This window comes from Phaethon aethereus, assembly GCF_964289735.1.
Source record: "Phaethon aethereus genome assembly, chromosome: 4".
In the NCBI taxonomy this organism is placed as follows: Eukaryota; Metazoa; Chordata; class Aves; order Phaethontiformes; family Phaethontidae; genus Phaethon; species Phaethon aethereus.
In genome coordinates this window covers 12,900,650-12,972,738 of record NC_138578.1, presented here as the reverse complement: position 1 = coordinate 12,972,738, position 72,089 = coordinate 12,900,650, and the positions used below count along the sequence as shown (strand labels likewise).

The 72,089-nt window shown below is 41.8% G+C and overlaps 1 protein-coding gene across 2 annotated transcripts; it reads left to right on the top strand.

Annotated features, from left to right (window-relative positions):
- Positions 1-27,476: 27,476 nt before the first annotated feature.
- PCDH18 (protocadherin 18) lies at positions 27,477-36,821 on the top strand (the record flags this gene model as incomplete). 2 transcript variants are annotated; one of them, XM_081999775.1, is made up of 4 exons in its annotated part: positions 27,477-30,577; positions 31,522-31,607; positions 31,741-31,904; positions 36,157-36,821. In XM_081999775.1, the coding sequence occupies exons 1-4, from the start codon at positions 28,073-28,075 to the stop codon at positions 36,819-36,821; spliced, it is 3,420 nt and encodes a 1,139-aa protein (XP_081855901.1). In that variant the 5' UTR covers positions 27,477-28,072. The 2 variants fall into 2 exon arrangements, with proteins under 2 accessions (XP_081855901.1, XP_081855900.1); XM_081999774.1 differs by having other exon boundaries at positions 31,519-31,607.
- Positions 36,822-72,089: the final 35,268 nt, after the last annotated feature.

The window sequence follows — 72,089 nt, the reverse complement described above, 5'->3', positions numbered from 1 at the left end:
TGTTTCCCACTCCCACCCCTCTTAAATTATTGGACAAGGGCTCACGGGAGAGCACCCAGGCGTAATGCCAAGGCTGATGAAAACTGACCCATTTCAGTTTGCATGTGACTGGCAAGATGAATTTTAGAGAAACTGTGGCAAAAAGCCTCACGTTTCCACTGATGAATGCTCCAGAGTTGATCTCCCAAAGACAGCAGATGGGAAACAGACTGAAGCTTTTATAACGCAGTGGAACAGAGAGGGACACTTCCAAACCAAATAAATAGAAAAGATGAAAGCATAGCAAAGAGCACCTTTGTAAGTGTGGGTAACAAAGGGCTATGAACTCAGCTGTCAACATGGAGCTTTCTTCTTCTATCTTCTTGCAATCCATGGGACTGTTATCGGCCACACAGCAAACAGCACCTCACTAAATGCAAAGCAAACCCGCCCCTGATCTACACATTGACTGCAACTGCATTGTTAGAATGAGACGTAAGATTCTTTTATCAATGTAATGAAAGTGTGAGGAAAATACTGTACGCTGGGTTTGAGGTATTGATGTATTCCTTTCTCTAACATCATGTGGAAACTAAATTGATCTCGTCAGTGTGATTTAGAGCTGTCTCTGAGCAGCGTGTACGTAGCCTTCTTCTCAGTCGCAAAACTATATAATTATTATTGCTGAAGGCTGGGCACAAGCTAATGTGCTCTGCCGCCACAATTTCTGGACTGAAACTGTTGCTGAGGGAACAGATATGACTTTTTCTGTCTGCATGAATCTAATACAAAGTAATTATATTGGGGTTTACAGCAGCTTAGCTAAATTGGTGCATAATGTAAATCAACGCGAGATGTTAGAAGCGGTCGCAGGTTTCAGAAACAAAGGTTTCTCACAACGCTTGCCCGTGGCTGTGGAGCAGCGGCCGAGGTGTGGAAGGCCGCTGTACTTACAAGTGACCGTTGTGAATTAAACTCCTGTGAAAACAACTCAAAAACGCGGACCGTAATTTGTCAAGTCTCATTTGCACAAGGATAAGAATAGTTTTCTGAAGTTACTACTACGCTCTTTGTTGCCTTCCCCCCACCCCCCGCCCCCTAAAAAGCAGGTTTTTAATGGCAGTCTCTGCCTGGAATTACTTGTCCTTTAGGCAAAATGGTGTCTTCTTTCTCTCCTGAGCAGGTACAGCTGCAAACACTGTTCGCTAACGGGACTGAAGCGTTTTCCAGGCAAGGTGACAGGTACGTAGATGGTACGAGCTGGCGATTCGCAGGTATTAGCTGGCAATACCTGACGCGGTTTCTAAGAGTCAGTTGTGAAATAATCTGCAGGCAAGCCGCTTCTCCGTGTGTATATATGCCCGTATGATATTTTCTTTCTGGCAGAGCCATTGTTCTGCCCACCTTGTGTAGCTGCGTTTGCCAGATACAATTCCATTTCTCCACAGTTTAAACGTGGGCTCAGCCCTGCGCCAGCCGTGGCCGTATCGCTGCCGGGCAGCTCACAGACAGGCTGAACTCGGGCTCTTTTTAAAGCCCGGTCAGACAGCACTCACATGGGCCTGCAAAACTCTATATAGGATTTAACCTTCATTATGTCAAAGGGGCCTTTGAATATTCATTTCTTTTCAGAAAGAATGGTTCTGAAAGTTCCCAGCATGGGCTATATGGTAACATTTTGCTCCCGCTAGTCTCACCTATAAGGATGAAGGTCAGGATCGAGTGGATGAGTTGATCGTAGCACAATGTAATGTCTACTGGCCTATTTTTACCCTCAGAAGGAGCTAGAACCCTCTATTCACATTTTATATTCATTTATGCCTATTTGCTAAGTAATTCTTTTCTTCATCTTTCTATACCCTGACACCTTAATCTTGCTGACATCTTACAATAGTTAATGAGAAACAGCTCCCTGTCTTTTCGTTGCTCGCTTTCCCTCTCTCAACACTAAGGCATCGGTTGATAGTTTACTTTGCAAGACTTGAAAATGTTGTGTTGTACTTCCCTTTTGAAGAATACATATATATATTAACAGGGCTCAAACCAAGAGCAATAATGACAGCCTTATAAACATGATTACTAGCTGAGACACAAGTACAGACACTCTCTTGAATATATCACCCAGGTATTATTTTCAGCTCCAGAACTGAAAGCAATTTCCATATTTTATAGACAAAAACATGACACCTAGCTCTAGGAGAAGCACAGCCAATCTAATATCTTTGGAAACACAATACTTCTTCTAAACAACAGTGTTTCAGGGTTATCTATAAACTCTCTGTCACGAGGGTATTTCACTAATTCCAGTTCCTTTAAAGTCCATCATCTACATGCAAATACTTTTAACAAGCAAGATCTCTGGCTTTCAAGAGACAAGGTGTTCTGAGAAAACAAAAAAATCAAACTCTGTTAAGCTAGTGCTCAAGAGCTAGTGTAATTAACATTGAAAGAAAAACAAAACCAACAAGGGGTTGAATTTGTTCTTAATACATTTTCAAAAATCTGGATAAGAAAATCCAAGTGGTTGGATAAACCATAAACTACTGTTTATGCTATTAACGTGAAAGAAAGAATTATCAGGCGGGCAGGTTGCAGTCACGGCACTCTCGGCAGAGGTGGTTGCGAGGGTCTCTTCCTTGGTTTCTCTCCGTGTGCTGAAATCACGACAGGCTTATTAGGAGAATTATTGAGCCAGGCATTGCTGAGATGGAAAGATATTGCCTGTACACCAGGTACACCTTGTCTTTTCATGCCAGGTTAACTGCTCTATGACTGAAATAAAGAATGTTTTGTTAAAAGACATCCTAACTCTACAAGGGTCAAGGGAACTACTCTTTTTATTTGAGCAGGGAAGACTGTTGGCTTACGCTAGTGTGCCATATACCAGAAAGATCACCTGCTTCTTCCAGATGGGAATCATGCCCAATGATATCTACTCTTCTAGGGTAATAGCCAGGTTGTGAATTCAACAGCCTCTCCATGCGTACCGCTTTTTAAGTCCCATTGAACCTTTTGACTGCAGTGTGCCAAGTCTACATCTCTGTAGTACCAGCAGCTATGGCAAACAGTAAACCTGTCCAGACTCAGGTTCTGCACCAGTGAGACACCTCCTTGATCTCCTTCTGGTCTCACAGCCTGCCTAAAGTAAGCCAGACTAGTCAAAATTGCTTTAGACGGTTGCTTCTCAGGTTTGGATGGGAAGTGTAATATTCTAATCCTTTCTTTTTCAGAAAATGATGGGAAGGGCTTTCCTGGTGATGTCTGTTGCAGAAGCTTTTTCTGAATCTATTTATTTCACTGTCTGTTCTCTCTCAGTATTGCAGTATTGACAAACTTTTCTTGGCAGCACTGTTCTCACTTGGTTTGTCCATAAGATGTTTAGGCTGTCTGGAAATACACACCTTTTACAGTCATTTAAAGCTTTATCACTTAGAAAAATTAGTTCTCTGATGAAAATCTGGCAGTTCCTTCTAAATTTAGCATATTAGTTCTGCTAATCTAATAATTATTCTGTGCACTGTTTCATTTATCTGGAAGTCAGGGAGGTGGGGTAGTGGTGGAGACATGGACCTCCAGCATGGGTCTGGTAATATAGGTGTTAAATGAGGTAAAATAGAAAGATACAACATTTAGAATAAGATACTGAATAGCAACAGGCATGAAACTTATTCTGCTGCCTGGTGGTTTCAGGTGGGGCTTCTGCAGTGATTTTCTGTTTGCAACTGTCCTAGTTCAAAGCAATAATGTATTTTATGTACCTGTGTCTGTCTTATTCCCCATTGAATTTCTCTCACTGTTCTTGAGAAACCAAACGATTAAAAAAGATCTTTGATAACACGAACACCTACCTGATCTGTTGTTCCAAACACAAACAGTTTCTGAATATCCTGAGCTAGCATACCTTCATTTCTTCCTCAGCAATGGAAGATAAAGTATTCCTACCGTAATCCATTTTTTTGGTTTGTGTGTGGGTTTTGGGGTTTTTTTGTTGTTTTTTTTTCCCCCCCAGGTTATTTGGCTTAGAAGTCATAAAGTGTCCTGAGACAACGGGAACTACCCAAGACTCAGTGGAAGCTCTGCTAGGCCACTGATGGCTAGTAGTTCTTCAAATGCTGAATTTCATTGAAGAAATTCAGAGCTTACCTCAAAGCTGGCAGTGTATCACAGTGACTGTCATGAGTCGATGCAAAGCTCATCACTGCTAAAACTCATCTACCTTTATGCTGGCTCATACAGATTCAGATAACTTTCATGGCTCCGTAATATAAGTAAAATAAAAGTCTTTGGTAAGGCTGAAGCACTGGCTAAATTGCTAGCATGCTAGTGTGGCTGACTTCAAAACAAATTCCCATTGAATACTTCATTCACCTACCAAGAAGTTATCCCAAACCTGGCCTAGAACACAATGATTTGTGAGCTTTAAATTCAAGGAGAAGCCGTACTGTAGATTAGGACTGATTCCAAGCCTCCTTAAAATTCTCTTTTGCTTTTACCCACAGGCTAACTCAATTCTTCTTCCCTCTGGCCAGAATGCATGCCAATGAAGGAAAAATTTATTTCCTGAAACCATGCTGCCTTCAGCAATTTCAAATAGCTCTAAATTATGTGTAAGTATCTCATTTCTTATTGATATTTCTCCTTTAACGTTACTAAGTGCATAAGTCTGCACTACTCATTCAGGACATTTTTTTTCCATAAATACCAGTTTTAAATTACTAACCCTGTTTGGGCAATTATCATTATTCAGACTATCAAGGATTAAGCAAGTATCAGAAAGTTCTTGTGTTCTTTTCTCCTCAGTCCTGGCTTGTAATTTACTTGAAGTTATAAACCCTTGCAGACTTCAGATACTTTTAGTGGTGTGTCTGCCCTAGCGCTATCGTAAAACCTTTTAACATTTCACCTTTGCATTCTTCAGGATGTGACCTTTAGCTTTCTCTGGAAGTACTAAGACAAGAATTAATTCTGCCTTTCCAACAATATCAAATTTCTCTGTCACCAGCATCCTACTTTTGTTCCATAATGGTCCTATTAATGTCTGTCTTCATAGTTTGCTCATCTACATACAAAATTCCAGAGCGGAGATGAGAAGACCTGGGAACAGCCCCGCATACGCATTCAGGTTTAACTGTATGAGGTACACTTAGTAACCCATGGTGCACGAGCAAGCTTTTGTACACTTCTGCTGTTCATATGAATGCAACACGCCTCTATGGCGTGGTACACGTCATCACCTGGGTATTTATTTCTAAGCACAACAGAGTGATGCTGATCAGCCACTCTTGCAATGACCATTGACTAATGTCTTGAATTTTTTTCATCTACATTTTTCCCCATTATCTGTGGACTCTCACCCTCAGATCTTCCTTTTCAGCTGTAAGAAAAGAATAGTGCCAACATTAAACTGAATCTGAACATAATTCAGTGTTTGAATCTCTCTCTTATTCCTTGTATTAAAGTTCATTGGGCCAGGATTTAGAGTTCGGTAATGTTTACACTAAAAAGAATGGAGACATTACAAGTGTCCTCTTTAATGTAGCAGCTAATGAAACATAACTGCTGTTTTTCTAAAATTCACATCTTTATTACTAAATTCAGCTTATAATTTCCTCTATATATTATATCCTGATTAAAAAAAGGTCCCTAATGTATAAATTTTTCAAGGTTTTCTTGCTCCCTTGTTCATTCTTAACATACTGATTTTCCAGAAAGAAAATAGCTGACCAGCTGACTACACAAATGAAAATGAAAAAAACCCAACCCTATATAAAAGTATTGTAAAAGAAAATATGCTACGTAAAAGAGAAGTTCCTCATGACTTCTCCTTTATGCTGCTTATCCCTTTTTCCTGTCTCCAGAATCATCCTTTAATCCTACTTTTACATTTTCCTGAAATAAAAGCCTCAAAAGTTGCTGTAATATGGGAAAGTGTCAGCTCTAATAGCACATCTGCTTGAGACACAGTATTCTTTCTTTATCTTCAGAGGAATATAATCTAGTCTTTTATTAATAATACAAGTTATCTTCAGAAAGAGATGCTAAAGATAACTGAACTTTCTTCTCTGTTTTGAATTCACTTTGTTAAAAAAAGGTAAATTCCAGGATTATGTCTGTCATCCAATTAATCTCACTTCACCACAATACCATCTACAGCTGGATCTGCCTCCCCCCATCTTATATAAATTTTATGTTTCTTACTCATGCATTATTCCTATGGCCCAGACTGATTAATTTGTATTTTTTGCTGTAATACTAAGGTTTTCTTGCACGAATTCTTTAAGAATCTTCGGGTTTTCCAGTTACTCCTATGTGAGTACGTACAGTTCTGAGTGTATCCTTTTCGGATGCAGTCATTTCTATTTTCCAGCTCCTCGTTTGCATTAGCCATCCTGACTTTGTCCTTATATTTAAAGAATTTGCCCCCACACAGCAGTCCACTGGGAGGACTGGAGTTCTGACTTAGTACATCAGAGTAGACCAATAACATCTGCTTTCTGTCCTCCGCTCATCAAATTATTCAGAAATTAATCTGATTCTGTTATAGTATGTAAACTTAATTGAAAGCACATGCAATTTGTGTTGTCATAACTGCATGAAGCTGTCAGGGACAGATTTTTTTAAAGGTATTAAGTGTCAAAACATTTACCTGGGCTGGTATTTCAATGGTGTCTAGGTGCCGAACTCATTAATTTCAGTGTACTTTCAAAGTGTTCTGCAGTGATCATTCAGATTATTGGACATTTAAGCATCTTTCAAAAGTCTTGCCGTTGAAAGCTGGTACTTCAGAGTTTTCTAAGGCATTGCTGAAAATTCTACCAATTCTTTTTGGTTTAGTGAGAAAGCACTGCACAGTAAAATTGCTTCATTTACCTCTGCCAAGGAACCTAATTAATTCCCACTTCTTTTAAGAAACATTTAAAAAATAGATCGTTATTGATTCTGTACGACTTACTAACAGGTTTTACCTAAAAAAATTTCCTCTTAAATGCATTCTTTCTGTGACCCATGACTCTGTTCTGGATAATGAGGACAGTATTTGATGTTTTTAAAAAAACAAGTCTAACACACATATTATTATACAGATCATATCAAGAATATACTCTCTGACCGAGTAGGATCATGAAATGAGCCACCAAAGCAATAAATGATAGCAGGCATAGTGAACTTCTCAAAACAAAAAGAAGAAAATTATACATTAAAATAAAGCTGCGACAAGACCCACAAACCAGATGACAGAGTAAGTGCCACAGTTTTGTCCTCTCTTCCCTCTCGGAGAGGATCATTGTTTCCCAGTTTTGGCAGAAAAAGTACTACTGGATCCGAGTGCATGCCTAGGGAAATGAGATTAGTGATAGCCAAATGAGTATTATGTACTGATAAATCAATATGAAAACGAATTACAGAAGCTCTTCCACAAGTGTAATCCATCTTACTTTTAAAGTTGTCCTCAAGTTTGTGCACTGCTGATTATTAGGTCTTTCACCTGAAGAGAGGAGAGTGGCCGTGTTTTCCCTACTCCTTTCCATGACTCATTTACTCACGTATTGACTGATGTCTACACAGCGCTGATTTACACAGACGCTCCTTTCCTGGCATTGGGATGGAGAGAATAGACTAGAATAAAACAGGATTTTGAAAGTTGGTCTTTATGACCTGGGAACTGGATTTGTTTTTGTTTTCTTCACGAATTCCTATTTGTGAAAGTTTTTGAGAATTCTGATTTACTTTCATTGGGTAAGCAAGTGAAACAAAACCAAAACCTTTCAAATGTTTGAGAAATGGGGTAGAACAGAAGCAGATATTCTTCCTGTGACCAAAAGTTACTGGATTGAAGACTGAATACTTCAGACAAGTATTCATTTAAAGTTTTGTTGAGAGAACCAGGTTCCAGTAAATGTCTTAATTTAGGTGAAACAGCATATTTTGCAAAAAACTATGATTAGTTGAAAACATCCCGGCCAGCTCTAGCAGGAACACAGAAAATTATACCATGTTGTTAGGCTGGTTTGCAGTCTGCTGACTTCAGTTAGGCTTTTATGTTGGTTAAGCATTTGCACAAGAAGCGTGCTGCTGTTCCGAGCTCAAGTCGTCAGGAAAGCAAACGAAGAAGCTGCAGCTTCTCATCAGGTCCTTTCTTCCCCCGTCCTGCCAGGTGGCTGGCTCTGTTCTGCTGCTTCCAGGGATTTCTCTCTCTCTTTCCTGTACCGTCAGCTGCTAATTGATCCCCCCTGCAGCATTTTCCCCAGCTTTTGCTCTTCTCCATCCACTGGTCTCAGATGTTGATCCTGGGACTTATTTCTGCTGGTCACCTGAAGCATCCAGACAGCAACGCTCCAGGCAGCGCTGCATGCTTCTCCTGCTCCCCTCACCCCAGGACTGCTTTCTCCCCAGGACAGTGCTCACTCTGGAGATGCCCCACAGCGCAGCGAAGGCTCTCCTCTTTCCCGCGTCTTCTCTTGTTTTGAGCTCAGTGACTGCTAATCCCCAGGACTGCACCCACTGTTTCTTTCCAGCTGGCAAGGAATTTCTCCCTCTCTTCATTATCCCATTCCCAAAAGACACAGCTGGAACTTGAAAGTGCTAATTCAATCCACATGGCCAACAGAGGAAGGTAAACTAATAGCCAGAGCCCCTCAATACGTTTTTGAAAATCACAGCACTTAAGGCTTTGAGTATGCTGAATATAGCCACAGTTTATCCCAGAAGCTTGCAGAAATCTGCTATTAGACAACCCAGTGGGACCAAGGTATCATTTCTCCCCAAAGCTGCAGAAACAAAGTGTAGCCCTTTCAACTGCAATGCCTAATTGTGAAGATTCAAAGAATTAAATATTTTGACAGCTAGAGGAGGAAACATGTCCTGGAAATGTCCAGGATTGTTATTCACAAAGTGATGCAATGAGTAGAAAATCTAGTTACTTTAATATATAAAAAAGTGAAACCTTGCATTTCCTGACAGAATCTAAAGGACATCTTCCCTTGGAAAGGAAAAAGGGCAAGTGAAAGAAATCCTTCCTAGATGGTTATGATGTAATGGCAAATGCTCTGTAGCTTCTCTGTTAGACTGATCTGTATAACACTCGAGCCAGACAAGACACACACACACACACACACACACACACAAAGTGCTTGCCCTGGCTGCTAGCACAAAGAGGTTGGTCCCTACAAGGTCCTGCTTCCTCCTCCCCATTCCGACACAAAAGGGAAATGAACAGGAGCACAGGCCAGTTTTTATCCAGAAATGATTGTGAGAAAAAGGAGTTATGCATTCGAGATACCTAGAAATAAATTTACTACAACCAACTGCCTAAGTAGAGTAAGTATAACACAGCCCCACAAGAGAGAGGATGTTTAAACTTTGAGCATCTGACGCCATGCCTCTGACTTAGTTAACTGTGCTGCTTTGCTGAGTGGAAAATCTAGTTACTTGAATGTATAAAGAAAATGAAGACTTATATTTCATGACAGATTCTAAATAACATCTTATCTGTCCAAGTGAAAATCATGCCCATTACACTAGAATGGTTATGTACATCATCCTTCTAGTTTACATTGTTAGAGTGCTTTTACATCAAAGATGTCATTTTATCTTCCATCAGACATCCAGGGGTTTCTTGGGCAGCCTCCCTCTCCTCCCGCTCTGCCCTCGCTGCTCGTTGTTTTACTAGCAGGTACCATGAAATTGTAGCAGTATTTTCTGAGCTGTTTTTCACAGGTTGGAGTAAAATATATTTATAACACGAGTAGATTCTTCATTTTAAAACATACAAAGGTATTTCTTTATTCAGAAAACTGTCCGAACTTAGAGCAGCAAGTGTATTATTGGAAGTAAGGTTTCACCGTAAAAGCTTTAAATGGCACCTTAAAGCTTTTTAAATACAGTGTGTTGTCTTTGTGGCTCTGTAAATCGCTAGCCTGCCAGAGGTCAAAAGATTATCATTTAGAGAAAGGTTTCATTCTTTATAAAGGAAACTGGTAAACCAAAGTTATATAAATAAGCTGCCCTGAGACTTAGTCATGTGGCAAAATCCATCTTTGCTGTCAAATGCAGAGATGCTAATATGAAGCCAGTATCTGCTGTTTTCATGGGGTGCTCATGGATAGTAGCATTTTGTTTGTTGTGGATCGTGTATATTCTCAATGCTTCTAACTCCCTCCAGAAAGATCAAGAATTTACAGCAGACTACCCGCCGTGGTGAGGTACGTGAAATAAGGAAGCATTTCTCAGAGTCAGTAAACACCCGCTCTACTCATTCCAAATTTCTTTGGTTTATACATTTGACCTTGGGATAAGTACAGTATTCCAAGAATGCGATTCAAATATTACTATCTTTCTATTTCTTATTCATATTCTCAATCTTTAGCGCATCGTAACATGGGTTTATAGTGAAATTACTAGTGTACCTGCGGAAACGTACGTGTACATACATTTCAAAGAATTTGGTTGTGAAGTATGACTCTCAACTGTAAGGTATATAGCGTTATCAATATGCTTCTACGTTAACCTCTGACAAAATTGTAATAAATTAACCTCAAGCATAGCAGCTTGGATCCTTGACTGTCCAACAGCTTCGCCAGTCGGCAACGCTGTAATTAGGATTTAAGAATATGGAAATGTAAGTGGCCGCAATTTGTAACGCGGAATTCCAGGAGCTTTCAAAACTCCCTTTAAGACCCCAGAACCGGAATGAATGTAAACGCCTGACTCCTGCGAGCATCTAGGCACATAAGTAGAAGGAACCCTCTCCTAGGCAAAACATGCAGGCATTACTTTATATTTTTAGTCTTTTTTTCATACGCTGGCGGCTTAATGCCGAAAGGAAGTTTTCATTATCTGAGTTGATAGCTAACAGTCAAAGTTGTTCTCTTGTCTCTGCATCTTTCAGTGACTGGAAGACTGATTTATAACAATACACGGATGCGCTGAATTAGAAAAGACAGTTTTAGAGCAGTGACATGTTTTTTTTCCTACAGTGCACACTCCACTGAGATACGTCAAACGGGCTGTAGGAGAGCTGCCTGCACGTGGGGAGGTTCTTCTGCTCGCTCTCTCTTTTGCTTCCTTCCCTTTTCCACTTGTCTGTTTGCCGCCTCCGTTTGCGGCCGGAAAACTGCTCTGCCAGGCAGAGGCCAAGGGGGAAGGGGCAAAGGTCTTACTCCATGGCTAAAGAGGGCACGGCAAGCGGTGAGCTGAAATCCCGGCTCCCGAATCGAACGGAGCCCATCTGCTCGGCGGCACAAAGAGCTTTCACTACTTTGCAGCTTGGCGATTCCAGATCTTCTCCAAATTTCACCCTAAAGCAGCTCTAACAGGCTGTAAAGGCTTTGAACTTACACCCAAACTTGCTTTTACTTCTGAAATTTCCGGGAAAGATTGTATGATTTCTCAGTGATACTTAAGTGCCCTAAACTGCTCTTTCAAAGATGCATTTATAAATCTAACACCAGTTTTCCAGGCTGACATAAGGTCATTTGCAAACTAGGCTTTACTTTTTTAAATAAATTTTAATAAATCTTAATTATTTTATTTAATGACATTTCAGAGGTGCTATTTAATTGCACTAAGCTGTGTATTCAATTTGATTTGCAGATCTGGGACAATATTCCTTTCTTTGATAAGGAAAATTTCTTTGATAATTCTATAAACTTTAAAATCCCGTAAGTGGTGTATATACCTTTCTAGCGCAAATTTCTTCCACTTTTGCTAAACAGAGAAGAAATAACAAGGAAGAATTTCCTGTAAGATGTCACAATATGCATCTCTCTGTAACAAGGTGAATCCAAACTAAAATAGAATGGCTGCTCCCTCCAGAAGGCCCTTATGGAATACAGCACAGTGTGCAAAAAGCACATGTGCAACGGTATACATACGTACATATATACGTACATATATAACGCAACTACACGCCATATGCAGAAGTTTCTGACGTAGACAAAGTTGTTACATTCAGGACAGATTTCGTCACAAACGTCCACCTGACTGAATGAACTTTGCCTTTCCACATACAAATATAGGCACAATAATGTCTGAGAAAATAGCCCTTGGACCTGGTCTGCCATTGAGGTCACATCCGTTCGTAACTGTTTGGAAACTATATGCCATTGCTGGGGACTGCTAGAAGAAAATTATAAGATTTCTGAGCAAAATGTGGGCGTAAACATTCGAAAAGAAAGATGACAGCTGCTTCTGTTTGCCAATGCCAAAATTGGAGTTCCTGAAAAAAATAATGAAAAATGGCTTACAAAAATGTAACTTCATTGGCTTCATTGTGATTTACAAATGTAAATCTTTTTAAAATTAATTTAAGTATGGTGCTGATTATGTTGGGGGTTGGATCAGATGACCTTTAAAGGTTCCTTCCAACGCAACCTATTCTATGATTCTATACGTCCTATACGTATGTGTATACTTATATTCATATATACATATCTACAAAAAGGGTTATCATAATGGATTATCTTTTTGTTAGCAAATTTGTAAAACTGCAGAACTAAAAAATAAGTGCGGTTTAGGTGAGGAAGAGTATGCAGTGTTCAGAAATAACATGTATGTTCAGTCAAGCAACTGTGTCAGGAATTTTCATGAGTAAAATCAAAATTGTCAGGTCACTCAATATGATGTTTTTCTATAATGAAACAACTGAAATAATAAAAAGAATAATTAATAATTAATAATAATAGTGTCATTAGCGACATTCATTTTCATTTTTCACAATAATGAAAATAATTCACCGTGAAATTTCACCTCGCAAGGTTTCACCGAGAAGCTGTTTTGTAACACTGCTTAACACAAAGAGTTACCATCATACTTACCTACTGATTTATCGGAGAGGCTCCAACTTAATGTAACAACTTCAAATGCAATCAATTCCAGCAATGTATTTCAAGTCCTACTTTTTGTTCATGTCTATTCTCTTTTTTATTTTCTCATAGATTCTCTCTCTTTCTCTTTTTTCCCTAGGAAGTAAGAGAAAGGTCTTCAAATCCAGAAGTTGTTCTCCACTCGCTGTATGTTTTTCTCCGAGGACATCTTTGCTTTTTAATCTGCCATTCATCTCATCCACATAGGAACAAAGTGGATTTTCAGGTCAGATACCTCTCTTACAAATCAATAAGGTGATGTTGAAAAGTTGAGTTTGAAAAGTGCAGTAAAAACATATGTATGTGACTTCTGTGTAAATGGGGTACTTGCACGTGTACAATATCGAGAGACGTTTGAATCCCTCTTCACCACCAGAACCCAAGGGGTTCTTGGCTGGGCTGTGCAAGTGACGGAAACGAAGTCTTACTGAATTCACATTTTTGTCAAGGAGACGTGCAGGGTGTTTTTCTTTCGGGCAACTTCTTCCTTGAGGTTAAATACATCCACGTACATAGAGAAATTGGGTCATACTCTGTCAGGTTTTACAAAAACATAGCTAGCAAAAAGTAGACTTTCTAAAAGGCTACTGAAGTGCCACTTCAGTCACTGTGAGGCTGTGAGTACCTGGGCAGTGTGAACAAGATTCAGCTGTGTTGTGGGAGTTAGTTTTGAATCACGATAACGAAAACCTTTTTTTTGGAATTGAGCTGGAGTATAAATAATTGCTTTTTCAAAAGTAAAGCTTTTATAAATGAAAGGAAAAAAAACTTCTGTTTTAATTTTAAAAGGAATCGATTATTATCACTGAGCTACAAAGACTGAGCTGGTATTTAAGTAACGGGAGTTTTCACAAGTGGATCACTCCAAAGACAAACATCAGGCTGGCCGAGCAGGCATTGGGCTGCCGTGAAGATTTTTTTCCCTATGCCATATAAGCTTTATAAAACAACTGCCCGTTGCCAGGTTTAACCATTATGTGGACTTAAGAGACGGGAACTGGCTACTGCCGCCGAAGCATTGAATGTCCTTCGTTTCTCCTGACCATTTGTACTTGTTTGGCTGCAGCCAGCATGTGAGGCATTTTGGCATCAAGGCTGTTTCCACACTGTGGCATTTGTTTCCATTTGGATCTAAACTTGCTCCAGTTAAACCTTATTCCTTGGTTTTCTGTTGCTCATAAATGCCGCGATTCAGGAGTAGTTTAGTGATATATATTTTTAAAAAACACTGAGGGTTTTTTTTTTTTTTATGCCAACGTGCTGGTTCTAACAACGTTTTCTGATCAAAACCAGACTCCATACTAAAACTTTCAGGTAGCTGTATTTCTGTGAATATCTTAACTTTAGGACTTTACTCATCCCTCCTGAGATGAGGACCTGAAATGTGTCTCCCACTTGAAAGATAAATGTTATTTGTATGTATATATGTATATACATACATATATGTATATATGCACATATACCTATAGACATGTTTCCCCATGCAAATGAAAGATGAACTTTGATACATTCTACAAATAATTCTTATGTCATGGGCAGATCCCTGCACAAAAAATATGACAAGATTCATACACCTCCAAGTAGCGTGGATTCTTCAGTCTTTTGAAGAAGGATTTCATGCTGTTAACGAAGTACGTTTAGACCGCGTAAACTTACTTCATGAGTTGCTTTCCCTTTCCTTTCCTTGCAATGCTAACTGACAAAACAAATTTTCTTAACTTGTGGGCTCTTCCCAAACGTTTCACTGCTCAAATCTTGCTCCTTCCTGCTTCAAGCTTTGGTAGCTCGGATGGGAGTTAATGAGCCCCACATGTCCTGGCTCTCAGCATATGGTCTTCTGCATCAGCAGAACCACCCTGCTCCTCTGTGCAGGGTCATGAAAAATGACATCCTTTCTCAGTACCTTTGTCAAGTCTCTTTTTTTTTGGTGTTTACACCCTGAGGACTATATTTGCCTGCCAACTGGCCCTGAAAAGGGAATGCAGCAAATTCCCTGTGTAGCTAAAAAGACAGTAGACAAAACAGCACTGCGGTGCTCCATTCTCTCTTCACTTCCCATGAAATATGATACCAAGATCAAAGTTTTAGACTTGATAAAGCCTTCTGCAGAAATTACCCATTTTACCAAAGGATCTGTTCTGCTTTCCACCGACAAAATTACACGGGAGAAAGCCCCAAGTGTGGCACCCACTTCGAACTGAAGCGTTTCAGTGGGACAATCAAGAATCTATTTAATTTTTGAAAGCTGTATGTGTACGGATGTATGTATACATGTATATAAACTACTTTTAAGCTGTCTTTTAAGTACAGCAGCAGCAAAAGCAACTCATCTGATTTCCTGAAAAGGAAAAAAGAGAGTAAGGCATCTAGATCAAAAACAGTGATAATCACGAGAAAAGTAAAAAAACATTTCCTTAAATCTCAAAGACAACACTGGTAGGTAGATTTTTCATTTGGATTTTCTGTATCGAGGTAGATGTCCATCACTACCTATGTAGGTATTCTCTATTACTGCCGTAGTAATTGCTTGTAGTATTTGTGTGCCGTAACAACCCTCTAAGCCACGTAATAGGCTGTGATTCACAGAAATAATTTAGCAGAAGAGATTGGCTAAGGGAAGGGTCAGTGGCTTAACTACTCATTTTTTATACTTAAAAGGATATGGCAAAATTCATGTGGGATGGGAGGAAAAGTCTAATTAATTGGGAAAGAAGTATTCCTTCTTAGTGAGTGGTTAACCAGCACAAACCATAACCCAAACAAATGTAATCCTATTTCTTTCTCAGTTTGATTAGTTACGGAAACAGGTTTCTTGAGGGTAATTTTCTCTGATTGTTATATCATAACCGAGTGTATCGGACACTTCAGTACGAATTTGGTCAAGCAGAGAGAACTGCTGAAAGAACCGACTCAACCATCAATTTTGGGAGCCACCGCAGATCATACCGGTTGCAAAATACGTGCGCTGTACTTACCTTCTGTAGCATACAGCATTCAGAAGCAAGGCCCCATCAAGGAGAACACTTAGGACTGAGAGATAACTTTAAGGTTGCGTGTTTGCAGGCTTGGATTTATTTGCCATTCCCTTACCACTGTAATACGTGGTAAAAATACCGAGAGCGCAATTTTGCATATTAACACAGAGTCAGCCTTAGAAATGGTGTATGCCATGTAGTAAGGTAGACATACCAACTGTGAGCCTGAGAACCGAAAACTGCTGTAAAGTAGTATTTTTTTCAGTTTTCAACGAAAAGTAACTTATTGGGGGAATTTTGTTAGGAAGGATGGGACACCGATAACATAATAGCGCTTCTGTGTTAGCAAAGTCAGGCTGACTTTATAGGATGCATATGCAAATGTATATAGGTCTTTATTTCAAGTCTGATTTTATTTTTTTTTTCATCTTGGGGTCGTTATGATTCTTACTTTAAATATGCAGTGCATCCATTTGATTTAATATACGCCAGGCTTTCGTGGTTTTACAATGTTAGGAAGAAAGCACATATCATAAACTCTATAAATAATAAAATTATTGTATTTTGCAAATAGATTTTACAGTAGGTTGGTTGCCCTACAAAATACCAATGATGAGATGTCAGAGAAGTGCTCTCTTTCCCTCCCTTTTCTCTCTCTCTCCCTCAAAATTTGTGTATACATACAGTGACAAACCTGATAATCTCCAGGGTGCTCAGCTCCAGAAAACTCATTTCACAATTCTTCCATTGTGGAAGGTCTATGAAAAAAACCAAGGTAATCATTTCTCTCTTGTGATTTTTGGCCATCATAAATTAAATCTAGTAACAGAGATAAGGGCTAGCAATTTTCAAAGGGAAGTGTCTCTGAAGTCTCCTTCTCATTTCATAAATGTTGGGATCATAGGACTATGGATTGACTGTAGTCAAACGGTGCCTCAGCTGAGAACAGAGGTCAATCACTTTGGTCGCATTCCCACATGGATAGGGCTTACATAGGTTGAGGGTTTATTTTCCTTTTTTTTATTTCTGTAAAAAGACATATTCTTTCAGATGGGTTATTGCAGTTACGCTGCAAACACCTCTTTTGTGTTTCAAGGAAATAAATGGCTTTGTAAAAAAATGGAGTTCCCTTCAGTTAGACTCGCTTACGGCAAACGAGACACGGATGTGGCCCACACCAGGAGTCACACGGTGAAGGAGAGTTTACCTCCTTCTTTTCATCCTGTGAAAAGGAGGGACTTGTGCTGCCCAGGCACTCACTGGTGACAGCAGAATTTGGCTCAGTAGCAGGTATTTCGGGAAGTGGGCTTCACAGAGGCAATCAGGGCGGTTAATATATACAGTCCAGGTAAACCAGAAATGCAGCACTTCCTTCCGCAGCCTCCAGGTTTTCAGCCTTACTCCAGTTAACTGAAGGGTAAGAAAGAGACGGCCCTTTACATCCGCCAAAGCCAGAGAGAGCCCGGCCAGCTCCCTAACGGCACAAGCAAATCAAACCATCCGGGGCTGTCAGACGCTACTGAAATGAAGCTTGAGGAGTAGTGACGAGAATAATGTCTGCTTGAAGTACTAGTTATGGATTGTGACCATGTTGAATTACTGATGGATCAACTGCTTTTCGTGGTTGACTGCTGTTTGACCTGGGTGGGTATCAGAAAGAGAATACGAACTGAACTTACTTAAGAGGATATAAACTGTAACTTCCAAAACTGAACTCTTAAAATATTATTGGCTGCAGGTACGAGACATCCATATGATCTAGGAGCTTCCTTTAAACTTGGTCTGGATTTAGTGATGTGCACGTTGGCTGAAATTAAACTATTAACTCATCTGTACACATAGATACCCGCGTCGACAGACTTTGTCCTTCTCATGCTCAGATCAACAGAGAGACTGGAGTTTATCTTCGTGAGCTGTAAACAAAAGCTGGTGTTAAAGTCAGCTTAGGAAAAGGTTCTTTAACATCCCTAAAGGAGCTGATGTGATCCTTAATGAAAATAGTAATAATTTACGAAAAAGCTTTCCACAGTTGAAAAAGCAAGCACCCTGCTTTAGTTTCTAACTGGGGAAATACATGCTGTTAGCTTTCATAGCACATACGATAGCTTACATATTACTTAACTGGTTTAAAACCAGTGCAGGTGTTCCGTCTGAAGTGATCATAAACCAAAGCTAACAACAAAAAACATCAAACTTGTCAAAACACTGAGGTTTTCTTAATATATGCTTTGGACATTCATCACTTGGTTTTACAGCTTTTAGAATTCAAGTGACAGATTGAGGGATTTTTATTGTTAGCTGTTGAACCATTTCTTTACGAAGGTGCTAAAAAAAAAAAAGATTTGAAGTATGTTATAGAAGCTGTATAAAGAATTAGTCTTTAAACAATACAGGATGGCTAGGAGAACAGTTCCTAGCAATAATACTAAACATTGCCACGGAGTTTAACTTGTGTAACACTTAATCCCAATAGCAATATACCAAATCCACTTAGACTCTGCCATTTATTTTTATCAACTTTTCCTTTTATCTATATATTGAACTTCTTTAACGGAAATTAGCCATTTGCCATGCTGTGTGTGTTTGGTTTATTCTACATTTGCTTAGTAGCTTCATTTTGTGATAGAAGTCTGTGGAAGGACAAAACAAAAGACCAATGTCTTAATAGCACGGATGCCCTAAGAAAAGGCACCCACGAAGAAGAGTTATAAATACTTGAAAACTGCAAAAGCAGCTTATCAAGATTCATTGCAAAGTTCTTTTTACTGGACTTCTTGTTTCGCTAAAAATGTTATATATACAGAAATACATACAAATACATACACATTTGTGTATATGTCTAACGCCCATAATTTATTTCAGTGCAAAGTCTACACAGTTGTATTTGGAAAGTAAGTGTATCAGTTTATGATTTAAGTTCCAGTCACCCTAGTATTACTATTTAATGTTTTAGTGAATTTACGAAAAAGAAATGCCAGCTGCCTTATTACATCATACTGAAGTGTTCCAGGATCTGACATAGATGTTTTGGACCACAGAATTAGGGAAAAAATGTGGGTGTACCCATATGTATGTAGCCTGGTGAGAGAATGCATTCCAGTAAGTTAAGTTTATTTTGGAATAGTTTTGCATATTTATTTTAATTGATGTCTGATTGAAACAAAAATCTGATGGATGAAAACTTTATTCAAATGGAATAACAGAGAAGAACAGAGTACATATTCTTGCTATATTTCCTATGCACTTTGTATCTTCTTGCTGGCCATAAAAACGTTAAATTTTATTACACGAAAGAACTATAAAATTATATAGTACTAAAGAACCACAAACACAGAACTCTTTCATTGGAACTAATGGGTTTCTAATGAATTTTATGAATGCTAGTATGTCCACAATACATTTCGTATAGTTAAGACATAACGCACTACTTCTAAAATGGGTCTGCGTAAATTAACTTTGAAGGGTGTCTGTGTTAGTCTTTCACTCATTAACTGCACGATGTGAACCCCCCCCAGCAGCTGATTTAAGAGCTCACCCTGGCTGATTCTTGCTGGTGGAAATTAGCCAAAATGATGACATCAACTTCCAGCAAGCCACACGTGCGTGACAACAGTCAGCAAACAACTACTTAAACCTCTATAATATAATTCGCAATTTGACATCGTAAGCTCCTCTTCCAGGGTTCGCATTTCCATGACAAAGCCAGCGGGACTGGAGCGGTTCTGCCCACAGGCGTGGGCTCCGGACACGGGTGCGGGAGGTGGCCCTCGTGCCTCCTCTCCTCGGCGCTCCAGGCTTGCACAGCTGCCCTGCTGCCTGCACCCTGGGATGGACACCGCGGCATCGTTTGGGGAAGCTCGCTGAAACGCCGCCGTTTCTTCCTTTTTAGCCCTGAAGGTGCCCAGCTCACGTTTTGTCTAACAAGGCAGCTAGGGAGTGGGGGAGAACAAGCCTTTAGTAATGATCTATGGAAACAATAACGCTTCCTCGAGTTTTAAAAACACCTGAGAGCAAGTGTCATGCCCCTGCCTCGTCCCCAGCTCTACGTGAGATTTTCCATCCTCTGGTGTTGCAAAGACCTAATAAAGGCTGAGTCTCAGGGAAGACATGTTGTGGTAAATATGTTTCTGCTTTAATCTAATATTCTTCAGTAAGGTCACAAATCGCTCTCCGTGCAACGTGCGAACACAGCAGGGTTATCACAGATGCAGGCCTTGAAGCCCTTCTGTTTTCTTTGCTCAAAGACAGAGATCCTTGACGTATATTCAGGAGATAGATCGGTTTAAATTCTCTCCCTCTTTCTCCTTCCCCTCCTCTCTGCTTTCAGCAGAGTGTTTTATTTGAAAAATGTGTGACTTCTCTAATTTTCCATTTACAGGCTAAGGGTTCTTTGTAGCGATAAAAGGACATAAGGCCAGCCAGGAGGAATTATGCAGCATCTTTTGTAAGGAAATGTAAAATAATTGCAGTTTTATGCGTGGTGGGGACGCTTAGGGAAATGTGAAGTCTTTATCTGCAGGTACGTGTTCACATTTTGTTTAGGCTGTGGCTGCCAGAGGAAGATGTCAATAAACTCCTACTTTCCGTGATACTGTAAAGAGCAAAAATCTCACTTTTTAGTCTGGTTTCCAAACTAACTCAAAGGTGAAAAATGGACTTTTTCTGTCCATAATGCAAAAAAAATGGAAACTTTGTCAGAACTTTGCAGGTGGTGAGGGGTATGGAAGGGCAACAGTCATGCTGTGTAATATCTCCTGAATCACGGAAGAATGTTATAAGCTACCTATAGAAAGCATACAATAGCATAAAACCATAGAATGTGGTTTCCAGGAATAACGTGACTTACACAGAAGGGAAAAGAGCCATTCCTATGAATACTGAAGTTTTATCGGTGGTGCTGTACGCAGTTGATGTTAGACTGTTAGTAGCTATTACGTCAATTTGCTCTTCCTTCCCTGAGCCTTTCTCTGTGTGATCTGTTTTCACAGCCCCTTGGCCCAGACTTGGAGGCAGAGGAACCCGTAGGTTCAGACGGATGGTAATGGGCATTGTCAGAGAGACAAGAAAATTTGAGTCCCCGCTCCGGCTGCCGGGCCGCGAGCTGCAGGAGCTAATTGTGTCGATGGTAATGAGGCGGAGCAGGCAGCAGATGCTCACGTGCCTTTACAATCCAAATCCCACCAACAAATTCCTCCCACAGAAACTTCGAGGGACGTCTTGGCACCCTGGAGATGGTGATAGACCCGGTCTCAGCCACATGCCACCTGCTAGAGCCATTGTTTAAAAAAGAAGGAGGGAAAAAAAGCCTATTATGATAACAAAGTTGTTTGCTGTCTCTTGCAATGACTTTATGGCACCAGTTTTACCATACTGCAGCAACTGGGGGGAAAAAAAAAAAAAAGAGGAACATCCGATGCTTTAAAGAGAAACATTTGTATTGAACACTGTTAACAACTTGCTTGGGAAGCCGGATGTTCAGTATATGTTACATATTCTGCTGATAAACCATGCCTGCCTTTTTCCCATTACAGCTCCCACTGTGCCTGCTTCCTACAGCAGGTTTACATTTCCACATGTTTTCCCATGACATTGAAGCAGGGAGCATTTTTTTTTTTACTCTTTTTTTTCCCAGAAAAATCAAGAATAAAAAAATGCAGATACCCATGTGGAGTGCTGTATAAACATTTAGTATAAAACAAAATAAAAAACATATTTGGTCCTTATTCACAAAGCAGGCTGGGTGGTGTATTGTGCCTGAGGTTTGAAGAGAGGAAGGCCATCAAGGCCCCCTTAGTGACAGTCCTTTGTAACTAACGCCAGCTTGCTAAATGCTGCAGTAGAGAGAGGCGCAGACCCTCCCAGGGAACGTTTGCCCAAGAACATCTATTTCTGGAGAAGTCTGACCAAGTGTCCTTTCTTGCCGCAAAACGTCGTGTCCAGCTTTGCACTCCTGCAAGGCTCCCGCTCTTCGAGAAAATTTAAACTGACCCTGGAGCTGTTCAAAGTCCTCCCGTGGATTGGGTTGCTTCCCACCGGCCCCAGGGTCAGAAGAACGTAAAAGTGTCTTAAAAACTCTGGAGCTGCCTCTGGCTCCACCGTGGCCGCAGGCAGCCGAGCTCTGGCTGATGATGGACCTCTTCCCTGCACGGGAGTGTCCAACGTCCTTCGAGCATGTTGGTCACAAACAGCTGCTGGCAGTAGGTACACACGAGTGGGTCTGGACCATTTGGCTTAGGCTGTCAGTGGAAGATTGAACACATGCTTTGTCTGCTCTGAAGACACTTGAAACAGCAATTATGCTCCTATTTTAAAACTCCCAGGGGCAATGGAAGAAGTTACAGTTCCATGAAAACTTGGGTTGAGCTGGTAATTTGACAAAGTATGTATTGCAGCCCTGACTAAAGTCACATCTACACCGAACTTCAAACCCTTCCTTTAGAGAAATCTCACTCCTGTGAAGAAAAGAACTATCACAAATGCAGCTGCTCCTTCTGCTCTGTATAAAGTAAGAGCGGCCTCGAAAATACCATCACACGCCTGTTAGTGTGTCGCGGGGTACAAGCGCAAGACGTTTGTCAAAGCAGAATAGCGGTAGTGTAAGACACAGAGGGCCTTTCAAAGGTATTCACGTGAAGTACTTCAAATTCCAGTGCATGCAGTGTATTAAATTGTTAACACCTGGAATAAAACCAGATGCGGGAAGTCCAGTGCAAGTACACCAGCATGTAAGGCTGAAAACCGGTAAGCGTTCCTCAGGCAAAGCGCTCAGGTGTTGCTAGTGCTTTCCCTGCGGGGAAGAAGAGGGCTGGGGTCTCTGGCTGCGCTGGTGACCAGCACAGCCCCACGGTGGCTGCATCGTTAGGGGACAGGAGGTGACAGAGCATCTTTGCTCCTCAAGTTCCACTTTGCATGGACCGAAGTTTGTAGCCACCGTCCTCTGAAACATCTGACTCATTTTTTTGTACTTGCAGTGGTAGAGATGGACAGCAGGAAAAAAACGAGGCACTAGGAAACGGGCAGTTACATCTGTGGTACAGAACAGGACCCGCCGCTGGTTTCGGGTGGCTTTGCGAGAAAGCAGAGCAGGGCCACGCAGTGTTACCCTTGTTGGCTGAGGTGTGGTGGGAAAGAAGTGTGCCACGGTTCTGACAGGTGCCTTTCATCCCAAGCGTACGTGGTACTCAAAACCTCATTTTGCTGAAGTGCATATATTGCTCTTAAAGGCAATTTTGGGTAAACAGCTATTAAATAGAGATATTCTACGTCATGCTTTACAAGGAAATAACGAAAAAAAAGATAAATGCATTAGAGTGATCAAACAATGGAATTTCTATTATATACTGTGCCATATTAACTAATCCTGAAAATAACTCAAAAGCATCCAGTGATATATTACAGGCATTTGTTTTTAATAGAGATTTAGTAAACCGTAAGTCTCAAGCATTTTTCTCGTTTGCATTTGGTAAAAATGTGAGAGATAAATGTTTTATTGGTTCAGAAAGAGACTGAATATCTAGGTACAGTGTTTACCATGCATGGAACATGTACGAGTTTAACTCGGCTATTTATAAACACAATGCTGCATTGCAAAACTGCCTTGGAAATTTACTCGTGTAGCAGAAAATCTGATCCCCCTGCCCTTTGCCACGATGATTGATGATAATGTAAAATCTAATTTTGAACTCACTTATCAAAAAAGAATTCTCACCCATCAGCGGGCGTACAGAGTTTTGCGGGTTGATGTATTTTAATGAATGATCAGTTCTGGTTTTTTTTTAAGCAAGTTGAAAAAGTGAAAATTATCGATCAGGGCTGTGAACTAAATTTCTCTGTACCTGCTTCTGGGTACCGGGCCTTTTGTTCCAGGGCTTTGACTGGCCGTTTGTTGGGGCAGGAAGATACTTCTCCCTGATACAGCTATTACCTTTACCGAAGAAGACCGTGAAGCAGAGATCATATTTGATAATCCAATGGCCCGTTCTGCCTTTAATGTCTCTCAAAGTAATCCAGCCTCTGATAGACCTTAGTTCTGAAAAAGGTACTGGGTATAAGCATGGCTGATGAGATTGGACAAATGCAGCATTAATTTGTGATGAGTTCTGTAACGTGGTTGTCTGAAATGTCAGCCTCCTTTCACGCACTCGACTGGACAGTCTCATATTGACCTTTGATGATCAGCTTATTTGTGGGCCCGAGGGCGAGTATAAAATGGCAACGCTCGTTTGCCCACAAGGATGCTCTTTGCTCAGTTTGCACTGGTGCTGCAACGGATGGAAATGTAAAGTACAAAGAGCAGGGAGAGCAGCTCTGTCATTAGTTTTACTTTGGGAAACAAGCTTGTTGAAGAGGGATAGAGGGAGGAAGAAAGAGAAGGGGAGGGGGAGAGGGAAGAGGGAGAGAGGAAGCCCCCCAATTCTGTCATTCATTGTGATGGAAATGTTCTTTTAAGAGACGCCTCTGACTTAGGAGGACTTGTCTTTCACATTCATTACGCAGGTGTCAAATCAAATTTTATCTTGTTATGTCTTGTGCGCCGGAGCATAGTGCATATGACATTTTGTAACATGATGCAACATAAGGCAATAAATCATACTGAGAGTGAATAAAACCTCATTTTTGCGTGTGCGGGGAGGGGAAGGAACCAAATGGCACTGTGCTAATTTCACTGTGCTTCTACCATTGTTAAGAAAATTATTTTCCTTCTCCCTGCTCCCTGCTGAGGGACTGTTTCTCAAGATAGTTCTTCAAAGTAAAATTCTCTGTCACCTAAGTTTTGCATATATACTGTGCACCTGGGGGTTCGGTAACTTTTAGAAGAAAATATATGCTTGAGAGCTCAATAAAACTCCTCGGAGAAACAAGACAGGCTTTAAAGTACATCGACCACAGAAATAAACCTGCTTTCAGCGAAGTGAAAAATTAATTAATCTGCTGTGCCGCTGTGGTTCCTGAAATAGTACTGTGGGAAAACGGGACTGCGGTTTGGAGTCAGTTTGTCTTTCTTCCACAGGTGCATCACCGGAGCATTTGAACGCAACTTTTGAGAAGAACGTTGTGCGGAATAGATCCGTATGGGGTGGGAACACCCGAGATTACTCTCCCGGGGGCCAGCAGCACTCCACTCACGTGCCTAGCGGCATTCACAGTACCACGCTCCCCGAGAAGCGTCCGCGGGCTGCGCGTGGGACTCGCCTTTTCCTTTGTACGGCAAGTCTGCCACGTCAAAGGTGGGCTGGAGTTTAAGGGGCTTTCAGACAGAACTCTTTTCACTGGACATGGGAGGAATCAACCTTGGGAGCGCTGCCATTGCTCGTAAGCACCCTACTGAAGCATCACCTCTGGAAGCGCCACGTGCTTAAATAATTGCCGCATCTAAGCAAGCAACCCCGAGATGTGTTCTTTCTCACTTGTAGCTTCAAATGAATGTCAGGTGGAAAAAAAAAAAAAAAAAAAAGAAAATCAAGGCTTTTTCATTACTTCAGAATTCAGATAAGGACTATTGTGCCAATGACATTTTACCATCATTGTAAGCGTAAATGGTTAGTTGCAAGACAGTGTGGACTTTTAAGTGATAATATTACGTATAACCTGACTGGTGAAGTGGCAAAATAAAAAATAAATTTAAAAACTGAGAAAAAAAGAAAAGAGGTGCTGCAATTCCTATGTGTAGGTATCCTGCTATCTATTAATATAGAGAGCATGTCTCTCAGAAAGACCGAAGTGGAATTACTATTCGGGAAGTGATAAAAATTGCATAAAGCAAATTCTGCCTATCTAGATGTACTAGCCAGTTACTTGGAAGAACATGTTATCATTTAAAAGTATATATAATATTTTAGGTTTTAGGCAGTGGAATTATTTTTACCATGAATTATTCATCTCCTGTACTCATCATGTAAAGGGGCAGTGACTTCATTTATCAACAAAATACTTTCTATTGACACTAAGAACAGCATTTAATTGAACTTATTTCCCCAATTATCATCAGAAAAGACTTTACACTGGTGTTTTGGAAAAATGTTTTAGGAAGATTTATCAGAGCTGCAAAAAAAGCTGTCCATGAACTAATGGAATTAGATTATCTTCGAATTCTCTCCACCAGAACTTAGAATGGCCACTAATTCCTTTCTTTGCTCTTTTGGTGTTTGCAAAGGGGTTCACTAAAGCCTGAATTGATATAATTATTGGCTTGGATTGGTAGCGATTTAGGCCAGATGGCTATGGGTTTCTAAAGTCCCAGTTGCTTGTGTTAGCTTTTCTAGTTTGCCTACAGGGTTTGGGGATCAGCAATTTGAAAGGGCTGCAAACTTGTAGAACAGTGTTATTCACGGGGGCAGAATGTTCATCGGCGTGACCCAGCGCTAAATACATTCATTATGGGCATTTCTATTCTGCACAATTTGCCACACGGCGCTGGTTTGTGGAAAAAAAAAAGGCGGGGGGGACAATGGCTTCTAAAATGCTTTTGAATGCTTAAAAAGGAGGAGAGTTCACGCCGAGCCTCCTCTGCTTGCTTTTTCAGCAAGAACCTTCTTCGTGACTTTGGCTGAGCTCTGCCGAGAGCGAGGGAGTTGGGAAAGCCCGAGAGTGACTTTTTACGGGGGGGGGGGGGGGGGGAGAAGAGAGCGAAGAGCAGTAAAAGAGCGCGGTGGCATGACTATGGGCAACGCCAACGAACGGGCAGAGTCGGCAGCAAAACAACGCACCGATAAAGTTACGCGGCAAATGCGCGGCGGGGGGGGGAAGGAGTGGAAATCCCACCCAGAACAGACCCGTTTGAAACCAGGACGAGGCGGCAGCGTCTCCGGGCCGGGCGCCGCCCGCAGCTCGCCCGGCGGCCCGCCGCGCTTCTGGCGAACGCCACACGCCTTACCGGCGCGGCCGGAAGCCCGTTTCTGCGCGCGCGTGCGGACGCCTCGCCGCGTAGCCGTGCGCAGGGCGGTCAGCGGGCGCGGGGCGCGAGCGGTCGCCCTCCCCAACTCTTCCCCCGCCGCGCGGCTGCGGCCGCCCCGGAGCGCGCGGCGGGGCGCTCAGCGCCGGGCCGTCACGGGGACGCGTTGAAGCGCTTTTTAAAAGCCGGGTGGAAAAAAAAAAGCTCCGCCGGAGCGCGGGGGGTGCGGCCAGGAACGCGGCCCGGCCACGCGCGCGGGGACGGCCGCCCACGCGCGAACCACCCCCCCGGCTTGCGGGGGAGCCGGCCGGGCCTGCGGCGAGCGGCCGTGCGGGACCTTACGGGGCTGGGGAGGGGGCTGGGGAGGGAGCCGCCCCCGGGCGCGCGGGAGCGGCGGTGAGAGGGAGGCGGGCAGCGCCCAGGCGCTCCGCAGGCGCGCGCGGGCAGGCGTCATCCCCGGCTCGCTCGCGGAGCGCCCGCAGGAACCAGAGCCCCGGCAGTTCAACGAGGGAGCCCGCGCGCGTGTCCGCCAGCAGCGCGGTCCCGCTTCTCGCGGCAGGAAGGGGGGGGGGGGGGCATTAAAATCACAAAGAAACCCGCCCGAAAGTGTCCTAAAAACGCGGGGGGGGGGAGTTGATTTAAAGTTGCCCTTTAGTCATTTGGTTTCCTCCCCGCCCGCCCCCCCTCGCGGTGGCGAGCAGGGGCTGGCGGAGGAGCCGGTCCCCCTCCCTCCCTCCCGGTCCCCCTCCCTCCCTCCCGGTCTCCCTCCCAGTCCCCCTCCCTCCCAGTCCCCCTCCCCTCCCTCCCGCTGCCGCCCCCCGCCCCGGCCCGGCGGCGCGCAGGGCGGCGGGGCCGCGCTCTCCCCGGCGGGGCGGCGGGCTGATTGGCTGGAGCGGGCTCGGCACATGCCGGGCAAAAAGCTTTGTCTGGGGAGTTGGAGCGAAGTTGCGGAGGATTTTAGGCTGGAGCCGGCGAGGCGGGGTGTTCAGTCCGGCGGAGAGCGGGGACAGGGGCGGAGCGGGCAGCCGTGCGGGAGGAGCGGCTGCGGAGCCCGGCGGCTTCCCCGGCGGCCCCGGGATGCTGCCGGCGGGAGAGGAGCAGGCTGCCCGGGCGCGTTTCGTCCTGGAAGAGGAGCGGGGAGTCAAATGAGAACGCGTGGATTGCGTACAGGTTGTAGCTGGATGTCCTGGCACGGTGTGTATATCTGAAAAAAAAACCAACCAAAAAAAAAAAGTTTTCTGATCTGATAAGATATTAATACTTGGCTGACTAGAAAAGGCGTTTTCAAGTTTTAAAGGACCAGATGTGCGCTGGGTTTAAGGTACCGGAGGAAGTGGAGATAATTGCTTCTTAACTTGCTTGGAGAAATGAATTGCAAAAACTTACAAATGCACCGAATCGGCGGTAAAATGCACTTTGTATTCATTTTTGCACTGATGATAGTATCTTTCAATAAGGCTGTGCTGGGCAAGAATTTGAAATACAGGATTTATGAGGAGCAGAGAGTTGGATCAGTAATTGCAAGACTGTCGGAGGATGTAGCTGATGTTTTATTAAAAATGCCTAACCCTTCCTCGGTTCGCTTTCGAGCCATGCAGAGGGGGAATTCTCCCTTGCTCGTAGTCCGTGAGGATAATGGAGAAATCAGCATAGGAGCTAAAATTGACCGGGAGCAACTCTGCCAGAAAAACTTAAACTGCTCCATAGAGTTTGATGTGATCACTCTGCCCACCGAGCATCTGCAGCTTTTCCATGTTGAAGTCGAAGTGCTGGATATTAATGACAACTCTCCCCAGTTTTCCAGAGCCCTTATCCCCATCGAAATATCGGAGAGCGCAGCTGTAGGAACCCGGATCCCTTTGGACAGCGCTTTTGACCCAGATGTAGGGGACAACTCCCTTCACACTTACTCCCTTTCTGCAAATGATTTTTTTAGTATTGAGGTGAGAACCAGGACTGATGGTGCTAAGTATGCAGAGCTGATTGTGGTTAGAGAGCTGGACCGGGAGCTGAAGTCAAGTTACGAGCTGCAGCTCACTGCTTCCGATAAAGGGGTGCCTCAGAGGTCTGGATCATCCCTCCTGAAAATAAGTATTTCTGATTCCAATGACAACAGCCCTGTTTTCGAGCGGCAGTCGTACGTGATCCAACTCTTGGAAAATTCACCAATTGGGACTTTGCTCCTAGACCTCAATGCTACTGATCCGGATGAGGGCGCTAATGGTAAAGTCGTATACTCTTTCAGTAGTCATGTGTCTGCCAAAATTATAGAGACTTTTAAGATAGATGCAGAAAAAGGACACCTGACCCTCCTGAAGCAAGTGGACTACGAAGTAACCAAATCCTATGAAATTGATGCTCAGGCTCAAGATTTGGGGCCAAATTCTATTCCAGCTCACTGCAAAATTATAATTAAAATTGTGGATGTGAATGACAACAGACCCGAAATTAACTTAAACCTGATGTCCCCAGAGAAAGAAGAGGTAGCTTACATTTCTGAAGGGTCACCCCTGGACACTTTTGTTGCCCTGGTCAGAGTGCAAGACAAGGACTCTGGCGTGAATGGAGAGATAGCTTGCAAGCTCCATGGACACGGCCACTTTAAACTTCAAAAGACTTACGAAAATAACTATTTAATCTTGACTAATGCCACTCTAGATAGGGAAAAGAGATCTGAGTACAGCTTGACTGTAATAGCAGAGGACAAGGGAACGCCAAGTCTCTCCACAGTGAAACACTTTACTGTCCAAATCACTGATGAAAATGACAACCCACCCCGCTTCCAGACAAACAGATATGAAGTTGTTATCTTGGAAAATAACTCTCCAGGAGCGTACATCACATCAGTCACAGCCGCAGACCCAGATCTAGGCGACAACGGGCAGGTGACCTACACTATTTTGGAGAGCTACATTTTGGGAAGTTCTATAACCACCTACGTGACCATCGATCCCTCCAACGGGGCGATCTATGCCCTGCGAACCTTTGATCATGAAGAAGTAAATCAAATTGCCTTTATGGTTCAAGCTAGGGATGGAGGGAGTCAGCAGCTTGTTAGCAATACCACGGTTGTACTAACCATCATTGATGAAAATGACAACGCTCCCGTCATTGTGGGCCCAGCGCTACGCAACAGCACAGCGGAAATCTCAATCCCTAAAGATGCTGGAATTGGCTTTCTTGTCACCAGGATAAGGGCTACAGATAGAGACTCTGGTATGAACTCTGAACTCAGCTGCTCCATAGCAGCTGACAAGGAAAACAGCATCTTTGTGATGGATCCCAAAACTTGTGACATCTCTATCAATGTGAGTGTTGAATCGGTTCCAGCAAAACAGTGGGAGTTTTTTGTGATAGTCCAGGATAAAGGCAGTCCTCAGCTTAGTACTAAAGCACTTCTGAAATGTACAGTTTTTGAGTATGTTTATTCATTTTCAAGCACAGAAGCAACTTTGGTAAGCCAACCCTCCCTGGATGTCTCCATGATAACCATTATATCCTTAGGATCAATATGTGCCGTGTTGCTGGTCATTATGGTTATCTTTGCTACAAGATGTAATCGAGAGAAGAAGGACACCAGGTCCTACAACTGTCGCGTGGCGGAGTCGACCTACCAGCACCACCCAAAACGGCCCTCGAGACAGATCCACAAAGGGGACATTACATTAGTGCCAACGGTTAATGGCACTTTACCCATCAGATCTCACCACAGAGCTTCTCCGTCATCGTCTCCGACCCTGGAAAGGGGACAAATGAGCAGCCGGCAGAGCCACCACAGCCACCAATCGCTGAACAGCCTGGTGACGATCTCCTCTAACCACGTGCCCGAAAATTTCGCGCTGGAACTCACCCATGCGACTCCGGCTGTTGAGGTAAGGTCCACACCTCGTTTTGCACATCTGTTCGCTCATGCGTTCGCTTGGGAGCATGGAGGTACTCTGCATGCAACCTGTGAGGGCAGTAGGCAATTGGGTCTATGCCTAATGGGAACGTGCGATGGATTTCTCTTTAGGTGTCGCAGCTTTGCAGTGTTACTCCAATATCAACTGATTTTTCCATTACCATGGGGAGCGGGAATAAACCTGTTATTAATAGCATTATTTCTTGGTGCTTCCCTGTAAGGTCGAAAGAATGGAGTGTAATGTAGACGGTACTTGTGAAGGAAGGAAGAGAGCGAGCAGTAAACCCTTTCCCTCTGTATAGCTCTGTTTTAAGAAAGCATGCCGGAGTATATCTTATGCAGAGAAACAAAACAGGGAATTCTTTCATTAATGGGGATGGAGAACAAAAAGGATAAACACCGACACAGGTTAAGTACAGCTGTTGTAATATGTGATTATAGTTCCCCCAACTTTGAGACTACCCATCTCAGTTTTTACTGCAAACGCTATGTAATGGCTGAAGTGAGAGCTGTGTCCCGGTAACTCTTTACATGTAGAGCAATGACATTTTATTTTGAATTAGGATCCTGGAATGGTAAGGGGTTGATTCTAATCTATTAAAATAAAACTCCACCTCTGTTTAATTACTTGCTTTACTTGTTAATGGATTAGTTATTATGAGTTCAGAGGCTAATGAACAGCAGTGCATTTCCTCATTATACGAGGTCCTCAGATGTTTCCTGTGGCAGACATTAATGCTACAAAAATAGACTGTTCTGCTGCGTTATATATGTGCAGGAATTTGATTTAATTAAACTTCAAAGGAAAAAAAAAAACGCCCAACAAGCAAACCTGAGAAGTGAATTAGTGGATTTACAACTAGGCATTTGAGCTTTCATTTCAAGGAATCAGTCTTTTCACCTTTTCTTTAGCAGGTTTCTCAGCTTCTCTCGATGCTTCACCAGGGCCAGTATCAACCGAGGCCAAGTTTTCGAGGAAACAAGTATTCCAGAAGCTACAGGTAACGATCTGGACTGTTCTGCTACATATGCATGTGCATGTCAGAAAATATAGTCATGTATTTTTATTCAAAAAGTGGAATATGACGTACGTGAGATAATTGAATTCCACCATCACCACAATTCTCTTCACAGATACGCCCTACAAGATATGGATAAATTCAGCTTGAAAGACAGTGGCCGGGGTGATAGTGAAGCTGGAGACAGTGATTATGATTTGGGGAGAGAGTCTCCAATTGACAGACTTCTTGGGGAAGGATTCAGTGACCTTTTCCTTACAGATGGGAGAATTCCTGCAGGTAAGAGCACAATGGAAGCTGAACAGTTTATTTACAGTGCTGCCTGGCTGTCACTTTGATAAAGCTACTACTGAGAAAGCAAAAATTCTTTAGCTTTCAAGTCCCGTGTTTCCTTCCTTTTTACTCTGCTTCATGATAAATATTGAGCTGAAGCCTTCACATACCTAGTGAAATGAAACCTCAGACACAGCTGAGACTCTGCCCAGAGCAATGCCTACTTTTTTCTGTTATTCACATCATGATGAGCTGGCTCCAAATTCCCCCCAAAAGCACGATCTGCTCAGTGTCCTTAGACTTTTAATGACTGGGTGGATGTTTTTGCAAAGCCAGGCAGTTGTGGTTTGTTAAAAATACACTGAACTATAATTTGGGAGATACATTTTCCACAGTGGGTTTGATCCATATGATACAAACTTCTACCGTTCAGAAATGGATTGTGAAAATGGTCTAGAAATATGGATGGAGAAGAAAAAAAAGTGTATTTTTTCCCGTTGAAAAATAAACTTCAGTGTCAAGGGAAGGATCTAAATATGTCCCAGATTTTAAATCTTGCAACCCTATTTTCTAGAAGAAAGAGTTTAAGAGGTACAATTCAGGGGCAGAGAGCAGAAAAAAAAAAAAACCTAGAAGAGGGTAAGTGAAATTGAGATAAACACACATGTACGTATTCATGTGTATGAAGTACCACTTTTACATTTATGCCCAGTTGTAAGTTGAATAAAGGCTGTGGGAAATAACGCTAAGCACAGGTAGGAGAATTTTGTAATTAATTTAGTAATTATACAGCCACCGGTTGTACCCTAGATCTTGTACTTATTTCAGAGCACATACAGTTTTCTCTGCGTAACTGACAGGCCTGCATAATTTCGGTATAGTTCACTGAACCGAGAGTATAAACTTCAGAAGTTCAGGAAAGCCATTTTATACAGGGGGGCACATTGCTTGGTGCATCACATACTCCCTCCTAAAGTGCCCCCCACGTTTTGCCCAGGGCCGGAGGAGAGGAGCTGCAGTGCTGCAGCTCCTTCCCTCTGCTGCCATGGAAAATGCCGCTGGGAGGATCGTGCCTGACCTTGGTGCGTTTTACCCTGAAAAATAACTCTGTTACGCTAGGCAAGAGTAAACCCCAAAGGTTTAATTTGTTCTCCTCATACTTTTTAAACTTCAAAATTTTCTTTGTGTATTTTGCTTCAGACTAGGTCTTGTATCACCTACTCAGGCATTCACCTTCCTCCTTCTCTTCCTCTTAATGTACCCAATGTTTCAAAACCAGTGACTTTGAAAAGTTCCTAGTTTTTCAGAACCCTTAACTGAAATCTGGAGTCGTAATATATTTTTGTATCCTCGTCTCCCCCAGCTCCTCCTACTTACTCCTCTGCCCGCTAGCATGAGGCATGTCTCATGCTCTCTTGCGGTTGGCAAGGAGGCAGGAGCTCTCAGTTGCCAGGGGAACTTCAAGCGCGTCGGTGCTTGCGCTGGCATCCAGCCCCGCTCCTCCCGCCCTGGCGGGCAGCTGGGGGCTGCCAGCAGGCAGGAGCGGTTGCCCTCTCGGCTAGCTGGAACGCCCATGACTTGTTTTCAGTCTCTAAACAGGAAACCAAAGGGTAGGGCTTCCAAAAGTGCCCGGCCTTCGCCCAACGCTAGCTGCGTTCAAAGGAAGGAGGACCGCTGAGCGCAGGCTGGACCCACTTGGGTCATCCAGATGGGACTTTGGTCTCCCCTCCAGGTCCGTTGGCCACTGTGCGTGGTCTTAGTCTGTCAGAGAAGTGTGCTGAACCTGCTCAGATGAAACCTGAGCTGATCTGCCATCCAAGTGAATAAAATGGAAGAGAAAACTTCCCGGAGGTTTCCTGTTCTCCATTTTGAAAGGTTTCTGCATCGTCAGTCTGGACACAGGCAAAAGCCTGTGAGAAAGTCCTTTCAGCTTGTCCCTTTAAGGTGGCACTGGAAAGGAACGGAGCCGGTCCCTCAAAACTTCAAAAATGACATGATCAGAAAGTTCAATACTGTCCTTGAAAGACTTGTTTCTTTTTTCCTCATTTTTTAAGTCCTCACCAATAAGATTTAAGTTCTGGCAAAAAAAAAATGCTGTTGTGCCTCTGGTTGGGGTTTTTTTTGGTTGTTTTTTTATTTGTTGCTGGTTTAAGGACAGACTGTCACCGTTCAATTTCCTTACAGTATCTTTTGATCTCATGTTCAGGAATGTCAGAGTTTATTATTTTACACCAAAACCAAGCCTGGTAACATCAGTAACAAAACTCACAATAAGACAACCCTCGCTACTAATGACATGCTAGACCATTGAAAGTATCCCATTAATTTACAGGACCCTTCTTCGTTAGGAGAGTAATCCTCACCTTCTGGGGTGAGTTGAGAGCTGGCCCAGGCTCCATGGATCACTTAGATATCTTTTCTCCTTTCTAACTTGTAGGCATTTTCTGTAAAATGGCACATGTGTGCTTTTTTACGTGGGAGCAAAGCACTTGAAGGCATTTCAGTCGCTCGTATCAAAACTTCAGCCACTGATATTTTCTGGGTTGTTTTTTTTTGGAAGCTCGCTGAGCAGCAACCCGTTTGCAATAGCCTGTGCAGTATCCAGCCTGCAGCCTGAACCTGTATTCTTGAAGAGATTCATACTCTCATGTGTAAGAGACAGTTTATACTCGGAGGAATGGAAAGGGCATTAGGAAAGCAAACAGTAGGATAGGCTGTGTAAAGCACAGAGATAAATAACTCTGACAGGATGAGAGTGGGACTTTATCAATCACTGATATGTCCTAAGCTGAAATGCTCTGTGCCGTTCTGCTTACAGCATTGCAAAAAGATTTTTTGATAAACTGAGTAGATCCAGAGCCAGATGGGAGACGTGATGAGAAAGCAAGGAAAACTTACAGGGCACGACTGCAAACATTTCTTACGTATTCAATATATAAAGAGAGAAAGGAAAAGAAACTCTCTTCTGCATGGGCTAATCTAACCATTAATTGATTGAGAATAATTAGGAATTAGGGCAGAAGCTTCTTATGGTCAAAATATGCATATTGCAAAGAGTCTGGCATTTCTGAAAACTTTCTTTTGAAGTATGTGACTCAAAGTCAAGTTAGTGGCCCCTGCAGCTCCTGGGTCTCGTCCGGCAGGTCTGCCAGGCGCCCAGGTGGTGCCCAGCCGGAACTGAGGCTTCATGTCCTACAGACATGGTGCCCTTTGGAGAGGAGAATTTGGCCTCTCTCCTGGCACGTCTCTCTTTGCAGGCCTGTCAAATAGGGCTTTGCCTGTCTCCGCTTCCAGGGACCATTCCCAGCCCACTTCAGGGGTTTGCGGCGGGCTCTTGCCGTGCCGCAACATGGGCCAGTTCAGACCAGCGTAGCTCCCAGGGGTGCAGTCGCTTGCCCCAGCGCGTTGCTTCTCCCTGAGACACATGGCTAAAACCCAGCAGCTGAAAGAGCAGCTCTGTTGTCTTCTGCTCTTCAGCCCTCCCGGCTGGCCTGGATGCCCACCTTGTGGGTTAGAGCCCACCTTGTGCCCACGCCTGAGCCAGGGTGGCCCAGTAACCTGCACTACAGAGCTGCAAGTGCACCTCAGGGTAACTCCAGTGTAAACGCTGGAGTCGCACAGGGGGTGGCTTAAGCCCGAAGTGTTCTGGTACTAGATTAAAATTTCACTGATTCCGTTAAAAAGGCAGTATGACAGTGGATTGCCTCATAGTCAACGTACCACTCATTGTCGGGTCAAAGGGAGGTGTGGCAATGGAGAGGGAGATCCCTCCACGTGGTGTTGCTCGTTCTTCTTTATTTCCTCTGTCTGTTTATTCCTGCTTCATTATTCTGATCTGCTCCTCTAATCACTTGTGAAGGCTTCCCTAAGACCTAAGTAAATGCTTGGAGGTAGAAGCACCTTCATTTTATTTTGTATTTTTTAATGAAACAGCACCATGCAAAGGGAACAAATGGCTTTAAGTCACAAGCGCATGCTTTCCTCCCAGGATTTACATGTTTATCTTCAGCCGTAGTTAAGAGATTACTGTCTCACGTGTTCTGCACTTACCGTCCTCATTTTTTGAGACCACTCGCAAATGGAAGTACATTTAGATCCAGACCATTTGCACTTGCCACCTTCCCTCACGCAGAAAGCGAACCCAGCCACCGGACTGGGATGTCTTTGGAGCAGCGCGGTCCCTGTGCCAGCGCCTGGGAACGCGGGTGAGGCCTGCAGCGGGACGGGGGTGCTCACTCTCCTCTTCTCTCTCCCGCAGCGATGCGGCTGTGCACGGAGGAGTGCAGGGTGCTGGGGCACTCCGACCAGTGCTGGATGCCGCCCTTGCCCTCTCCCTCCTCCGATTACAGAAGCAACGTGTTCATCCCCGGGGAGGAGTTCCAGCCGCCCCAGCCGCCGCCGCCGCCGCCACCGGGCCTCGAGGAAGATCCGCAGCCCGCCGACGCCAGCGAGAAGAAGAAGAGCTTTTCGACGTTCGGGAAAGACTGCCAGAGCGAGGAGGAGGCGGGGGACGCCTGTACCTCCTCTCTCCTCTCCGAAATGAGCAGCGTCTTCCAGCGCCTGCTGCCGCCCTCGCTAGACGCCTACACGGAGTGCAACGAGACGGATCGCTCCAGCTCGCTGGAGCGCAGGAAGGGGCATTTGCCAGCCAAGACTGTAAATTACCCGCAGGGGGTGGCAGCCTGGGCAGCCAGCACGCACTTCCAAAATCCTGCCAGCAACGGGCCCACTCTGGGGACTCACTCGAGCGCGCAGCCTTCCTCTAAATGGCTGCCAGCCATGGAGGAGATCCCGGAGAATTACGAAGAAGACGATTTTGACAACGTACTCAACCACCTGAGTGATGGTAAACACGAACTCATGGACGCCAGCGAGCTGGTGGCAGAAATTAACAAGCTGCTGCAAGATGTCCGGCAGAACTAATTGATTCAAAAGCCTGTTTTTCCATATTTATGGAAAACCGGAAGGGAAACAAAATCAAAGAACAAAAAATGGACCGAGAAGAACTGGCGTTGCCAACTAGTTGCATTTATCATAAATGTGTCTGTGTATGTTGAATATTAAAATACTGTATTTTCATATGTACACAATGCAAGTGTGATTATCTTTATCTGTATTTTAAAAATACATTTGTACCTTATATTTATGTGTAATTTAACAAATAAATTTTATTTTTGTACACCCACAGCAAGCATGTTTTCCTAAATGTATATAGATGGTACCATCCTTGTCAAACTTCTAGCATTCTTGCCGCACAGGCATGTTAAAAAAAAAAAACAGAGAGGGATATTGCGTTCCCTTACTACTTCTTTTAAGTCGCAAATGTTACAAATAGGAATCCAAATCACTGAAGAGTTATGCAAACATTAATTTCAATAAATGATCCGACACCGTGTTGCAATGTTTCATTCTTGTAATAAAGAGTTGTCAATTCCCATGAAACCTAAAATGTCCTTTTTATTTTGATGCTTTTGGTCTACAGAATCATTTTCCCATTTAATTAATGGATTATTGCAGGCTGGGGCTTTCCTCTCTTTTATAAGTAAGTGTTTTCCCAAGCGAACAAATCATGGAATTCAATGATGGGACTTCCAATGTAATCTCTGCAAAAAAAGGTAAATTTGTTCTGCCGTTGTTACGCTGGAAATCCAGCTGAAGTGAGCAGTGTGCACTTGAAAGACAGCAATAAAATCAGCTTTTCTGACCTCAAGCTGAAGTCTCAATTTTTGTAAATAAAAAGTTGCAGTTGACTGCTTTATCCTTGTAGATGACACCAAAATAAAAGGAATGTTGCATCTCCCGGGAAAGCAGCTGATGATAGCTCTATTTTGCCTCTGTTTCAGGCGTGCCTGTCTTGTATTTGCAAAGTAGTACAGAAATAGTTGAACTTCCTAGAAAAGAGCTATCCTGCAGGTACATTGGCTCTCGTTGAATCCCATCCTTCTGTGGTGGGGCTTCTCCCTCTGCTAAAGCTAGCTCAATGAAAACAGTAATTTATACCATGAAACCATCACCGCTGGAGGGTGTGACGTAACTAGTATTTCTCAACCGTGTGGTCCCTTTGGTTCCTTTTTTTCCAAAAACATTTTTCGTTAGCCTGTCATACACGGGAAAATTTTTGTAATAGTAAACAAGCGGATTTTACAGTTGAGAAATGTTGGTAGGTTCTGGATGCCTCATGCTCATTTCAGGAGAGTGTTGTTAAGAAATGGCCAGAAAAAATGGTAGTTTGGGCTTTCATTCAGAGCTGCAGATGCATATTTTTTATAGGGTATATATCTTACCAGAAGTGGGAAAAACTGTTGAAATAATCAAAGTGAACCTGGGCATAAAAACTGGCACATACCTTTATTCTGGGGAATTGCACTTGTAAAGTACCCTATAGAATTTTTTTTAATGGTAGATAGATACAGAAAAGTCCTGTTTAATGTTACCTAAAAAAGCCAGAATTTTGTTGTGTGCATAAGCTTTATTTGTTTGGTGTGTGTGTAAGGAAACTTTAATCTCATTATTGATTTCACGCTACTGAGATACGACATTTGTAGACGTGTAGACATTTGTTGGCACCTGAATAATGGAGAGATTCTCTACTTGTTTATCCTTCAGGAATACCAGGACCTCGGATTTCCAACCGAATGTCCATATTGGCAGATGAAGCTAGCAAAACGTCATTTTGTCAATATGACTTACACATTTAAGGGAACTGGCTTATCAGCATTAGTACAAGAAGATCCTCTAACAGTGGAGGCTCTCTTTCTGTTTTGAAGAGTTTTTATAGCACCTTCGAATGCCAACAAGACCTCACTCTTACTGAGCTAACTTCTGTCACTAAAAGGAAGAAGTCATAATGTCTCATTTATTAAATAGTTTAAAACCTCTTCCCTGTTTTTCCCCTTCTTTCCCCCTAACGAGTCTTAATGTCCCCAAGCAGCCTCACCTGTGTCCCAGCCTCCCACTCCCCCTCACCCCAAGGGCTCAGGAGCGCATTTAAGCTCAGCCTGGGGCATTCAGCCATTGTGTGAGTGTTGGGCCCTACCCTTGCTTCCTTGATGGACCTGGGACTTTGTAGCAGTGTCTCCAACACCATATCCAGCTGCTGCTGCTGACAGGAGTCCTTGGATAGACCCCATCCTGGTTTGTCACCTTGCCATGTTGGGGGCAGTCAGTGGATCCCATTACCAGCACCTGGCCGAACCTGCTTCATTCAGGTACTTTGTCAGTGAAGGTACTGCCTGTGGTGGGATTGCTCTCAGCTCCTGACCTTCCCCCTCCTTGGAGCAGCCCTGATCTTGGTACTCCTTGGCAGTATATCACACCTCGTGTTCATCCCAAGTCAGCTTGACTCTGTAACCAGTCCAGCTGCCGGAGTGGTCCTACCAAGGCCTGAAGTTCATAAGGGTGCGACTTCCTCCTTAGCTAGGTTGTTCCTGTCTCATCCCCCCCCAACCCCCCTTTCAGTTTCCCTCTTCATCAGCACGTAGTTTTGGTCCTGCTCTCCAAGTTCCCTCACTCCCTCTTCGCTCTCCTTCCCTCTCAGCTCTCCGACTCTGCTTCCCTTGGGTCAGTCTTACAGCCACGGGCTGCGCAGAGTTAAGACGTGGGTATCTTGGCTGTACTCGTGGCGTGTGGCGTCCCAGTAACGCTGCCTGGGACTGAAACGCCCTGTTTCTACCTCTTCGGCTGGGTCTAGTTAACGCATTCCTCCAGTCCTCTCTCGTCCTAGTTTTTCACGTGTAATTGTAAGGTCTGCTGGATTCTTGAATTCCCCCACACCCGATGCTTTTTATTGGGTGACTGTACGGGGTGGCAAGGTGTACCTGGTGTGCCTGGCTGCACCTCCCCGAATTTGAGTCTGGCCTGGACACACGTGGTGTGTGAGGTGTACAGAGGGACTGGCGGTTATGTTAGAAGTGTACAGGATGGTAGGTTGGCAATAGCTATTAAACTTTGGAACTATTTTGGTTTTCTATTGACATGGATAAGACATTGCTGTCCGTCATGAAATCAGCAGCTGAGAATGAACCTCCCCTTCGAGTAGTGCAGATTCCTCCTTCAGAAATAAATGCGGGTAGGTATTGCTTCCCACTTCTAGAAGAGAGAACTTCAGACCTTCAGGCTGAGGCTGGTTTGCACTCTCCACAGACTTGCAGGGCATCTTGATAAACTCTGTTTTTGGTGTCACATCATCCACTGGGGATTACCAACCTGCTGTAAATTTAAAATCCTTAAATCAGTTTATGCCTGCTGGCCCACGTCACATGGATAGCCTCTGATGTGAAGAGCCATTGTTCGCAGAGGGGGGCTTTCTAGCAAAAATAGATTGCAATGAATTTCTCTGGTAGTGCTAGGCATCCAAATATCATAAAATACGTAAGGCTTTCCTAGAGGGCAGTTCGGTACCAACACAGGTTAATAGTATTTGGTATGTGCATTGCTGCAAGAATCTTATCACAGAATCACTAGGTTGGAAAGGACATTCAAGATCATCAAGTCCAACCATTAATCCAGTGCCACCATGTTCCCTAAACCATGTCCTGAAGTGCCACATCCACACGTTTTTTGAACACTTCCAGAGATGGCGACTCCACCACCTCCCTGGGCAGCCTGTTCCAATGCCTGACCACCCTCTCAGTGAAGAAATTTTTCCTAATATCCAATCTAAACCTCCCCTGGCGCAACTTGAGGCCACTTCCTCTCGTCCGATTGCTAGTTAGTTGGGAGAAGAGACCAACACCCACCTCGCCACAAGCCCCTTTCAGGTAGTTGTAGAGAGCGATAAGGTCTCCCCTCAGCCTCCGCTTCTCCAGACTAAACAAGCCCAGTTCCCTCAGCCGCTCCTCATAAGACTTGTGCTCCAGACCCCTCACCAGCTTCGTTGCCCTTCTCTGGACATGCTCCAGCACCTCAACATCCTTCTTGTAGCGGGGGGCCCAAAACTGAACACAGGATTTGAGGTGCGGCCTCACCAGTGCCGAGTACAGGGGCACAATCACTTCCCTACTCCTGCTGGCCACACTATTGCTGATAGAGGCCAGGACGCTGTTGGCCTTCTTGGCCACCTGGGCACGCTGCCGGCTCATGTTCAGCCGTCTGTCAACCAGTACCCCCAGGTCTCTTTCTGCTGGGCTGCTCTCTAGCCACTCCTCCCCAAGCGTTGCATGGGGTTGTTGTGGCCAAAGTGCAGGACGCTGCACTTGGCCTTATTAAACCTCATACAGTTGACCTCTGCCCATCGATCCAGCCTGTCCAGATCCCTCTGCAGAGCCCTCCTACCCTCCAGCAGATCAACGCTCCCACCCAACTTGGTGTCATCTGCAAACTTACTGAGGGAGCACTCGATCCCCTCATCTAGATCATCTATAAAGATATTGAACAAGACCGGCCCCAGAACCGAGCCCTGGGGAACACCGCTTGTGACTGGCCGCCAGCTGGATTTAACGCTGTTCACCACGACTCTCTGGGCTCGGCCATCCAGCCAGTTCCTCACCCAGCAAAGAGTAAACCTGTCTAAGCCACGAGCCACCAGTTTCTCCAGGAGAATGCTGTGGGAGACGCTGTCAAAGGCTTTACTAAAGTCCAGGTAGACACCATCCACAGCCTTTCCCTCATCCACTAGGCGGGTCACCTGGTCATAGAAGGAGATCAGGTTGGTCAAGCAGGACCTGCCTTTCATGAACCCATGGTGGCTGGGCCTGATCCCTTGGTTGTCCTGCACATGCCCTGTGAGCACTCTCAAGACCAACCGCTCCATAATCTTCCCTGGTACAGAGGTCAGGCTGACAGGCCTGTAGTTCCCAGGATCCTCCTTCCGGCCTTTCTTGTAGATGGGCGTCACATTGGCAAGCCTCCTGTCTTCTGGGACCTCCCCTGTTAACCACGACTGCTGATAAATGATGGAGAGTGTCTTGGAAAGCTCCTCTGCCAGCTCTCTCAGTACTCTCGGGTGGATCCCATCAGGCCCCATAGACTTGTGAGTGTCCAGGTGGTTTAACATGTCCTTAACTGCTTCCTCCTGGGTTATGAGGAGCATATTGTGCTCTCCATCCCCATCTTCCAGCTCAGGGGGCTGAATACCCTGTGGATATCTGGGCTGGCTATTAAAGACTGAGGCAAAGAAGGCATTAAGTACCTCAGCCTTGTCCTCGTCCTTGGAGATGAAGTTCCCCACCATATCCAGTAGGGGATGGAGATTCTCCTTGCCTCGCTTCTTGTTGTTAATATATTTGTAAAAACATTTTTTATTATCCTTTACGACTGTAGCCAGACTGAGCTCTAGCTGGGCTTTTGCCTCTCTAATTTTGTCCCTGCTTGACCTAACGAGATCCTTGTACTCTTCTTGAGTTGCCTGCCCCTTCTTCCAGAGGTGATAAACTCTCCTCTTTTCCCTGAGTCCCAGCAAAATGTCCCTGTTCAGCCAGGCCGGTCGCCTTCCCCGTCAGTTCTTCTTACGGCACATGGGGATCGCCTGCTCCTGCGCCTTTAAGATTTCCTTCTTGAAGGCTGTCCATCCTTCCTGGAACCCTTTGTCCTTCAGGACTGTCTCCCAAGGGACTCTCTCAACCAGTCACCTGAACAGGCCAAAGTCTGCCCTCCGGAAGTCCATGATAGCAGTTTTGCTGACCCCTCTCCTTACTTCGCTCACAACTGAGAATTCGATCATGTCGTGGTCGCTAAGCCCAAGACGGCCTCCGACCACCACATCTCTCACCAATCCTTCTCTGCTTGTAAAGAGCAGGTCCAGCAAGGCACCTCCCCTGGTGGGCTCACTCACCAGCTGTGTGAGGAAGTTATCCTCCACACACTCCAGGAACCTCCCAGATTGTTTCCTCTCTGCCGTGTTATACTTCCAACAGATGTCCGGTAGGTTGAAGTCCCCCACAAGAACAAGGGCCAGCGAATGCGAGACTTCTGCCAGTCGCTTATAGAATGTCTCATCTGTCTCTTCGTCCTGGTTGGGTGGTCTGTAACAGACTCCCAGCAGGATATCTGCCTCATTGGCCTTCCCCCTCATCTTTACCCATAAGCACTCTACTTGGTCTTCACAGTCATTGATTTCTACGCAATCAAAACACTCCCTAACATACAGAGCCACCCCACCACCTCTCCTTCCCTGCCTATCCCTTCGGAAGAGCTTATAGCCATGCATTGCAGCACTCCAGTCATGAGAAGCATCCCACCATGTTTCTGTGATGGCACGTAAAGAGAATAGTTTATAAGACGAGTCTCCAGGAGCAAAGATGTTTTCTTGGGTTACATCTGAAAGGCATCAGAGTTTGAGCTGCATTTATTATCAATAGGAAGCTTGCTAACAGATCTGTAGACTGTGGTGAGGGGAAAATTCTATTTTAATCCTGCTCTGTTTAGGGTCCCTCTTTTTCTCAGTCTTCCCTTATAAATGAGAGAAATGGTGTGTGGGGAGGGTGTACACACATATATAAAAACCGTAGCACCAAATCTCTTCTATGTCAAGAACAGGGAAAACTGATATTATACAGATTTAAAAAAAAAATCTGGATTTTCTACATTTTGACAACTGATAGAGAGTTAGGAGTTGATGGTGTATTTCTAAGCACCAAACGTGAGCATGATTATCCTGCCCGGAACGCTAGGTTTCTAGCACTTCTATAAATGCTTGGCACAGTTTTATCCTTGAAGCCCAAAAGTTTTCCTCCTTGGTATCATAGTGACAGAAAGGGTCATGAAAGTCAGCAAGTATTAGTTACCAAAATACTGGTTTTTACCACGTGCTGGTGGTTCTGTCATTGCTACCATGAACAGAATTAGTAAGACTTCTGAACAGCTACAACGCTTAGTTAATGGATGCTCAACCACTATTTTTCCCCAGACTCCATGTAAGTTTTCTTTTTTTAGTCACTTGTGAAATGGAGAAACTAAAAAATGTACTGAAATAATGATGAGAGAGAGTGGGTTGTCTGACCACTTAATTTGTGTTTAAACTATTTCTGTAACCACTGCATCGCACTTTACTATTTGGTGTCCATTAGGATGAACACATGGAGTGGATGTGGAGGATGTGGCTGTCAATAATGTCTCTGTTGCATTCTACATCCCGGCTGGGTTTATAGTCACTTGGTTTAAGAACAGCAATAGAAAGCAAACAAAAGCTACCACAAAATATTTAGCCTTAACGGTTTCCTATCTTTTTTTAATGAAAAATTGAAATTCATAGAAAATGCCAGGAAATTGCATTTCCTCCTCTTCTCCACAACCTGCGGAGAACGTCAGATGTTTTCAAAGATTAGAAGACCTGAAAACCTTGGTTGTCAGCCGCGTATATGAAGCATACATGTTCCATACTGCAGGACCTAGCCTGGGAAAAGCAGCCAAAGTTTGCCTGCGAGCTTTAAAAAAAGGCTAGATTTGTGAAGAAAATCTTATGTTTAAACTTTGTCAGGAAGGACAACACATGGAGCCTGGTCCAGGCTGCTTTAAAGAACAAATGCAAAAAGAGCTCGCTCTTGTCTGGTTAGCATTTGGTTAACATAGTATCTAAACTGAGATCCCTCGGAGGCGGTGGTATACGTACATTTTCTTTCAACAATGCAGACTTTTACAGAAAGGAGTGAAATTGTGCCCGAAAGTGTATCCCAGGGTCAGACTCTGCCTGCACATAAATCTTGTCCTGCAACATATTCTGTAATGCAGTCTATATAAATAAAAAAAGGGAAGTGATAATATTGTAACTTCAATCAATTAAAAATATTCATAATTAGCATCCCTGTTGCACTTTACGTCCTTGGAGCTGTAGGACCATAAATGACTGAGCACCTAAAAAAAAGGGGGGCAGGGAAAAGGCAAATGAAAATATTCTGGGATCATTTAACCCACTACTGAAAACAGCCTCTCTTTGAGGACACACAGGAACAGTTTAAACCATACTGTAAAAACTATTTACAACAGAATTGGTAAATAATACCTTGTTGTAATTAAAACTCAAGGGAGACTCTGACAGAAATGGGTAATAACTCCAACTGAATTTTACCAGTCCACACATTCTCCCACCACTTGCCCAAGTAGCACTGTGGGAAATACAGTGAGAAATGACCATGCAAGCTGTTTTACAGCTTACATGAAGCATTTAAAGCATCACCATGCATCCAATTTCATCACACGGCTTCAGTTTAGTATTGATTCAAGAGAAGAAAGCACTACATAACGAAACAGCAGCACCGCTTGTACATAACCTAGATACTCCTTCAAGGGCTTCTGCCCGTGTAATGACCACACACAACGAAAGCCGGGCAAGCTTCAGAAGCTCGCAAAGCCACGGCAGCAAGCTGCGTGACGTGAGTGCGTACCTGCTCCACCGCGGAGCTCCCCGGGCTGCAGGGGAGCAGCCTGCCTCACCATGGTCTGAAGTCCATGGTGATTCCACCAGGGGAATCTCTGCTCTGGCACCTGGAGCACCTCCTCCCCCTCCTTCTTCACTTAGCTTGGTGTCTGCAGGGCTGTTCCTCTCACATCTTCTCACTCCTCTCTCTGGTTGCATTTGCTGTGTGCCCTTCTTTCCCCCCCTTCTCAACTCTGTTCCCCCCGAGGCGCTGCCACCATCGCTGATGGCCTTGGCCTCGGCCAGTGGCGGGTCCGTCTTGGAGCCGTCTGGCGTTGGCTCTACCAGACCCGGCAGAAGCTTCCGGCAGCTTCTCGCAGAAGACACCCCTGCGGCGCCTCCGCTACCAAAACCTCGCCAGGCCAACCCAAGTCACCGAAAACTAATGGCTTCCTCATGGTGACAGGCATGCTGCGGCGGAGGCGGGTCCCGAGTATAGCGAGGCCTGGGCTTTGGTGGGCGTCGGTTGCCGCAGGCCGGTGCTCGGTCGCCGGTGAACACGCCGCTGGCGTAGTTTGAGCGTGGCGAAGAAAGCAGCTGTGGGAGCTCGGCGCGCAGGGTGGGCTGCAGGGTGTGGGTGACGTGCGGCTGTTGGGGTGACGTGCTCCGGACTCGGCGCTTTAGGGCTGCTCTGCCAGCGCCACGCGGCCCGGGGGGTCCAGGCGTGGCTGGGGAGGGTCGTCTTTCCCTACAGACTGCAGGTTTTAGCCTTAAATTGCTGCGAAAATCAGTGTGAGAGGATGCCTACCTCCTACTTGTTTCATTCAAATAATTCCTTCACTGTTTTGTCCCTTCTCTCACTGGTTTGGATACTAATACCCTTCATCTCACTGAAACACTGAACAATCTTTTTTTTTTTTTTTTTTTTTTTTTAAATAACTCTAGCAGTGGGGAGTAAAGGGACTGGGGAGCCAGTGCTGTCCCTTGCGGTCTAGGAGAGCTCTCTGCACGTAAAATCCGCAGAATTTTCACAGCAAATATGGAAAGTGATAACTTTGAATTTTTTTTTTCTTGTGTGCTAAATTATTTGGTGCAAAATGGTATTTTTGAATTGCAATGTTTACCCGCTTGGCAAGGCTTGTTTCCAGCTGGTAAGGCAGCGTTTTAGGGTCACCATGGCAATGTTAAGCAGAAACCATGCATTATGCCTTAAAAGGAAATATTCTTGCTGCTGTGTATGGAAAATGAAACGGTCTCTCGCATATGGGACTGTGGCTATAATAACTTGGCATAACTTCGTGTCTTTATCTTTTAAAAAGATAAGCTTTCAGCAATGATTATATTTAGATCTCAGAAGGAGAATTCAGACTATCCAATTACTATTATGTACAGAAAAAATAGCTAAGACAAGGAAAATAAGCAAAGTCTAGATGAGAGAGGGTTGTGTTTGTGTCTCCTTTTCACAGGCTCCAGCTGGTCTTGAAATAAAATGGTTGCTCTTTCTACACATAAACAGATCTGTTATATGTTTAAACGTGCTTTGCTATAAAACATGGTTGAAACAGAAAGGGAGGCACGTGTGACCCTGGTAATCAATTTTACATGTACGGATGTGGACAGACTCTTTCTGTTTAATCCTGGATGGGTGGTAAGAGAGGCTGGTTGCTGATGCCCTGGAAAAAGCTAATTGTAAGAATCTTGTGGTCTAATGAGCTGAAGGTCCTGCCTTGTGTGAGAGAGTGTGTGGAAATAATCCATTTCGAAAGGAATATAGGACTGTGCAAGAAGGAAAGGAATAGGTTAAAAAAAATCCAATTTTCTTGTTAATCAGGCCTGTGCTGCTTCAAGTTATGCCTATTATCCACAATATTTGTAAACTGACAGGTAACCCGGTTGGCTTTTATACAAATGATGACAAACAAGCAGAGCAGCTTAGTGCACCTCTGTCAAAGAATGATGGACATTTTTTATTCAAGCTTATGTTTTCATTTTATTTGGTAAATTGGCAGGCTTGAGACCACCTGGGCTTATTTTAACCCATCTGGCTTTCTTAAATTCTTACGATAATTAGGTCACCTAACTAAAAAGAACACGCTGATTTGTATCCAGACTAGAAAAAATGTTTGTGGTGAAGTGATCTATTTATCAACTTTTCAAAATATCAGTGGGTGATACTAAAATCCTTATACATCCTCAGGTTTGGATTTTGTTTGGTTTTTTTTTTTTGTGGAAGCTTATGTCTGACCTGACTCTATGGGGAGTCCTATAATATAAACTTTGAAAATCTTTTAGAAAGAGAATATAATTAATTTGGGCATTACAGTTTCAGTGGTGCAATAGGTGAATGGTGTTTGCTTCTGCTTGAAGGAACCACGTTAAGCTATCACAATCATGCCTTATGATCTTAAAAATCTGTGAAACAAAACCCACAAGTGTAGATGTGTATGCTGAAGGGCAACCAAAATTCAGGTGTCTCTGATGCTTCTTGTCTCACTGTAGCACTTGGAGCAGCAAAGTATATGCCGCCTATGTTTGAGTGCGTAGCTTCGTATGGGAAATAGCAAAGAGATTTATCACTGAGAACATTTGTAAACAACTGAAAACTAAGTGGCTTTCTGCCAGCGTGGGTGGACAGCCATACTACGTTCTGATGCTTTGTATTACTCAACGCAGATTTCTTCAACATCGTTTACAAAAGTCTACAACAAAACACTCCTAGAGAACGTGCAGCGGTTCAAGTTAACTGTGCAGAGCGACAGTGAAGATCTGTCAGCATGTGGAGTTCTGCATTTTTGCATGTATTAAATTGCCTCATTCCTTCATACCACACGGAAACTGCTTTATGGAAAAGGTATGCACGTGTCATTAACCGCTATCTTAAAATGCAAGATTTAGGCAAAAGAAAGCATGTATTGAAAATGCGTCAGAAAGGAGCCAACATGGTTATTTGGCAATTAAACTGGAATGAAACTTCAAAAGTTAAAATACGAAGTGTAGCCACTTGTATCCATTTAGACTTTACTCACAGCCAATTGAAAAAAATAAAGATCATGTTCACGTGAGTGACTCTGCATGCTATGGGGTTCTTAGATGGCTTAGTTTCTGAGAAGTATATATGTTCAACTATAAAAGGAGAAACTGTGTGTGGAACACATTACTGTTTTGCAAGTAAATGTGGTGGGTTTTTTAGATTGAAATATAAACAGATACTCAAAGAGAAAACACATTCATAAGTATTGGAGATGCTACTCTTTCTGGACTGGGCACAGCACAGTGTGGGCACACAAGCCTTACTAAAAGGCTAAAGGCCAGATATTATGGCAAACAATTTCTGTAGGATTTTGAGTGTTTGTAGTTATTTAATCTACTGGCAACCCATCTTTGGTATCATTGGCATGACTAAAAGATCTTTTGAAAGACTGTTATGTTAAGAGTACAGCAAGTAAGTTTTTAATGGTAGGGTTTCATTGAAAATGAAACTGCAGTAGAATGGCAAACCATATATCATCACTATCAACTTTAATTAGCATCCAAAAGGACAAGAAGAGATACTATTTTCCTGAAACTCAAGGGTAGCCTCCCAAAAGGCACTGTTATTTTAACAACTTAATTTAAAACTGAGCAAATAGAAAATACAGTTTCTCCTTCACTTTATGCTGCTTCTTATCCCAGACTTCCAAGGAAAAGAAAGGGCAGGGAAAGGATCTGGACAGTCCTCGGAGTGTCGCCTCTGTTGCCTTACTGGGTATGATGTGACTGAGGGTAGAGCCTGGTAATGCAGGAGCTGATTCATCGAGCCCAGTGCTTCCAGCAGGGTCTGTTTAAAGCTTGGCTGAAGCCTGAAAAGGCTGGATGTCCATCAGCGCTAGCTAGCGAGAGGAGTCTGAACGGATTCCGTTCCTTGTTCCAAGGACTCTCGGCCGCATGGGTGGCAGCCAAACATATGGTGACTCCTTGGGTGTCCAAAAGGATTCAAACCCTCTTTACACCCAGAGCTCTGACTGAGGTGGCTTCTGGAGAGAGCCCAGCTTGTGATTTGGAGAGTGAAGAGTGGTCTGGGGAAGAGGAGATCTGGCATCTTTCTTGACTGAGTGCGTTGTCCTCAGTAATGGTCTTTTTCACTGAAAGCAGCAACATTACTGTTATTTCTCTATGGAGTCAATACACAATACATGGAAGCCTGTCTGATTTCAGAAATGAAAATTGATTCCTTCAGTTTGGAGACAGCTTGTGTTCTCTTCAAGCCCCTTGGAACCTGAACATGCAGAAATCTCTGCCAAAGTTAAGATGATGCTGCGAGGGTATCGGAAACAGCGCTCATAAATATCAAGAGGAGGCAAACACGAACAAACACGGGTGCAAAAGGGTAGCATCCATTCGGTCGTGCTGGGGGAGAATCTGGAAAGAGAGAGAGGAATGTCACCCGGATAGAAGGTGCATGAGAAAATATTTCAGCTCTAGTTTTTCTCCTGAGAATTGTTCTGCAGTGTGTTCCCAGGCAATTTACAGAAGAGTTACTTACTGTACATTAAAAATGGTTGGAAGAGTGTCTTTGGGTGATTTAGTTAAAAGTTGAGCCTGGGACTCATTGTACAAGACCAGTGAAATTAAATAAGATATGATACATAACTTCTAAAGAACATTAGCGGCAATGTTATGTGTTTAGTACCATTATGCAGTTTAATGGTACCTTCCCGTAAAGTATTCTTTGAAGGAATGACACCTGAAAGCAGAAGTAAGGGAGAGTAGGCAGAAGTATCTCTCCAAGTCCATAAAAATGTGACTATTTCTTGTGAAGGTTGTTGGAGGCAACATATTTATCCTTGCTTTTTTACCTCACAGTTGGGAATACTTATTTCACGAGAGGTTATTGAAGAGATGGAGATTCCAGTTGCAGCATGATAGGAGTTGATTTTCCTGTCTTATTCCAACTTACCTGGGGGTGGCTGTCTGGTCCTGACTCCCTGGAAGGGCTCCTTGCCCCTCCCAGTACTCCCCTCTGTAGCTTTAGTAAATTAGTCTGTGATCCATGAGGGGTTTTAATTGCATCGGAAAACTTTCAGGTGAGCACTTGATAACATAAGTAATTTAAGTATTTAGGAAAATAGCATTTAGTAAGCTTAATTTAGCAAGCTGACTTAGGCACAATTTTCTGGTGTCTCCTAGAGCTCTAGTATCTGTTGACATGCTATTCACTCCAGCCAGCACTGGCTGTTCCGTTGAATCACTCAATATTTATGGTTGTTTAATCTACTGAGCAAATAACCTAGGATACATATTGCTAGGACTCAAATTTTTTTTATGACACAACATGAAATTCAACAAAATACTTATGTTCAATCTGTTCAACCAAGAGGACTGTTCTTTAAATGATTTTTGATGTGTTTTTCTTGATGTATGGGATTGGGTTTTTTGTTTGTTTTCATTGCATTTTGAGGAGATCAATGTAGAGCACGTTAAATACCAAAAATAAAATCAGAAAGACTTATGTCTCAAGTGAATTGAATTCACTTGAGGACAAAGTATGACTGAATACAAATGTGTTTGAAGACGTTTTCATAAAGTGAATATCAATTCAACATCAAAAGAGTATGGATGTTTTCTTAACTTTACAAAAAGGTTATACATATTTTTCCAAATGCAATTACTTGGAAAGGCACTCAGTTAGGGAATACAGTTATTTAAATGTATGAGTGCATGGAGAAGGCCACCACTCTGATTTTAAATGAAACAACAAAATCAGACCACTGACAAAAGCTGTTGTGTAAAAAGATGTCTCTTAGCCATAGCCAAGTACATCTGAAAATACAACAGGTTCTTTGGCCATGATGTTCCTAACACCAGAAGATAAGCACATTTCTTACTTGCCCTTTCAGAAGGGCTCACATAGGTAGCTTGGTGACTTTAAGTGACAGGTGGAAAAATAACAGCCAAACTGGAGATAAAACAAGAATATTTGTAAGAACATTCATTTCACAAACGACGAATAAAATTCACATAATTCTAGAGAGTTTTTAAGAATTATCTCAGTTTTTACCAGTGAGAAAACTGATACAGACATAGGCAAGTTCAAAGAACAACTGGAAACAAAGAGCAGGTATTAATGTACGAACAGGCAGCCTTCTGCTCCAAACCCTACTCAAAGCAGGGTGAGAAGCGCTCTCAACGATGAGTCGTCTCAGCCAGGAGATCAACTAGTTCTGTCGTATTGATGCAAACCTCTGTTGTACAAAGACGCAACAAAGTTTGCAGAAAGGCAGTTCAGGCTAGGTGGCATCACTGCTAATGGAAACTCTGGCAAATGTTCTCTTACGGCTTTCTGGAAAACCACAGTTACTTTTTGTGCAAACTTATGCGTATTAATAAAGTAATTTGATATTGTCAGACTGGCATTTTTCCAGTGAAATCTTGCCAAGTGCAGTATATCCTGGCAGTTCGAACTCCAGGGTGGACAAATATCTCCTTTTTTTTTTTTTAAGAAGTCTCTGAAATAGGACAGATTCTACTATAACTTAAAGAAAACAGCACCTTGGTGTCTACAAGACTTTAATGCTGGAAGGCTGTATCTCAACTGGTTTGTTGTCAGACTTATTAAAATTTCTGCTGGATAATGAAAATGCTTAATCATTTTAGACAATGAGCATACTCTTAATATAACTCTTCATATATCTGAGTTTTAGTTCCCTCCTTTTCTCTAATTCTCTAACAAGGTGCAGTTTATAAAAAGTTGTCTGGTTCCCTAATCCAGAAAACTGACATGTTAAAAGGCCCATCTCCCATCTATAACAGTAAAAGCAAAGGTTGAGAGACAAGGAGGAAGATGTGTCCTGGATCTCATTCAAGAAGGACATTAACAAAGAAAATGGTACCTGGTTTACTGAGCACGAAATCTGGTCTCCAGGACATTACAAATGGAAAATGCACATCTTCATCCTGCTTCCACATCTGAGTGTGTTTTCAAAAGTGACTCCTTAACTTGGAAGTTGGTTAAGAGAAAAGACTGGAGTATCAGCAGCTGGTTGTCCGAGAGGAGTGCTTAGGAGCATTTTGGTGAGAGAGCAGAGCACAAATCTACACAGAGGATATCTAACAAACATCGTGGAGCAGGTTCATGAGTAATAGCCTCAGCAACCGTCATTAGAAGAAATTGGTTGGAGACTGGGGGAATGTTAGGGAGAAGGAAGTATCCCCATGATATGTCCTGTACTATTCTGCGTTACATTTTGTCTTTGTGTGTGTTTGTTTAGCTGGAGGCTATTGGGAACTAAAGTGATGAGAAACAGAGATGCGTGTTTAAATGCAAAGGTAGGCTTTCAGTTTGGTTTAGGATTTCAGGACTTTCTTGAAAGTTCTGTAAGAATCAGGAATGTATAGGAATTGCAGGACTGCAAAAGAAAGTAAAATGAATGATGCAGTCATTTAAAAAAAAAAAAAAGAAAGAAAGAAAAAAAATGGCAGAAATGAGGGACCTAAGTGAAAGAGCAGAACATTTCTTTCAGTCCAGAAACTGGCAAGGAGCTCTGCGTAAGCAGCTCATTCAGTTCCTGCAAAACATAACAGGATGGAAATTAGAGACAGAAAAAACTTATTAGGTTATGTAGGCTGTTTCCCAGTGCTAGCAGAGAAGGAAAGAAGTGGAAAGTACATCTCATGTCCCTCTCTCGTGTCCCCTCTGGCTATATTCGGAAATGACACAAATAAACTCTGGAGGGAGCCCCACCCAGTCACTTTTAGCCAGAGGAAGCTCAGCGGCGTAAGAAATGGTGGGAGAGGGGAGGGAAATTCTGGGGGATGCCCATAGGTATGGGAAACCCCTTTACTCTGCGACCTGGAGCCCAATTATTGATTACTGGCATAGGAAGTGAGCAAAGGCTGTGACGATAATCTGGTTTGCTGTAAGAGCTGTTCTCTCTCTGTCCTCGCACACCAAAACCTTCCCGTCAGCCGTCCTCCTCGGGGGCCGTACCGCTCCCATGCTGGAGGCGTGCCTGCGGGGCCCGAGATCCCCGCTGAGGGGCGGCGGGTGGTGGGCCAAAGAGGATACTTGACAGCAATTTGGAAATTTTACAATTAAAAAAAAAAAAAAAAATCGTAGCACTTGAGCTCTTTTGAGCTCGTAGTCAGAAAATTATACAAGTGATATCGAAGTTTCATTGTAAAAGAGGAAAAGTCCCTTTGACTTGCCTTAAACAGCTGACAGCTAAAAATAATGGAATTTTAAACTAAAAGAGATCTGCCTCTCTCTCTTTGTTTGCTGTTCAGCTCTGTACTCTTTTTTTTTTTTTTTTTTTTTTTCTGTTTTTGAAGTTAAATTCCTGTAACCACTACCGCCAAAGCCAGGTCACGCGGGTAGCAATTCAAGACTGAGTAACTTTGTGAGCCTTTTTCAATCACCCAACTACAGGCGTAACTACGGCTGCCAGAAAAGTATCCAAGTGTTTTCTTTTTTTTTTTTTTTCCTTAACCCTGTGGAATTTGGTTCAAGTAGTTTATCTGGGTTTCTTTTTTTTTTTGAATTGCATATTTATTAAATATGTTGGCAGTTAGCTCTGAAGCCACACGACTGGGTTTTTGTTTTGTTTGCTTTTTTGGAAGCACAGTTATACTTACACTCCCTTCTCTTTTTGCTGAGGGTGTTTGCTGGTGTGCCTTTTTAAAATGCAGTCCTAAGCAGAGCCATACAGTTGCTGTAAATACCGTGCAGTATGCACACTTGAGTAGGACAAAGAAACAGACATCAAAAACATTTAAAAGTGCAAATTTTTCACCCTAGCATGTGAAAGCTCTGAAGTGAACTAGTTGTCAGCTTTAAAGATTAATGAAACCTTTTTTGTTTGTTTTGGTGGAAGAATTATTTTGGCATCTTGAAATGTGACATGGTGGGGGTGAAGTAAACAAAACTGATGGAGTCTTATTTTAATAGCAAGGACAGTCTACTCTCAGACTCTGGACAGCAAATGTTTTTGCAGTTGTTGCCGTACGATGTCTGCAAGGTCTTCTGAGAGTCACCAGTTTATGAGGTATGGTGGGTCTGATCTTCGTGGTGTCAAAATGGCTACGTCCTCTGAAGTTATAATGCAGCAGATTTATATCGGCTGCAATATCTGGCCAAACTGATTAACTGATTATTACTGTGTTTTGAGGAAGGCTTGCCTTTGACCTCGGATACTTTGAGTGGAAGGACAGCCCAGGGCATTACTCAAGGTTTTATGCTCTACCAGTGCTTTCCTGTGTAAAGCTAGGGGAGATCCAAAAAGAGGTTTATATTGTTGGTGTCTGAAGTAGGTTGTTGCTTGCAATCTGCTGAAGTCCAGAGAAGCTCATGGTCACCTTCTTAACCACAGGAGATGAGTAGCTACCGTTAGCCTTTCCCTTGAGCAGCGATGAGCAGAAGGGGAAGAATATCACCAAAACCGACGTAGGTTGAACTACATCAGAAAAATGAGACAGTTCCACCTCCTGGGGGTAAAAAACCCCAACCAAACAAAAAAGCCCAACACAACAAAAAAACCCAAACAAAACAAAACAAGAAAGTCCCAACTCTATATGCATAGAATACAACTGCCATTAAAAGAAAGAACAGCCTAATGGAAATAGCTATTTAATATCTAAATCATGATGTTCTGAACAATAAAATTTGTATTGTGGGTTATTTTTTTCTTACTTTTACTCTGGCTCCAGTTGGGGCCACTTTTGGACCCTCCTGATGGGGACAGAATAGAAGAGGTCCTGGGAAGCAGGGGATGGACATAAATATTCTCACAATCTCACAATGAAAGGCCGTTAAAATAAATGCTTATCAGCTACCACTTTTTCTTTGCATTACTTTATGTTTATATCTTCCTTTAACATTTGGGAAATAAGAAGAAATTGTTTTAGCCTGTAAAACATGATGTGGAATTTTAAACTGTTGAACTAGAAATTCAATCAAATAAGTATTGTGGTTAAACATTATATGAGTATTCAACTGTAAGTAAGACACCAAATGTTGATTTAATTATTTACTGACAATTCATGAAAGGTTTAAACACCTGTTGATTTTTCTCTCAAAAGATTGCCAACTAGTTTATTACACCGAAGTAGATAAAGGGAAAAAAAAAAAAAGAAAACAGGATGGACTATGTGGCAGAGAAATGTATAGATATGAATCAGACTATTAAGAATGGTGTTGTACTGCTAGGAAGGCTGATACCATCATATAAAGGATAATATTTTAAATAAATGCAACATTAGCAGCAACTGGGAAACAAACTGACAAAAATATGGATAGTGTAAAGTTTTTTATGCTTATTTTCATAGGCAATGACGCAGCAAACCAGTTTCTCTTATTGAGAATGTGTTCTGATAGAGCTGTCAGTAGAAGGTAAGAGGGAATTATTAAGTGGCCTACATGTACATTTTTGTCAGTTAGTGTTTGTTTATGTTCAGAAACACAAAAATATGTAATAAAATTCAGTAACATACAGAAGTATGTTCACAATTTCAAAATTCACAATTTCAAAACTGCTTTGAATTACAAAAGCCTTGGAATTTTGCGATATTTTCTTTTACAAGTATCAAATAAGAGGTTAGGCTTTACATTTTTTGATATATTTTTCTGATAAAAACCCTAGAAATTTACCCAAGCATATTATTTTCAGATTTCTAAACAAAATATGAAGTTAAAGCAGGATTAACCAAATTTTTTTTGATGACTCATAATATATTAATGTACTATATTCATATTTTCACCCCGAAATACTTCCTTTTCTCTGGCAATTAAAATGCAATCTTATTTCATAATTAAATATGTTATATTGTGCCCTGTTCCACTAAAATCTAAATGATGCTTCCGTATGTAATGTTTCTAAAAATCTACTTATTGTGTTGACCGTCCCTTATCATCTTACTTTTCATGTTAAAAAAAATAAATATATGCTTTCTGACATAATGGCAGTATGCTTATGGCAGTAAGTTCTACTACTTAATTATATATTGTTTAAAAGGAATAATTTTAGCAGTTTTGAGAGGCATTATAATATTTGAAAGACCACAAAACACTTGATTTGCATTCTCTGTTTCAGTATTTTTTTAAAATTGAAAGGCCAGCATTCTTTAGGCAAGTGTGAATATAAATAAAAGAAAATTTATGTAAAAATCATTAATCATTACTAATTGAATTACTGAAAAAGACTGTTCTTTTATTCATATCCTCTGTAATCTTAGTAATGATAGGTTAACTGATCAAGTTATTGAGTTACTAAAAATATTTTTATTTATGTCTTCTGTAATGTAAATGGTACCAGTCTTGTAACTTGTAAGTACAGCATATATGGACAAGATTTAAACATTACCGTTTAATACAGGAATAGCTGTTGAAAGGAATGTCCTGTTTTCACCCAGGTTACGTTATACTGAGGAGCTTAATATTCAAATCAGTTTCAGCACATTGGTCACAAATTAAAGAGTAACTCACTAACGTTGGTAACAGTAGGTAATAAGCCCAAGACGGTTATGATCTTGTATTGCAGTGTTAATGCCAAACTTCTAAACCATTGGGGTTGGGATTGTACTTGGACGAGCAACCTTAAGGAATATATAAAAGAACTTCAGGCAATTATTCTAGTAGTGATGATTCAATTGTAGTTTCTTATAACTTCTGTTTGAGCAAGGTATCATGACTACTTGATGGGAGGAGGAGCTGAGGTTCTGACCATGTGAGGTGTCAGTGAGCTATTGACATTCTCCATAAGCCTTAACCCGCTCATGCAAGCTTAATCTCTGTTCAAACTACGGTCTAAACATAACCAAACAACATCTGCAAACTCTCTGCTACCCCCTCCATATTCATCAGCATGTAAACAGATCCTGTGAAATGGCACTAATGAATGTGAACTATAATTATTCTGTCTTCACAAAGTCAATTTTAAATTATTGTTGCTAAACTTCCATCTATTTTTAGACAGGGATGGAAAAGCTGGTCTTGCAACATATCTAGGTATTTAACGATCTTGAGCTACCAGGGAGAGCCCCATTAAAAAAAAAAAACAAAACATCCCCGAAGGCCTGAGAAGCCTGGGGGAGAACATGCTATTCATCGCTATTTCCATCCTATATCTTCACGAATCAGTGCGAAATACAAGAAGTTTGATGTGAATGTTAAACTGAAAACCAAGCCTTGAGCTTCTGGGCTTGTATGCCTATACGTCTGGCTGAGATCCTCCTGATTCCTTAATGAAGTAAAAAACAGTCTAACACAGGTACGCCCACATCTGTTTTTCGTTACAAGAAGGGGAAATGGCCACAGCATGGTCATGACAACTACACCATATACTACCTATCAGTTGAGACAGAGCCTCTTAAAAGTAGGCTGCCTGCCCATTTAAATATCCTTAAATCAAACCCAGCATTTATAATCCAGTTAGAAACCTGAAAGCAGTGAACGTTAGAATTGGTCTATGAGGCTTAAAAAGAAAAAAACCAACAACCAAAGTCTGTCTTCAGTAAGCAAATTTTTTCAACGCCTCTCCTCCTCCTCCCCTCTCCATCTGACACTCTTTTCTTTTTGTGATTTATCTGGTGTTGGGTGAGCTGTTTGGTATTTGCAGTTTTTAGTGATTCGGAGAATATCTGGGGACTAAATCTTCAGCTTGAAGGCACTACTTGTTATTTTTTGTATTTCAGCAGTGTCTAGATGTCTTAGACACTCAGTCCACTCACTGTAGACTGAAATCCCACTGTGAAATGAGCTACACAAACACATGATAAAAATAAACTCTTGCCAGGTCGTGCCACTGGGTAGGAAATGGGTGGAAGCAGATTGTCTTTGGACCAAGGGTAGTGAGGACAAAAGACAGCTCTAGCCAGAAATAATGAGGGTTGCAACCCACCTGTGCATATTTACAGAAATCTTCAAGACTGAGCTTTGAAGACTTATACTCAAGTATTCCCCAGCTGATTCACAATTTTGCAATATATTCACGTTCACCCCCGTTCACACCTGTATGTTGGCATTTTGCTATATGTGAGTCAGACTTCAACCCTGCATGTTAGGTCACATCTGAAACTACTGGAGACAACAAATGATGGAAAGATTTGGCATTTTGATATGAGGCAGATGAGGATCCGTCAATACCAAAACTACTCATGAGTAAGATAAAGTTCTAACAGAAAGCAGAAACCTGAGTCTTGTCCATGGCAGGCTAATTAGAAACAATTGTGCTGAAATTAAAAAATGGGAATGTTTGATGCTATTCCCACAAGTGATGTGTGTGTTGTTCAGAGCGAAGTAATTTGCTAACAGTGCACATCAAAAGGTTTAGTTATTTAAACATTTTCGTATGCCAAAAATATCCCCTTTACTCAGGACAATGAAGCCACTTGTAGGTTGGTCTATAAACCAGCTCCCGGTAATGCGCTTCATTAGAGAAATCATTGCAGCTCTGGAAGATGAATGCAAATAAGTATTATTGTATTATTTATTAATTACTGCTTATTGTGTTATGTCTAGACTAACAGCTAGTGGACTCACAGCAAGAATGTTAAACAGATGATCAGGAACAGGGACTTTGCAAATTTGAATTAGACTTTTAATTCTTGTTAAATTTTGTTCATCTTTTTTCTGAAGAGAGTGTTAATCTAAACATTGGAATTACCTTATGATCTAAACATCCAAAATATTAGTGAGCATAGCAAGTCTTCCAGAGAGAAAAGTTAATGAATTTTCAGCTAACATCCGCAGTACCTAAATATATTTGCCATGATTAATGACTTGTATCATCTTTTTTCAAGCAAATTATTAGAAGGAGTTTATTTTCAAAGCTTGCATAAACTGTGGCCCTGAAATATTTGAGAAAATGGGGGTTTCAAGGCTCAATACTGCAAGCATGTATGGAATTTTATTGGCATGGAATAACTTCACTGGCATGAGAAATTGTACTGAAATTAAGTTTGGTAGAAAGGTAACATGAATGCCAGTGCTGCTCATGTGCAATACTTAGGCCTTGAGAAGGAAAGACGTATTTTATAAGTGTAATAATCTTACTATTTTAAATGGAGCTATTATATGGGTAAAGATAAAAATGTGTCTTTGGAAAATCTAAATTACTTGCAAGAAGCCCACAATTTTTTTTTTTTTTTATGAAAGTATGGTGACTTTTATGTGTTAAATTTCCTTTGGAATACACAGAGTAGTTTAGTGGGTCAAAAACCAAAGATGCAAAAATATTTATAGAGACTGATGGCATCAGCCTACCTTGAAAAAAGGTAGAGAAAAAAGGGATAGTTATCTAATTTCCTATGCAACTAAGTCATAAAATGCATCCTTCTTTTTTTTTTTTTTTACAAATATGCAAAGTTTTCTGTCTAGAAAGAGCAGCATGAATGATCACAATCTAGCATTAATTTACATGTAATCCATGAAAAGTTTTTAAAAAGTTGTCCTCAGGCAATCTGTCCTAAGGCTATACCAGCTGGGCGTTGCTTTTTAAAATATTTTTTTTAATGTATTTGGAAAGAGAAGAGAGTCAATTCCTTAGTAAAGCTGGTGAAAAACTGTCATTTGTTTGTGGTGAGGCACTAGACGTGAATAACTCTGTGTGTGAAACTACAGGAGGGGAAGCACTTGCCGTCTTTTTTTCTTGCCTGCTTTATGGCTTGTAAATGATAAATGACATTTACTAGCGATGCCCTGCAGTAATATTTTAAATTATGTTACAGAATACACTGTAAAAACTATTGACTTATAGCAGAACCAAAGAAAAAGGCCCTCACTTTTTTTCTTTCTGGAAAATCATGCTACGTTAGAACATTTCTCAACCACCACTTAAATATTACAGGGTGCTACAATGATCCAACTTCAGTGTGCTCGATCGTTTTGTTTAAATAACTTTAAAAATTATGCCTGCTATTAATATTGAGACTGAGGAATTAAGCGAAGTTAAATTTCAGTATTAAAGTATAAGTCTGGGTAGCTGTGGGTGCCGACGCTCAGCCCACAAAACAGCTCTCCGTGGGAGAGAGGAGCCCGAGCACCGCGGACCCCGTGGCACTCTCCTAATGGCGTGCCCCCGCGCCCTGGCCCATGCTAGAAAATTTGCATCGACACATTTTTATGACATTTTATTCGTGGCTGTTGTTGAATGTTGAAAACCAAGACGAAAAAGACATTATCTTAAAATGGGGCCGCGGGTAGTGTCTCCAGTGTCCTTTAAGCCCTTTAAAATGGGATCCCTTTGTCGGCTCGGGTGAGCGGCGGCTCTTTAACATTCTGAACCTGCTGTGGCTGCTGGGGCAGTTCATCACCAGAGAATAGAGAAGGGCCCCTGGCATATCAAATAAAAAAAAAAAAAAAAAAAAAAGAAAAGAAAAAAGAAAAAAAGAAAAGACGAAGCGGGAGAACGAGAGAAAGGAACGTCCTGGGCGCGCAGGCCGCGCATTGTGTGCGCGGGGCTTAGAGCGCCTGCCGTTAGGTATACTCCATAATCTGAAGAGACAGGCCGATTTTGGCCCCCTCGCCTGGTGGGATCAGTGCTGTCAGTGCCATTTATTTTCAATCCCCCCTGATTTCTGTATCCCCACAGCCCCTTTTGCATAAAAATGAACCATAAAGGCAGTCAAAACACCTGCTTTGCTGGCAGGCCCCGTTAAAGCTTTGATTTATCCTTCCAAGTGAGGGCCGGTCCGCGGCTGCGGGGGCCTTGCTCTGGCGTGTAACTCATCGGAGGCTGAAGGCCGCCGTTCCGTGGCCCCGGCTTCAGCTGTGGCCGCCTTTTGTGCCTCCTTGAGAGCTGGGCTCACTCCGAGAACACCCACCCCAGCTGGAGGCCGGGGTTTTTCCATCCGTACGGGTGTGAGTTTCTCGGTCTGTCTTATTAAGGGGCAGTAAATTATAGGACTAATTGAGGAGGCCCCCACGCGGAGGCCCGCGTGTTTCTGAGGAGCCAGCCCCGCTCCCGCTGTGGGCTCTGGGGATGGAGAGGAACAGCGATGCTGAAAGCATCGTCACTCGACGTGGAAGTTTTATGTCATGTGGGAACCCTTTACCCCGCCGTAGCCAGGTTTTGTTCTGTAGTCTTAAGCCTTCGTTGTGGGGACTGCACGGATGGGGCTACGCGCGGTAGCCATCGCCCTAGGCCCATGAACAGCATAGCGAGTGAGAGCAAGCTTTGCGATCCCGTTGGGGAGCACGGGGGGAAAGGTCCAAAGTGTTATCACTGTAACTGCAAAAATAGGTATTTCTTAAACCTGCTGGGAGGTTGAACTGGGTCTGCTTTTCAAAAGAAAAAGAAAAATTACTTAGTGGCTTGTGGGTGTCTGGAGACAGTGAAGAAGTTTGGTTTGGGTTTTTTGGTTGGTTGGGTTTTGTTTTGGGTTTTTTTTGTGTGTGTGTGTTGTGGTTTTTTTAAGCTCATTTTGTGTCCTGCATATATTTTCCCCCACCCCCTGCAAAAAAACAGCGTTTAAAATATTCTGACAAAATTGCCTTGTGAGTGTATTTGACTTATGCACCATCATTGATCCATTAAACCACTAAGCTATTATGGAACCAGAGCATGGTATAAAAGAAGGCTGAGCAAATCATTCCCTGTGGATCAATGCTCAAAAATTTCCCAAAGTGAGTTTTTTTCAATTGGAAAGCACCTTTTCACTGAAACTAAACCATTCTGAGGAAAAAAAAATAATCTGTGTATTGTTATTTATAAATAAAATGGGAACAAACAGGATGATTGCATTCAAAGTCTTTGTTCTGAAACAATACTTGTTTTTGAAATGTTGATTAAGTTAACACGTAATCTAACATAGTAAAAAATGTAATGTGCTGTTTCATTTTGATAAAAACAATGTTTCTTTTGACCAGGTGCAACATTAAAAGAAAACATCAGGAAAGACTGAAAAAGTCCTTTGACATTAAGCAAAATCCATAATAACAGTTTCATATTAGAAAATAAAAAGCTATTTCTTTATTGAAGAAATTGCCACATTACTGGGAACTGGAGCATTAATTTAAAAATAGCTTTACTATCAATTCCTTATATGGTAGAAACAAACTATGTAAAATTTATATTTGCCATTGAGCTAGCACTTGGCATAAGTCTACAGTGCAGACAGTTCTCCTCACTGTTCGAAATGTAAGGTAACAACATAGTTTAAATTCTGATGTGAACTTCAGCAGATCTAAGTCGTGGCACCACAAAGGCTATGCTGAAGCTGCCGCAGTCGAGAGCACTTGGCCGCTTCCTGACTTCATGTTCAGGTGTGAGGTAAGCATGAGCTTGTCCTTACCTAGATGATCTGCTTGCATAAAAAGGATGCGTGTGCACAGGGCAGGCAGGACCCAACCAGCTTCAGCTGAATGTTGGTGGCACATGTGCTAGGAAGGCCTTGGGTTGCCTATTTAATCCTAAAAATCCGACTCATGACCTTAGGTGTCTGGAAGTACGATTTAGTCAACCTCAATGCATAAACATTGAGAGCTTTCTTTGCAAAAATAAAGATACATCGTAGATCTGCAATAACATGGATGTTGGGTTATAATACAAACCCATCAGAGAACAAAAGCGTCAGCAGTTATTAATATAAGAGAAATTTCATCTGGTGAGCCGTGGGAAGGTAAGCTACTAAAACATCTGCTTATTCCTCATCTACCATTGCCTTTCTCAGTCTTCACCTGACTTCCCCTAATGCTATTTCCCCATTTGTACTGGCACATGGCTTACAGCCCTACGTACAATAAACACGATCTTTGATTTTAAGGCATATAGCATCAGCCTTGAATTTAGATTCAACTTTCTTCTTGTCCCCAATCACCGTTTCCCAAAGAGTCCAGCCTCATCATAATCCTTATCTTTCTATCCAGTTTCTCCAGTGAGGGCTTTAACATCGCTCCCTGCTGTGCCTGAGAGTTAGAAGGAAAGAATTAGCATCTGACTGTACTATAACTGTACAACAGTCTAAATACTGTGTAGCATAACAGGTTCTCAGTGACTCAGCTGCCTGGTACAAGATATTAGAAAATTATGCAAAATACTCCGACTTTCACTGTGTCAAGCAGAAAGAAATATTGTGGCTGATACATAGGTACAGGACCAACGGCTCTGTATCACTTCCTTGTTATGCTTTATCAAGGCTTTATTCAGAATGTTTCAAAGGATGTTTCTTTACTCCTGCGTTACACTTCGCGGGCTCTCACAATGATGCTCTTTGTGAACAAGTATTAATGATTGTTACTAACTATATAGCAAATAAATATTGTAGGTCTGAGTAACCTCTTTAAGACAAAATGAAGGAAAACCTTCAGAGGTAAGTCTCCCAGTAAGGACTTGGCAACCGTGAAACAGATCTGCAGCCAAATCTCTTTAGCTTGAGGTAAGCACAGAAGACAGCTCTCAGTGAAATTCTGGCAAATATCCACAGCTTAACTATGATTGAAAAAAATACAAAATAAAATAGAAGAGAAACCCATACCTGCTATTACAGATGATATGTCAGTTTTAAGGTATTTTTCTGACAAAATGCTTAGTTTTACTTTTTAGAGTAAGTTTTTCTGTATAAGGCAAAATTGCTTTCTCATACAAACCAGAGCAACTTTATGATTTTTAAATAACTTACCCGTAGCACATATTCAAACCAGTTGTGTCTACATCCAAAGTTTATTATAAAATAGTTACTTCTCTTTTTGGTCTTTAAAATGTTACTTAGTCTAAAAGATATTTTAAGAAATGCATAAAACATGTTCATAAAAAAATATTAATAGAGTGCATATTTTTTTCCACATACTTTTGTAATTGATTTTGCCAAGGGTAGTTTAGTTCAGATGTAATCTCTGTCTGTTCACTGAGGGCCTGTTCATTATATTTTATACAATTTCAATTTTAATTTTAACCATATTACGGAATGGTTCTATTTACTACTATATGCAATACAGACTCATATGAAAAAGGGCAAGAGCAACATACTGTAATAAAAGAAATGAACTCGACCTCCCAGAGATGTAGCATTTTCCAGCTGCTAGAGCTAGACCATACTAAAGAACCTTACATCCAAATCTCATGTTGCTCATAAACATTCAAAACCAAACCCTGGATACTGCCCTGGAGTTTTGCTGTTGAGTTCAGCAGTACAAGGCTTTACCTCTTGCTTGACGTCTTCATACTCGTATGATATGTAGAACACCAGCTCTGCACTGGGATCTAGCAGAGTCATGACTGCAATGGGACTTCTCGTAACACACTTGTGAGGAGCAATCTCTCCTGGGAACAGAATCAGAAAAAAGTTCGGCTAAATGTAAGCGTTACCTGTTCAGAAAGCCAGCCCCGGGAGTACAGCATGCCCAGAGAAACTTTGTGCATCAAACATGCGGTGGTCTAGAAACAGGGAAAAAAGAAAGACCAGTTAGGTACAGTACCAGGGCTAGGCACAGTAGCGGTGTATCTCTTCAGCTAAACTAAAAAGATTATTTTTACTAAGGAAGACATAGCTTAAATAGCTAAGAGGATTGCTTTACAAACATAAGCAGAAAGCTTAACAGGCTGGCAAGACAAATTTTTTTCTCTTTTCTTATTTAAAATACTCTCCTATTTAACTGCTGTACCACATAATCTGTGCAACAGTAACCAAGAGATCTGTTCTAAAAAGGTTCATATGTATGGTCAAGAGGAGATTACTGTCTTCCCAGGGATCTGGATAGCTGCAAGTCAAAGTTACCCCAGGCGATGCCTGACTGGGCTCAGCAAGTCACCTCTTGACAAGACCTTTCCTAGGACAGATATCACCAGAGAGAAAAACTTACTCAGCTATGCATATGGAAGATAGATACCTTTTACTGACAAGTGGGCACATATATTAAAATCTGTAAGTACTTTGTAGGATCAGACAAACACTGCAGTGGCAAGCAAAGGAACTGGTGAAAACTAGACTAACCATGTCAAAGCTTGACTTGATAAGGATTTATTGTTTAGCTTTGGTTTGTTTAAAATGTTTTCCCTGCACCTATGCAAGGAGATTCACCTTTAATATTTTTGCTTTTAGCATCTTCAGTTGATTTTACTGCTGAAAGGTTGCGGTCAAAAAGAGAAAAAGAACATTAGAAAATTATTCAGAGCAACATGACCTTTTGTCATGCCATGATTTGAGTCTACATGGCTCTAGTTTTAAAGCTTGAAGAGAACAGCAGCACATGTTCAATAATTCATGGTCTCTAATTAAACACTGATGACTGTCTGGATGAATTTTATTTTAAACAGAAGTGTGTCCTTATTGTTTTCTGTAACAACAAATTGTCAGAAAAGAAATCATGTTTGTTTTCCCAGTTGGTTCAGAACATGGCAGTGGATTCAGTACAGGTTTCATCAAACCCTTTGATGGTTTTGTTCATGGTCTTGGGAGACTTGCCACCGAAATCTGACTTTGTATGCATATATCCTCAGTGAGCTGCATATATCAAGGAATCTGATACTGTCTATTCTCACTGCCTACAAACAGCCGATCTTCCTATACCTAGGATAGAAATGTAGTTTGATTTAATTTTTATGAGTCAAAAGAAGTTTGAAAGCACACTGCAAAGAAACCAACACTTTAGGTTAGCTAAACTTACATTTTGACATTTTATCATCTCCCTTATTACATACATCTGTTCTTAATATCCAGCTGTGATATAAATAAGCCACCTATCAATACTTCAGGCTAGTGCACCTATCCTATTCCATCTCATCGTCTGCAGTCAGCCTACCTTCTGCTGAAAACCAGTCTAGACTCATAAACACCATCAGGCTTGTTCATCTTTTAGATGGGGGATGCCTAACGAATGCTTATAGTTAATTACACTGTTGATTGCATAGGAGTGAATTGTCTGCCTCTTGTGAAGATTGGATTAAAGGGGAAATAAGGCCTAGTCCCTCCCAGAATATGAAATAAAATATAGGTTTGGGGGGATGTGCTGTCCTGAAAGCTGACCTTATGCAAGAATATGACAGCTGTACGTAGTGTTTAATGGACTGTTGGTCTGCTCTTACAATCAAAATTACATGCACAGCATTGTCTGTTGTAGCTGCGTTTGCACATTGAACGCCATTCTGTTCCCTTCCAGGGTCATCACCCGCGATTAGTCTGATAGCACTCCAGTGTTAAGGAAGGAAGACCAGCTATGGCAATAGCTAGGAGTACATTTCAGCTTTCTGGAAGAACCACGACTGAGTTCGGTATTTTTGTATACACCATTGGCTTGTGGTCACGCTAGAGGTAGTTGTTTAAGTAAGAGGATAGTGATCAGAGACCACAGAAACGTTATAATACCACAGCGGCAGAATAGAAGCTTTGGCATAACATAGCAAAAGACTGGAATACCAATTAGCTTCTTTGCACATATCCGAAAGTTATTTTGTCAAAAAATGGAGTAACTTCTCTCTGGTGGAGCAATAGAAAAAGGTGCAAGATTAATTAGTTCCTATCACTGAAGGCAAAGGACAGGATGACATCTATTACTGAATATAGCTCAAAGCCTTTTTCTGCTCTTTCATGCTCAGAACGGTAACGCTAATATAGGTAATGCTACCTCTGAGTACACAATACTTTTAAAATTATTTTTCTGCCCTTTAGAATTCTTTCTATATTTGCAAAGTACCTCATCTTTAAAATAGGACCTTTGAAAACAGTGGAAAGTGATAGCCTATCTCAGGGGATTACTTACCTAAGGCAGAGCTTGTTTAAGGTATATATCCTGGCCATATCAAAGAGGATGAAGAAGTATTTGGACATTTTCCCCTATTCTTTGAAGACTATTAGAGAAAAAAAGAAAAACCACAAAAAAAAAAAAACCCCAGACCACAAAAGAAAACATTCCTTATAACAAACATTTATTTAGAAATGTAAGATTCTCCGGAAAGATGAACATTTTTCTCAGATGCTCTGTTTAATATTACCAAGTCAAACTCAAGCTATTGTTCACCACTCGTACTTGGCTTTGAATGACACTATTTCTGAATAGTTCTGAAACACTATTTCTGAAAAAAAACTTGCATGCTTGAGAGTCTGTCTTCTCTTTTAAGGTTTTTAGTTGGCCAAATAAGAGATATTATCTACTGCATAAGACTGAAGTTGCATCTTACCAGCAAGAATTACAGTGTCCCTGTTGTAATAATTTCTCATGACAATATTTATTGCAACTTCCATCCAAATTTCTAAGCCCTAACATTAAATTTCTTTTTGTATTTGGTTGCATCTTGCAACAGTTAATACATTCGTCCTAACACAATGAAATCAGTGACTGGCAAGGCACAGAGTTCACTGGCACACGTTCTTGCATGTCAGAACATTTTGATGAGCAGCTCATGAGAGATGGTCTACAGTTTACCTGGAATATGAAATAGGTGACATGAATTTGGCAGGGCCCTGAATTATCCTGTACAAAGTTTTCGAATCAGCTTGTGACACTATATACTGGTTTTCTGATCACAAGGCACAAATTTGGCACTTGATCCAAGGGACACACACACAAAAAAAATCACCTTCCCAAAAAAGGGTGTGTGTGTATTTTTGTGCCAGTGTTATTAGGATCATAGAATTCTTATGAAAATAAAAATATTCCTCCTTTAAAAATAATTTTTAAAAGGAGAGTGGTATTTTCATTTTGACATTGTCAACTTCTGGCTCTACAGTAATGTGGATATGTGTCAGCCCAGAGGATATTTTTCCAGTAACACAGTGTTCCGAGTAAGTTATTCATGAACACATGAGCAATGAGCAAGTTCTGTTAGCTTCCCTTTTGATCGAGAAAACAACTGCAACAACTTATGTTCTCCTTTAACTTCCTATTCCAAACACTGTCAGACTAACCACAGATTTGAATGAACTTTCTGTCCATGGTAAATCCCAAACCAAATCCGACATGAACATTTTTAGTTAACAAACACTGTTATTGAGGAACTAAAAAAAAAGAAGAAAGAGTAAAAGAGATCATGCCACATGTTTTGCAAAAAAGATCCTGGGGTGTTGGGACATCTTTATTGTTTCTTTTTTCCCCCTTTTTTTTTTCCTTGTAGGGCTGGCATCTGCTGATTTGCTTAAGAGATGCATTTCAAAGGAGGAAGAAAGTGAAAACATATTAACAGTTAGTAGGTGACTAGAAGGTGGCAAAACCAGAAGGATAGTAGAAAGCTGATTTAGATTCAACATCTTTTCAAAATTCCCAGAGGATGGGAATTCATACTCTGCAGACTCGTTCTGTTTCCACCCTTAAGGGCTGCTGTAAGAATGGAATAATGAAACAACAATCTATTTTCTAGCTTAATGCTTCAGTATAAGCTTTCATAGCCAGCAGGTGAGGAAGCTCCCTTTGAGAAACATTTCTGGTCTTTTTTTCTATCCACCAGTGTCAGAAAATAAATTTCACTGGTGGAAGGTCTTCTGTTTTATTTCAGGAAGGGAGATTCTGTTCCTTGCCACAAATAAGTCTACGTATCACGTTGCAGAACAAATATATGCTTATTTTATTTTATTTTTTCTATTCTGTATTCATTATTTTAAACAAAATGAAGCTTGAGTCTAGCTGGAATAAAACTTCCACTTGCAAAATTATTTGTTTTCCCCATCTCTTCCCCTGCACAGGAAACTCTTATTATGTGGCTTAATTAGAAACATATTACTGGGATGGGAATGCACATGACATAATGTTAGCCAGCTGAGGAACAGAGACAGACTTCTTTGGAAATCTACTATCAGATGAAACAACAAAGGTTTGGGAATGAATTATTCAAGACCATACTCAAACTATTCAGGAACCCTGATATGGGGCTTTAAAAAAACAAGCCTGGAATCTGTTTAGTGAATTTCTCCAACTGGGTCTCTTGAGGTTTGATGAGCTCCCTACATGGGAGTAAGAGAGAAACATATTTTTATGATCTTGGGAATGGAAGTAGAGAGGATATTATCATTAATGACGTGCCAGCATTTCCACCACTAATTCATATCTACAGGGAGGGCTATATCACAGTTACATTGATTCTGCATGGATGCATCTACCATGAAAAATAAATTTGATTTACACAGTATCTATACTGTGAGCCAAGCACATAAGAGAGTAACTGTGCCTGGACATTCTTCGTGTCAAGAAAAATTCCTTTGTGTCAGTGGGTGTGTGCGCATGTGCACATACATCTGATTTTTCAACGACAAAGTCCAAGTTTCTAAAAAAAATATTTTCTGTGAAAAACTTTTTGTCAAAAAATTTTTTTAATGGCAAAAAAAGAGGAAAGATCTAGACAAAAAAAATATACTATTAGATTTATAAATGACCCATATAACCAAGCCGTTCAGAGTTCCGGTATGAGTATCTGAACTCTCTCTCTTTCCACACAGACATACATGAAAACAGACATTTTTACAAGGTCTAGGCTATAACGAACATTTACCACTCAGCTGTGGACCATGGACAAAATAACTAACTCCATCATTTATCCGTATTAATAATTGCTTCACACAAGTCAATAGCTATTTTATGAAAATATAATATAGAAAGTATATAATCACAGTTTAGAAACTTTATATCAATCATTTGAACTATCTGTATTTACTGCATCAATGTGCCAGAAAGTTGGATAATTAAAACCATATTTGATTTCAGTTGCTACCTCAATTTTAAAAACAGCTCTAAGGTAATTTCAAGACCAGCATAATCACCTCTGTAATAAGTAACCCAGCCTTTGTCTCAACGTGAGTAACATTGCTGTATACAGAGATATTGTCTATCAGCAGTGATATTACCAATTCACAAATTATTTGCTTATAAACCTTGTAAGGTGCCAGAAGATCCTGTTCTTTTTCCATTTCTCCAGAAATTCCAAGTATTTACTTGCTATATTAGTCTGAGCTTAAGGGGGCGATGGCAAGATGGAATCGTCAGTACACAAAACCAGGACACGAAAACTTAAAATGGGACCGAGAACTGTCTAGTCTGAACAGAACTAGGCTTAAGCCAATTTAAATCACTTCAGGCAAAGAATCTCAGAGGGCACCTACCGCTGAAGAGCAATATGATCTCCAGTTTCAAGGATAAAGTCACTGCTAAAATGACTGTGTTTCTGGGTGGTAACAGCCAAATAAATTTGGGTCATGATCAGCTCAGAAGTGGCTGAGAGAGGCAATTACGGCCATGTTCCTCTGATATCACTCGATCTCTTAGTCCTTTGTGTAGTCTCAATTGCATTGCCATGGACTGCCTTCCCTTCATGGTATTGCTTACCTATGTTCATACTGGGGTTGAGCTTATACTTTCTCTTAAGCTTTTCTTGTATACGTATACATTTAGACACCGTGTAATGTAATTTTGTAGCAGTGATGTATGATACTGATTAGCATGTGGTGTTAAAAGAGCAGTGCTTGTTTTCAGTTGCCAAAAGCGCAAAAATGATCAGACCACATAAGAATTTCTTGTTTTAATACATAGATGAGCCTAGTCTAAAACTCAATGGTATGCAGTAACTTCTTAAATAAACGAGGCTGTAATACAGAGAGATTTTGACATTTCATGATGTTTTCTATGCTGAAACAGTCGCTATTGACAAAAGTGTCCGAGAGACTTAAAAGTCTCTGTCCTACAGAAAGGCAGTATGATCTGAGCTCTTTAGTCTCTTCTGAAAATGGTACTCTTCTAAGCCACTCAGGCACTGTGGAAAGTATTTTATGCCTACTAATTTCACAGACAATTTCATGGAAATGATAATTAGGTAGTGAAAACTTAATTACAAAGTGTATGCTTTCAAGTTAGAAAAAAATTATACTGAATTAAGCCTGTTGTTACTGGAAAATAATACAAAAACTTCATTAAAATAGCTTGGCTTTGAATTAAGAGAGGATCAACTGTGTTCTAACTTTGGGCATTTAAAACACAGACGAACGTTTGACCCAGTTACTAATAGATATAGTAGCAGTTACATTTGAATACTGGGTTGTGTTGAAGTTGTAACTGTTGTACAGAGCATATCAAAAAGACTGAAAATTCTCAGTTTTGCAATTCCCATACTAATTTGCATCTGTAAAACCAACATTATAAATGTTGACTGGACTAATGTTATTTTTCCCTGTCAGTTAAAACCATTTTGTCCTTTTCCCCTAGGGTCAATCAAATCACTACAACATCACTACAACAAATAAAAAAAAGTTTACTAATCTAAAGGAAAATTTTATTATGAAACATGGATATCTTTTGTCTTTTCAACATTAAATTTTCTAAGCTAGGTTTTGTTTTTATTTTCCTTTTTTTTGTTTTTTTTTTTGTTTTGTTTTTGTTTTTGTTTTGTTTTGTTTTGTTTTGCTTTTTCCTTGTCACTGGAGATGAGGAAATGAGAGTTTGTGCTTGTTTGCTACTCTGATTTTGAGTCTCTCATAGTTATGATAGTTTCATCACCTGTGAAAAATACTTGTAGTTTTTCCATGAAATTTGTGTTGGAGTAGATTTAGCCTGAAGGCAACTTTGACTCCTATAGCTGCTTTAAGTATCCTGGGAACGTCTCCTTTATGGGATGTGTGTGAGAGAGGCCTGGAATTACAAAAATGAGTTATGGAGCTTTGACTGGGAAAATTCATAGCGTGAAAGAGTACAAGTTGTAAACACAAAGGAGGAAATTCTGTATGTAAGCGAAGAGCAATAAAAAGCACCCCTTGAGAATCCAGATTAGGAAAGGCTGTATTTAAAAACAGAATCTTGAGAAACTGTAGACTGAGAAGACAAAGTAACTGCTGCTGAATCTTGCCAGGAGATCCTGTTTTCCCCCTTTTGCTCTTTTTCTCATTACTGCTTTCGTAATAATCTGTCTCACACTATATAAACTCAAGGAGTTCAAAGAAAGCTTTCAAATCTATAGCATACAGGGCCCCATTATTATCAAGCACAGTGCATTCACAGTGCCCATATTCATGAAGGTGAGGTC